Source organism: Zophobas morio, unplaced genomic scaffold (assembly GCF_036711695.1).
Source record: "Zophobas morio isolate AGI-343-1 ecotype UQ-CSIRO unplaced genomic scaffold, CSIRO_AGI_Zmor_V1 ptg000030l, whole genome shotgun sequence".
NCBI lineage: Eukaryota > Metazoa > Arthropoda > Insecta > Coleoptera > Tenebrionidae > Zophobas > Zophobas morio.
Window position 1 is genome coordinate 2,382,950 of NW_026972135.1, and position 64,093 is coordinate 2,447,042.

The 64,093-nt window shown below is 28.4% G+C and overlaps 4 protein-coding genes across 10 annotated transcripts; 2 read left to right on the forward strand and 2 right to left on the reverse strand.

The window, feature by feature from the left end:
• Positions 1-20,162: 20,162 nt before the first annotated feature.
• LOC135138147 (serine/threonine-protein phosphatase 6 regulatory ankyrin repeat subunit A-like) lies at positions 20,163-22,038 on the reverse strand. Its single transcript, XM_064068034.1, has 2 exons — positions 21,989-22,038; positions 20,163-21,937 (listed from the first exon to the last, which is right to left on the reverse strand). Exons 1-2 carry the CDS (start codon positions 22,001-22,003, stop codon positions 20,183-20,185), a joined length of 1,770 nt encoding a protein of 589 aa, XP_063924104.1. The 5' UTR covers positions 22,004-22,038; the 3' UTR covers positions 20,163-20,182.
• A 3,433-nt stretch (positions 22,039-25,471) lies between these two features.
• LOC135139159 (BTB/POZ domain-containing protein 9-like) lies at positions 25,472-33,746 on the forward strand. Of its 5 annotated transcripts, none has more exons than XM_064069292.1 (14): positions 25,472-25,542; positions 26,119-26,277; positions 26,330-26,398; positions 26,448-26,514; positions 26,569-26,819; positions 26,875-27,136; positions 27,193-27,249; positions 27,451-27,568; positions 27,729-27,888; positions 27,947-28,068; positions 28,148-28,254; positions 28,299-28,522; positions 28,575-28,609; positions 33,660-33,746. In XM_064069292.1, the coding sequence occupies exons 2-14, from the start codon at positions 26,131-26,133 to the stop codon at positions 33,694-33,696; spliced, it is 1,656 nt and encodes a 551-aa protein (XP_063925362.1). In that variant the 5' UTR covers positions 25,472-25,542; positions 26,119-26,130; the 3' UTR covers positions 33,697-33,746. The 5 variants fall into 5 exon arrangements, 4 of the variants coding, with proteins under 4 accessions (XP_063925362.1, XP_063925361.1, XP_063925364.1 ...); XR_010282130.1 differs by having other exon boundaries at positions 25,486-25,560; positions 28,575-33,586; positions 33,636-33,746; XM_064069291.1 differs by having other exon boundaries at positions 25,486-25,560.
• Positions 33,747-36,436: 2,690 nt separating this feature from the next.
• LOC135139158 (BTB/POZ domain-containing protein 9-like) lies at positions 36,437-39,671 on the forward strand. 3 transcript variants are annotated; one of them, XM_064069290.1, is made up of 13 exons: positions 36,438-36,542; positions 37,082-37,240; positions 37,290-37,358; positions 37,408-37,474; positions 37,529-37,779; positions 37,829-38,090; positions 38,146-38,202; positions 38,404-38,521; positions 38,682-38,841; positions 38,900-39,021; positions 39,101-39,207; positions 39,261-39,481; positions 39,544-39,671. In XM_064069290.1, the coding sequence occupies exons 2-13, from the start codon at positions 37,094-37,096 to the stop codon at positions 39,595-39,597; spliced, it is 1,635 nt and encodes a 544-aa protein (XP_063925360.1). In that variant the 5' UTR covers positions 36,438-36,542; positions 37,082-37,093; the 3' UTR covers positions 39,598-39,671. The 3 variants fall into 3 exon arrangements, with proteins under 3 accessions (XP_063925357.1, XP_063925359.1, XP_063925360.1); XM_064069287.1 differs by having other exon boundaries at positions 36,437-36,542; positions 39,261-39,671; XM_064069289.1 differs by having other exon boundaries at positions 36,437-36,542; positions 38,407-38,521; positions 39,261-39,671.
• A 7,170-nt stretch (positions 39,672-46,841) lies between these two features.
• LOC135138043 (ankyrin-3-like) lies at positions 46,842-48,842 on the reverse strand. The gene is made up of 2 exons (XM_064067873.1): positions 48,795-48,842; positions 46,842-48,739 (listed from the first exon to the last, which is right to left on the reverse strand). Exons 1-2 carry the CDS (start codon positions 48,807-48,809, stop codon positions 46,991-46,993), a joined length of 1,764 nt encoding a protein of 587 aa, XP_063923943.1. The 5' UTR covers positions 48,810-48,842; the 3' UTR covers positions 46,842-46,990.
• Positions 48,843-64,093: the final 15,251 nt, after the last annotated feature.

Below are 64,093 nucleotides of genomic sequence, written 5' to 3' on the forward strand. Positions count from 1 at the left end.
TTAAAACGTCAAGAATTGAAAAATTGAAACAATTAAAAAAAACGAAAAATTGAAGAGTCAAAAAATTGAAAATCGAAAAACTGAAACATCAGAAAATTCAGGTATCTAAAATTTGAGGAATCGAGAACTTGAATCAAATGAAAAATTGAAAAATCCTAACATAGAAATATCAAAAAATTGAACATCAGGAAATCGAAATTTCAAAAAAATGAAAATTTAAAAATTGAAAAATCGAAAAACAGAGACATCGAGAAATCGAAAATCAAAAATTCAAAAATCGGAAAATTGAATCGAAAAATGGAGAAAATGAGAAATTCAAAAACTGAAAATCGAAAAACTGAACAAAAAATAAGAACATCGAAATCTCGGTAAATCAAGAAATAGAAAAATTGAAAAACAAGAAACTCGACAAACAAAAATTTAAGAACCGAAAAATTGAAAAATCGGGAAATCAAAAATTTTGAAAATCGATGAATTCAAAAACCAAAAAATCTAAAATCGATAAATCGAAAAATCGAGAGAAACCGAAACATCATTCTAAAAAGTCTAAAGTATAAAAATTGAGAAATCGAAAAACCGAGAAATCGAAAACAGTGTTAAAAAAATCGCAAAAATTGAAAAATCGAAAAATGAAGAAATTGAAAAATTCCGCAACTGAAATGACCATAAATTGAAAAACGGAAAGTCGAAAAATCGAGAAATCAAGAAACCCAAAATTTAAAACATTGCAAAAATTGAAAAATCGGAAAACTGAACAATCGAAAAACTGAAAAATCGAGACATTGAAAAACTCTAACACTGAAATGGCGAAAAATTGAAAAATCTAAACATCGAAAAATTGGAAAATTGGATAGTCGGGATGTCGAAAAATAGAGAACTCGAGAAACGGAAAAGTTGAAAAATCAAAAATAGTTAAAAATTGAAAATTTTTAAATTAAAAAAAATCAAAATCTCGATAAATTAAGAAAAAGAAAATTTGAAAAATAAAAACTGAACAATTGAAAATTTTAAAACCTAAAGAACTAAAAATCGAAAAATCAAACATTTTAATAATCGAAAAATTGAAAACGCGAAAAATCGAGAAAAATTTAAAAATTGAAATATTAAAAAATTGAAAAACGGATGGAAAATTCAATCGAAAAATTGAAAATCCCAAATCTGAAATATCGAAAAACTAAAGAATCGAAAAATTGAAAATTCAAGAAATCGAAAAATCGAAAAATTAAAAAATTAAACATCTGAAAATAAAAAACTGAAGAATTGAAAATCTGAAAAATGGAATCATTAAAAAATTGAGCAATCGAGAACTGGAAACATCAAAAATAAAAAATTCAAAAACCGAGAAATCCAGAAATCGAAAATCAAAAATTTAAAAAATCGCAAAACTTGAAAATTCGGAAAATTGAATCGAAAAATCGAGAAATCAAAAAATTCTTAAACTGAAACGACGAAAAAAATAGAAACATCTAAAAATTGGAAAATCGAAAATCCCCAAAGTCAAAAAATCGAATGGCTGAAAATTGGAAAAATGAAAAATTTGATATCAAAAAATCGAAAAATTTATCAAAAAACGGAACATCGAAATCTTGATAAATCAATAAATATTTTATAAAATTAAAAAATTAAAAACTGACAATCGAAAAATTAAGAGCCGAAAAATCGAAAAATCGAAAATTTTACAAACCCTACTATCCAGAAATCAAAAAATCTAAAGAAACCGAAACATCAAACTGAAAAATCTAATATATAAAAATTCGATGAATTGTAAAATCAAAAAATTGAGAAATCAAAAATTCTAAATTTTGTTAATTGAAAAACTAAAACATCGAAAAACTGAAAAATCACAAATTTCAAATATGGAAAAATTGAAAAATCAAGAAATTGAAAAGTCGAGAAATCGAATCAAAAAATTGAAAAATCAAAAACCTGACAATCGAAAAGTTGAAAAATTGAAATTCTGCAAAATCCAAACATTGAAAATTTGGGAAATCGGGAAATTGAAAATTTAAAAACGTCAAGAATTGAAAAATTGAAATCTTGAAAAACGAAAAATTGAAAAATCCAAAAATTTGCAAAATAAAACATTACAAAATTGAAAAATCGAAAAATGAGGAAATCGTGAAATCGAAAATTTGAGGAATCGAGAATTGAAAAACCGAAAAATCGAAAAACCGAGACATCGAGAAATCAAAAATCAAAAATTGAAAAATCGGAAAATTGAATCGAAAAATGGAGAAATTGAAAAATTCCAAAACTGAAACGATGAAAAAATTCGAAACATCTAAAAATTGGAAAATGTAAATTCCCAAAAGTCAAAAATCGAAACATCGAAATTGGTCAGAATCAAAAAATCGAACGACCGATTCTCCAAATCGAAACGTTGAAAAATTGACAAATCGAAAACTTGAAAATCGGACAATCTAAAAATCGAAAAGTCGAAAAATCTTTAAAATCGAATAATCTTAAATTTAAGATTCGAAAAATTGAAAAATTGAAATACCGAAGAACTTAAAAATCGAGAAATTTGAACATCAAAAAAATCGAAAAATTGAAAAATTAAAAAGCCTGAAATTTAAAATCGAAGAATTGAAAAACTGAAAAGTCGAAACATTGAAAAATTTTAAGACTGAAATGACGAAAAATTGGGAAATGGAAAAATTGAAAAATCGAAACATCGGAAAATTGGAAAGTCCGGAAGTCGAAAAATCAAAAACTCGAAACATCAAAACAGAGAAATCGAGAAAAGGAATAGTTGAAAAACCAAAAATAGTTCAAAATTGAAGATTTTGGAATTAAAAAAAATATGGAAATCTCGATAAATCAAGAAAATTGAAAAATCTAAAATCGAGACCGAAACACCAACAAATTGAAAAATTTGAAATGCAAAAATTCGATGAATCGGAAGAACTGAAAAATCAAGACATCGAGAAATTGAAAACTCTAAATTTTTTAAATTTGAAAAATTAAAAGATTGAAAAATTGAAAGTCTGAAAAATGGAAACCATGAAAAATTGAGAAATCGAGAAATGGAAAAATAAAAAAATAATTAATCGAGATTTTAAGAAATCGAGAAATTGAAAATTTTAAAACGTCAAGAATTGAAAAATTGAAAAAATTAAAAAAACGAAAAATTGAAGAGTCAAAAAATTGCAAAATCGTAAAACTGAAACATCAGAAAATTGCGATATCTAAAATTTGAGGACTCGAGAACTTGAATCATCCAGAAATTGAAAAATTGAAAAATCGAAAAATTGAAAAATTGAAAAATCGAGAAATTGAAAGATTGATAAATCGAAAAGTCAAAAATGGAAGAATTGCAAATCGGAAACACTTTATCTTCTCATTTTTTTTTAGTTTAATTAATGAGTTTTTAATATAAGATACGATGAATTGTGAAAGACACTTTTCTAAGTATCGTCAATCAAACAAGTTTATCTAGGATTACCAAATTTAGATTACGCACTGGAACTTTCACAATACCCGTTATCGAAACTTATCACCACTCTAAATTTAAAATACCGAGAAATCGGAACATCAAAAAGAAGAATTGAAAAACTGAAAAGTCGAGACATTGAAAAATTTTAACACTGAAATGACGAAAAATTGGGAAATGGAAAAATCGAAAAATCGAAACATCGGAAAATTGGAAAGTCGAGAAGTCGAAAAATCAAAAATTCGAAACATCAAAACATCGAGAAATCGAGAAAAGGAATAGTTGAAAAACCAAAAATAGTTAAAAATTGAAGATTTTTTAATAAAAAAAAATATGGAAATTTCGATTAATCAAGAAATAAAAAAAATTGAAAAATGTAAAATCGAGACCGAAACATCAACAAATTGAAAAATTTTAAATGCAAAAATTCGATGAATTGAAGAACTGAAAAGTCAAAACACCGAGATCGGAAAATCTAAATTTTTTAAAATTGAAAAATTAAAACATTGAAAAATTAAAAAATCGCGAAAAATTGACTCGAAAACTAAAAAAATCCCAAATCTGCAATATCGAAAAATTAAAAAATAGAAAAATTTTAAATTCAAGAAATCGAAAAGTCGAAAAATCAAAAAATTGAAAAGTCAAACACCTGAAAATAAAAAAACTGAAAAATTGAAAATCTGAAAAATGGAAACCATGAAAAATTGACAAATCGAGAAATGGAAAAATAAAAAAATAATTAATCGAGATTTTAAATTGAAAATTTTAAAACGTCAAGAACTGAAAAATTGAAAAAATTTAAAAAAACGAAAAATTGAAGAGAATTGCAAAATCGTAAAACTGAAACATCAGAAAATTGAGATATCTAAAATTTCAGGAATCGAGAACTTGAATTATAGAAAAATTAAAAAATCCCAACATAGAAATATAAAAAATTGAACATTTAAAAACTGAAACATCGGGAAATCTAAATTTCAAAAGAATGATAAATTAGTAAATCTAAAATCTAAAAATCGAAACATTGATTAATTGAAAAATCGAAAATCCCAGACATCGGGAAATCGAAAAGCAAAAATTGAAAAATTGGAAAATTGAATCGAAAACTGGAGAAATTGAAAAATTACAAAACTGAAATGGTGGAAAAATTCGAAACATCTAAAAATTGGAAAATGTAAAATCCCAAAAGTCAAAAATCGAAACATCGAAATTGGTCAGAATCAAAAAATCGAAAGACCGATTCTCCAAATCGAAACGTTGAAAAATTGACAAATCGAAAACTTGAAAATCGGACAATCTAAAAATCGAAAAGTCGAAAAATCTTTAAAATCGAATAATCTTGAATTTAAGATATCGAGAAATTGACAAATATAAATACCGAAGAACTTAAAAATCGAGAAATCGGAATATCAAAAAAATCGAAAAATTGAAAAATTGAAAAGTCTGAAATTTAAAATCGAAGAATTGAAAAACTGAAAAGTCGAGAGATTGAAGAATTTTAACACTGAAATGACGAAAAATTGGGAAATGGAAAAATCGAAAAATCGAAACATTGGAAAATTGGAAAGTCGGGAAGTCGAAAAATCAAAAATTCGAAACATCAAAACATAGAGAAATCGAGAAAAGGAATAGTTGAAAAACCAAGAATAGTTAAAAATGAAGATTTTGGAATTAAAAAAATATGGAAATCTCGATAAATCAAAAAAATTGAAAAATCTAAAATAGAGACCGAAACACCAACAAATTGAAAAATTTGAAATGCAAAAATTCGATGAATCGGAAGAACTGACAAATCAAGACATCGAGAAATTGAAAACTCTAAATGTTTTAAATTTGAAAAATTAAAAGATTGAAAAATTGAAAGTCTGAAAAATGGAAACCATGAAAAATTGAGAAATCGAGAAATGTAAAAATAAAAAAATAATTAATCGAGATTTTGAGAAATCGAGAAATTGAAAATTTTAAAACGTCAAGAATTGAAAAATTGAAAAAATTAAAAAAACGAAAAATTGAAGAGTCAAAAAATTGCAAAATCGTAAAACTGAAACATCAGAAAATTGCGATATCTAAAATTTGAGGAATCGAGAACTTGAATCATCGAAAAATTGAAAAATCCCAGCATAGAAATATAAAAAAATTGAACATTTAAAAACTGAAACATAGGGAAATCGAAATTTCAAAAATTGAAAAATCGGAAAATTGAATCAAAAAATGGAGAAATTGAAAAATTCCAAAACTGAAAATCGAAAAACTGAACAAAAAATAGGAGCATCGAAATCTCGTTAAATTAAGAAATAGAGAAATTGAAAAATAAAAAACTGAACAACCGAAAATTTTAAAACCTAAAGAACGAAAAATCGAAAAATCAAACATTTTAATAATTGAAAAGTTGAAAAAGCGAAAAATCGACATATAGAAAAATCTAAATTTTTTAAAATTGAAAAATTAAATCATTGAAAAATTGTAAAATCGATAAAAATTTAAAAATTGAAAAATAAAAAAATTGAAAAAGGGAAGAAAAATTTAATCGAAAAATTGAAAAATCCCAAATCTGAAATATCGAAAAAGTAAAAAATCGAAAAACTGAAGAATTGAAAATCTGAAAATTGGAAACATTGAAAAATTGAGAAATTGAGAATTAGAAAAATCAAAAAAATAATTAATCGAGAATTTGAAAAATCGAGAAATTGAAAATTTTAAAACGTCAACAATGGAGAAATTGAAAAATTTAAAAACTGAAACATCGAGAAATGGAAACATCAAAAGAATGAAAAATTGAAAAATTTAAAACTTAAAAACCAAAAAATTGAAAAACCGAATCCAGAAATCGAAAATCAAATATTTTAAAAATCGCAAAAATTGAAAAATCGGAAATTTGAATAGAAAAATGGAGAAATCAAAAAATTCTAGAAACTGAAATGACGAAAAAAATAGAAAATTTGAAAAATAAAACTGAACAATTGAAAATTTTAAAACCTAAAAAACTAAAAATCGAAAAATCAAACATTTTAATAATCGAAAAATTGAAAACGCGAAAAATCGAGAAAAATTTAAAAATTGAAATATTAAAAAATTGAAAAACGGAAGGAAAATTCAATCGAAAAATTGAAAATCCCAAATCTGAAATATCGAAAAACTAAAGAATCGAAAAATTGAAAATTCAAGAAATCGAAAAATCGAAAAATTAAAAAATTAAACATCTGAAAATAAAAAACTGAAGAATTGAAAATCTGAAAAATGGAATCATTAAAAAATTGAGCAATCGAGAACTGGAAACATCAAAAATAAAAAATTCAAAAACCGAGAAATCCAGAAATCGAAAATCAAAAATTTAAAAAATCGCAAAACTTGAAAATTCGGAAAATTGAATCGAAAAATCGAGAAATCAAAAAATTCTTAAACTGAAACGACGAAAAAAATAGAAACATCTAAAAATTGGAAAATCGAAAATCCCCAAAGTCAAAAAATCGAATGGCTGAAAATTGGAAAAATGAAAAATTTGATATCAAAAAATCGAAAAATTTATCAAAAAACGGAACATCGAAATCTTGATAAATCAATAAATATTTTATAAAATTAAAAAATTAAAAACTGACAATCGAAAAATTAAGAGCCGAAAAATCGAAAAATCGAAAATTTTACAAACCCTACTATCCAGAAATCAAAAAATCTAAAGAAACCGAAACATCAAACTGAAAAATCTAATATATAAAAATTCGATGAATTGAAAAATCAAAAAATTGAGAAATCAAAAATTCTAAATTTTGTTAATTGAAAAACTAAAACATCGAAAAACTGAAAAATCACAAATTTCAAATATGGAAAAATTGAAAAATCAAGAAATTGAAAAGTCGAGAAATCGAATCAAAAAATTGAAAAATCAAAAACCTGACAATCGAAAAGTTGAAAAATTGAAATTCTGCAAAATCCAAACATTGAAAATTTGAAAAAATTTGAAAAAATAATTAATCGAGATTTTAAGAAATCGAGAAATTGAAAATTTTAAAACGTCAAGAATTGAAAAATTGAAAAAATTAAAAAAACGAAAAATTGAAGAGTCAAAAAATTGCAAAATCGTAAAACTGAAACATCAGAAAATTGCGATATCTAAAATTTGAGGACTCGAGAACTTGAATCATCCAGAAATTGAAAAATTGAAAAATCGAAAAATTGAAAAATTGAAAAATCGAGAAATTGAAAGATTGATAAATCGAAAAGTCAAAAATGGAAGAATTGCAAATCGGAAACACTTTATCTTCTCATTTTTTTTTAGTTTAATTAATGAGTTTTTAATATAAGATACGATGAATTGTGAAAGACACTTTTCTAAGTATCGTCAATCAAACAAGTTTATCTAGGATTACCAAATTTAGATTACGCACTGGAACTTTCACAATACCCGTTATCGAAACTTATCACCACTCTAAATTTAAAATACCGAGAAATCGGAACATCAAAAAGAAGAATTGAAAAACTGAAAAGTCGAGACATTGAAAAATTTTAACACTGAAATGACGAAAAATTGGGAAATGGAAAAATCGAAAAATCGAAACATCGGAAAATTGGAAAGTCGAGAAGTCGAAAAATCAAAAATTCGAAACATCAAAACATCGAGAAATCGAGAAAAGGAATAGTTGAAAAACCAAAAATAGTTAAAAATTGAAGATTTTTTAATAAAAAAAAATATGGAAATTTCGATTAATCAAGAAATAAAAAAAATTGAAAAATGTAAAATCGAGACCGAAACATCAACAAATTGAAAAATTTTAAATGCAAAAATTCGATGAATTGAAGAACTGAAAAGTCAAAACACCGAGATCGGAAAATCTAAATTTTTTAAAATTGAAAAATTAAAACATTGAAAAATTAAAAAATCGCGAAAAATTGACTCGAAAACTAAAAAAATCCCAAATCTGCAATATCGAAAAATTAAAAAATAGAAAAATTTTAAATTCAAGAAATCGAAAAGTCGAAAAATCAAAAAATTGAAAAGTCAAACACCTGAAAATAAAAAAACTGAAAAATTGAAAATCTGAAAAATGGAAACCATGAAAAATTGACAAATCGAGAAATGGAAAAATAAAAAAATAATTAATCGAGATTTTAAATTGAAAATTTTAAAACGTCAAGAACTGAAAAATTGAAAAAATTTAAAAAAACGAAAAATTGAAGAGAATTGCAAAATCGTAAAACTGAAACATCAGAAAATTGAGATATCTAAAATTTCAGGAATCGAGAACTTGATTTATAGAGAAATTAAAAAATCCCAACATAGAAATATAAAAAATTTAATATTTAAAAACTGAAACATCGGGAAATCTAAATTTCAAAAGAATGATAAATTGAAAAATCTAAAATCTGATAATCAGAACATTGAATAATTGAAAAATCGAAAAATCGAAAAACCGAGACATCTAGAAATCGAAAATCAAAAATTGAAAAATCGGAAAATTGAATCGAAAAATGGAGAAATTGAAAAATTCCAAAACTGAAATGATGAAAAAATTCGAAACATCTAAAAATTGGAAAATGTAAATTCCCAAAAGTCAAAAATCGAAACATCGAAATTGGTCAGAATCAAAAAATCGAAAGACCAATTCTCCAAATCGAATAATCGAAAAATCTTTAAAATCGAATAATCTTGAATTTAAGATATCGAGAAATTGAAAAATGGAATACAGAAGAACTTAAAAATCGAGAAATCGGAACATCAAAAAAATCGAAAAATTGAAAAATTAAAAAGCCTGAAATTTAAAATCGAAGAATTGAAAAACTGAAAAGTCGAGATATTGAAAAATTTTCACACTGAAATGACGAAAAATTGGGAAATGGAAAAATTGAAAAATCGAAACATCGGAAAATTGGAAAGTCGGGAAGTCGAAAAATCAAAAACTCGAAACATCAAAACATAGAGAAATCGAGAAAAGGTATAGTTGAAAAACCAACAATAGTTAAAAACTGAAAATTTTGAAATAAAAAAAATATGGAAATCTCGATTAATCAAGAAATAAAAAAATTGAAAAATCTAAAATCGAGACCGAAACATCAACGAATTGAAAAATTTGAAATGCAAAAATTCGATGAATTGAAGAATCGAAGAACTGAAAAATCAAAACATCGAGAAATGGAAAAATCTAATTTTTTTAAATTGAAAAATTAAAACATTGAAAAATTTAAAAACCGGGAAAAATTGAATCGAAAATTTGAAAAATCCCAAATCTGCAATATCGAAAAATTAAGAAAGCGAAAATTTTAAAATACAAGAAATCGAAAAGTCGAAACATCAAAAATTGAAAAATCAAACACCCGAAAATAAAAAAAACGGAAAAATTGAAAACCTGATAAATGGAAAACAAGAAAAATTGAGAAATCGAGAAATGGAAAAATAAAAAAATAATTAATCGAGATTTTAAGAAATCGAGAAATTGAAACTCTTAAAACGTCAACAATTGAAAAATTGAGAAAATAAAAAAAAAACGAAAAATTGAAGAGTCAAAAAATTGCAAAATCGTAAAACTAAAACATCAGAAAATTGAGAAATCTAAAATTTGAGGAATCGAGAACTTGAATCATCGAAAAATTGAAAAATCCCTACATAGAAATATTAAAAAATTGAACATTTAGAAACTGAAACATCGGGAAATTTAAATTTCAAAAGAATGATAAATTAGAAAATCTAAAATTTAAAAATCAAAACATTGAATAATTGAAAAATCGAAAAACCGAGACATCGGGAAATCGAAAATCAAAAATTGAAAAATCGGAAAATTGAATCGAAAAATGGAGAAATTGAAAAATTCCAAAACTGAAATGATGAAAAAATTCGAAACATCTAAAAATTGGAAAATGTAAATTCCCAAATGTCAAAAATCGAAACATCGAAATTGATCAAAATCAAAAAATCGAAAGACCGATTCTCCAAATCGAAACGTTGAAAAATTGACAAATCGAAAACTTGAAAATCGAACAATCTAAAAATCGAAACGTCGAAAAATTTTAAAAATCGAATAATCTTAAAATTTAAGATTCGAAAATTGAAAAATAGAAATACCGAAGAACTCAAAAATCGAGAAATCGGAACATCAAAAAATTCGAAAAATTAAAAAATTAAAAAGTCTGAAATTTGAAATGGAAAAATTGAAAAACTGAAAAGTCGAGACATTGAAAAATTTTAACACTGAAATGACGAAAAATTGGGAAATGGAAATTTGAAAAATCGAAACATCGGAAAATTGGAAAGTCGGGAATTCGAAAAATCAAAAATTCGAAACATCAAAACATAGAGAAATAGAGAAAAGGAATAGTTGAAAAACCAAAAATGTTAAAAACTGGAAATTTTGAAATAAAAAAAATATGGAAATCTCGATTAATCAAGAAATAAAAAAATTGAAAAATCTAAAATCGAGACCGAAACATCAACAAATTGAAAAATTTGAAATGCAAAAATTCGATGAATTGAAGAATCGAAAAACTGAAAAATCAAAACATCGAGAAATCGAAAAATCTATTTTTTTTTAAATTGAAAAATTAAAACATTGAAAAATTTAAAAACCGGGGAAAAATGAATCGAAAATTTGAAAAATCCCAAATCTGCAATCGAAAAATTAAGAAATCGAAAATTTTAAAATTCAAGAAATCGAAAATTCGAAACATCAAAAATTGAAAAATCAAACACCTGAAAATAAAAAAACGGAAATATTGAAAACCTGAAAAATGGAAAACATGAAAAATTGAGAAACCGAAAAATGGAAAAATAAAAAAATAATAATTAATCGAGATTTTAAGAAATCGAGAAATTGAAACTTTTAAAACGTCAACAATTGAAAAATTGAAAAAATTTAAAAAAAAAACGAAAAATTGAAAACTCAAAAAATTGCAAAATCGTATAACTGAAACATCAGAAAATTGAGATATCTAAAATTTGAGGAATCGAGAACTTGAATCATCGAAAAATTGAAAAATCCCTACATAGAAATATAAAAAATTGAACATTTAGAAACTGAAACATCGGGAAATATAAATTTCAAAATAATGATAAATTAGAAAATCTAAAATTTAAAAATCAAAACATTGAATAATTGAAAAATCGAAAATCCGAGACCTCGGGAAATCGAAAATCAAAAATTGAAAAATCGGAAAATTGAATCGAAAAATAAAGAAATTGAAAAATTCCAAAACTGAAATGATGAAAAATTCGAAACATCTAAAAATTGGAAAATGGTAAATCCTAAAAGACAAAAATCGAAACATCGAAATTGGTCAGAATCAAAAAATCGAAAGACCGATTCTCCAAATCGAAATCTTGAAAAATTGACAAATCGAAAACTTGAAAATCGGACAATCTAAAAATCGAAAAGTCGAAAAATCTTTAAAATCGAATAATCTTAAATTTAAGATTCGAAAAATTGAAAAATAGAGATACCGAAGAACTTAAAAATCGAGAAATCGGAACATCAAAAAAATCGAAAAATTGAAAAATTAAAAAGTCTGAAATTTAAAGTCGAAGAATTGAAAAACTGAAAAGTCGGGACATTGAAAAATTTTAACACTGAAATGACGAAAAATTGGGAAATGGAAAAATTGAAAAATCGAAACATCGGAAAATTGGAAAGTCGGGAATTCGAAAAATCAAAAATTCGGAACATCAAAACATAGACACACATGTACCAAGATGGCGAACGGCGAAACGCATGTTAATACAACGCTCTGCGGAAAATGTAAAATCAAAGTGATAAATGCAGTTACATGTAAAACGTGTTTACAACGTTTTCACTACAGTTGTGCAAAGTTAATGAAAAATATTTGTATTGTGGACGAAAAAAGTGTTGTTTGTTGTGGGTCGAAGAATTCATCAGCTACTACTGAAACTGTCATCAATAGTGAAACACCCGATATTCAGATAATTGATGAACCAATTAAATGGGATGAAGTAAGTCCGCACTTATTCAAGTACATCATTGATAGTAAAGATGCATTAATTGCATCTCTGAGAAATGAAATATCACTGTTAAATCAACAAATGGATATAATGAAAAACAATCTACAACCTTGCCAATTAATACCGAAACCAGAAAAAAAAGTTAATCAGAACATCGATGATAACCCGAAAACGGAAAAACAGCTGACCGCTAAACATAAGGGAGATACAAGAACTTCAAAATTCGGAAATCAGAACAATCTCGACAAAAACACCACCGAAATTGCCATCGACAAACCGGAAAAAGGGAGAAATAATGATGGAAATAATCAGGAATGGATTATACCAAAAAAAAAGAAAAATAAACCGCAACCCATCGTAGGCAGTTCCACTTCATCCGCAGGTCTTCTGAAAGCTGCTCCTAAAAAGGCCCATATACATATCTATAGATTGATGCCAGATACAAATTTGGAGGAAGTCATGAATCACATTAAACCCCAAGCACCGGAGGCTACGGTCCAAAAGCTAAATTCTAGGCACCCTGAAAACTACTCATCATTTCAAGTTACTGTTGATTACGAAAATAGGGAATCAGTAATGGACCCGGGTATCTGGCCAGCTGGAACACGACTAAATAGGTTTTTTCATCTAAGGCAGAACATAAAACCATCGACTTAAGTAAACAGTATCAATTGCTAAATATATTAGTAATAAATACTCAGTCAATTAAATCAAAAATTTTAGAGTTAGAAGCATTTCTTATAGACAAAAATTTTTCACTACTGGGAATAACGGAACATTGGTTGAACAACATAGAGGCTGAATGTTTACAAATAGGAAGCTTCTCAACGGCATCATATTTTGCAAGAAGTGCAAGAACCGCTTCTCAATATGGAGGATCTTTAGTTCTGCAACACGAAGGATTACGGTCAATACCTATTGAATTGTGTAAGAAATTTTCTATAGAAAATCATATTGAAATCTGTGGTATACATCTGACAGATAGTAATATTTTCTTTATTAATATTTATCGACCACCATCGGGCGAATTGGAGTGTTTTTTCACCAATCTTAGTTTTTTGCTTCATCACATAAATGTGTTGAAAAACAATGTCTTAATTGCGGGTGATTTTAACGTTAATTTTCTTTGTGATAATAATTTATCAACCCAAGTTTGTGATTTTATGGCTTGCTACAATTTAATAAAACTCGTACATTTTCCCACAAGAAAGTTAAATTGCCTGGATAATATTTTCACAAATATTAATATTGATTATTGCAAAACTAGTCCATTAGATTTAGCATTATCTGATCACACAGGAATAAAACTGGAAATGTCCATTTTAAAAGGTACTTCACCAAATATTGACTTAATAAGAACACATAGGCCAATAACAAAAGTTGGAAAAAACATACTGTTTAATTTACTTTCAAATAGTGACTGGAGATTTATTGAAAGTCAGGAAATTGATGTTAACGCTAAATTTAGTAAATTTATAGAAATTATATGTACTAGTATGACTATTGCTTTTCCTGAAAAAACTATAAATTTAAGAAGTAGATCCAAATGGTTTGACAATGACTTAAAAGCTATGAGAGATACTCTCAAATTTTTAAATAATTTGGACAAAATTATAAATTCTTCTGAAACAAGGAAAGCAAGAAACAATTATAGGAAGATTTACCGTCAACAAATTAGGCTTAAAAAAATTCACAGTAACAAAAAAATTATTGACACGGCTAACAACAAATCAAAAGTCATGTGGCGAATTATCAAAGATAGTACCAACAAATTATCTAGTCATAAAATAAAAACAAATAGTAACTGTGATATATCCTGTGATGATTTTAATATATATTTTAGTACTGTAGCTTCTAACCTAGTAAAAAATTTGCCTGATAACTGTGATGACCCATTGTACCTAATGTCTGACTGTGATAATAGTGTGATAAGTGATTGTAATGTGCCGACTCATTTTACTTTTTCTGAAATATCTGGTATCCTGGTTCGAGATGTAATAGATAGTTTAAAACCTAGTAATTCACTTGACATATTCGGACTTAATGTAACTATAATTAAATATATAAAAAATTTACTGATATCGCCATTAACCAAATTAATTAACTTATGCATTAGAAATTCTATCTTCCCAAAGTGTTTAAAAACAGGTGTCATTATTCCTATCCATAAAAATGGTGATAGTAGTAAACCTAGTAATTACCGACCAATAGCATTACTACCAGTTTTTTCCAAAATATTGGAAAAAATTCTGTGCAATCAATTAAATTCCTTTTTGGAAGATAATAAATTAATTTCTCCAGTTCAATATGGATTTAGGAAAGGCCAGTCCACTACTGATGCAATACTGGCATTAACTGATACAGTCAGTAAGTGTTTGGAAAAGGGTGAAGTAGGCATGGCATCGTTTTTAGATCTGACAAAGGCTTTTGACTGCGTTTTGCATGAAATACTAATAATGAAACTATGTAAGTATAACTTACATCCCACCTCTTGTCAGTTAATTTCATCTTTTTTGGAAGAGCGTTGGCAAATTGTAAGAAACGGGTCTGCAAACTCTGCAAGCCTCCCCATTACACACGGTGTACCTCAGGGCTCAGTATTGGGTCCCCTACTGTTTCTAATCTACATCAATGACTTTCCGGGATATTTGCAGACTCGCTCATTACTTTTTGCCGATGATACAACCATTTTAACAGTAGGTAAAAACATTGCTGAGACAATTTGTATCCATGAAAGGGCGCAGTCGAGAGCTACGCGTTGGTTCCACAGCAATAAGTTAACAACTAACGAAAACAAATGCATTAATATGTTATTCAGTCTAAAAAAAGAAGAAATACCTGAAGAATACTCAGAGTCCACTAAATTCCTGGGTTTGCACATTGATCGCCAGTTAACTTGGAATGATCATGGGAAAATAGTTGCCGATAAATTGTGTAAAAATATTTTTGTACTACGACACCTCTATAACCAACTTCCCCTTGAAACTTTGAGAGTAGCCTATTTTGCCCTTATCCAAGCACAGTTGTCATATGGTCTATTGATTTGGGGTCACTCGAGCTCAAGACACCGAATATTTGGTCTACAGCGTAAAGCTGTTAGAGTTTTAGGTGGTTTAAAATATCGCGACGATTGTAAGGACCACTTCAAACGTTTTAAAATTATGACTTTACCCTCGCTTTATATCTTCCATTGTTTGATTTATGTGAAGTCTAATTTAACCGTTTATAAGACACACCGCGATGTCCATACCTATAATACGCGTCATAATACAGATTTGTGTTTGAAAAATTTGAGATTAACAAAATCTCGGACAGGTACCGAATATTTTGGAATAAAGTTTTTTAACATGTTACCCGTTGCAATACAAAATTCGCCATTTACACATTTTAAAACGACAATAAAACATTACTTGACATGCAAAGCTTTTTACAGTGTTGAAGAATTTTGTAATGACAAAATATTTTAGACTTAATTTAAATTTGAATTCAATATTATAAATTGTAAACTGACATGTGCACAAACAATAGTGATGTATTGTAATTAAGGCACTAATAAACATTATTATTATTATTATTATTATTATAGAGAAATCGAGAAAAGGAATAGTTGAAAAACCAAAAATAGTTAAAAACTGAAAATTTTGAAATCAAAAAAAAATATGGAAATCTCGATTAATCAACAAAAACATCAACAAATTGAAAAATCTGAATTGGAAAAATTCGATGAACTGTAGAATCGGAGAACTGAAAAATCAAAACATCGAGAAATCGGAAAATCTAATTTTTTTAAAACTGAAAAATTAAAACATTGAAAAATTGAAAAACCGGGAAAAATTGAATCGAAAACTTAAAAAATCCCAAATCTGCAATATCGAAAAATTCAAAAATCGAAAAATTTAAAATTCAAGAAATCGAAAAGTCGAAAAATCAAAAAATTGAAAAATCAAACACCTGAAAATAAAAAAACTGAAAATTGAAAATCTGAAAAATGGAAACCATGTAAAATTGAGAAATCGAGAAATGGAAAAATAAAAAAATAATTAATCGAGATTTTAAATTGAAAATTTTAAAACGTCAAGAACTGAAAAATTGAAAAAATAAAAAAAACGAAAAATTGAAGAGAATTGCAAAATCGTAAAACTGAAACATCAGAAAATTGAGATATTTAAAATTTGACGAATCGAGAACTTGAATTATAGAAAAAATAAAAAATCCCAACATAGAAATATAAAAAAATTGAACATTTAAAAACTGAAACATCGGGAAATCTAAATTTCAAAAGAATGATAAATTGAATAATTGAAAAATCGAAAAACCGAGACATCGGGAAATCGAAAATCAAAAATTGAAAAATCGGAAAATTGAATAGAAAAATGGAGAAATTGAAAAATTCCAAAACTGAAATGATGAAAAAATTCGAAACATCTAAAAATTGGAAAACGTAAATTCCCAAAAGTCAAAAATCGAAATATCGAAATTGGTCAGAATCAAAAAATCAAAAGACCGATTCTCCAAATCGAAACGTCGAAAAATTGACAAATCGAAAACTTGAAAATCGAACAATCGAAAAATTTTAAAAATCGAATAACCTTAAATTTAAGATTCGAAAAATTGAAAAATAGAAATACCGAAGAACTTAAAAATCGAGAAATCGGAACATCAAAAAAATCGAAAAATTAAAAAATTAAAAACTCTGAAATTTGAAATCGAAAAATTGAAAAACTGAAAAGTCGAGACATTGAAAAATTTTAACATTGAAATGACGAAAAATTGGGAAATGGAAACATTGAAAAATCGTAACATCGAAAGGTTGGAAAGTCGGAAGTCGAAAAATCAAAACAAAGAGAAATCGGGAAAAGGAATAGTTGAGAAACTAAAAATAGTTAAAAATTGAAGATTTTGGAATTAAAAAATATGGAAATCTCGATAAATCAAAAAAATTGAAAAATCTAAAATCGAGACCGAAACACCAACAAATTGAAAAATTTGAAATGCAAAAATTCGATGAATCTGAAGAACTGACAAATCAAGACATGGAGAAATTGAAAACTCTAAATTTTTTAAATTTGAAAAATTAAAAGATTGAAAAATTGAAAGTCTGAAAAATGGAAACCATGAAAATTTGAGAAATCGAGAAATGTAAAAATAAAAAATAATTAATCGAGATTTTGAGAAATCGAGAAATTGAAAATTTTAAAACGTCAAGAATTGAAAAATTGAAAAAATTAAAAAAACGAAAAATTGAAGAGTCAAAAAATTGCAAAATCGTAAAACTGAAACATCAGAAAATTGCGATATCTAAAATTTGAGGAATCGAGAACTTGAATCATCGAAAAATTGAAAAATCCCAGCATAGAAATATAAAACAATTGAACATTTAAAAACTGAAACATAGGGAAATCGAAATTTCAAAAATTGAAAAATCGGAAAATTGAATCAAAAAATGGAGAAATTGAAAAATTCCAAAACTGAAAATCGAAAAACTGAACAAAAAATAGGAACATCGAAATCTCGTTAAATTAAGAAATAGAGAAATTGAAAATAAAAAACTGAACAACCGAAAATTTTAAAACCTAAAGTACGAAAAATCGAAAAATCAAACATTTTAATAATCGAAAAATTGAAAAAGCGGAAAATCGACTTATAGAAAAATCTAAATTTTTTAAAATTGAAAAATTGAAAAATCGAGAAAATTGTAAAAATTGAAATATGAAAAAATTGAAAAACGGAAGAAAAATTTAATCGAAAAATTGAAAAATCCCAAATCTGAAATATCGAAAAACTAAAAAATCGAAAAAGAAAATCAAACACCTGAAAATAAAAAAACTGAAGAATTGAAAATCTGAAAAATGGAAACATTGAAAAATTGAGAAATTGAAAATTTTAAAACGTCAACATTTGAAAAATTGAAAAATTTAAAAACTGAAACATCGAGAAATGGAAACATCAAAAGAATGAAAAATTGAAAAATTTAAAATTTAAAAATCAAAAAATTGAAAAACCGAATCCAGAAATCGAAAATCAAACATTTTAAAAATCGCAAAAATTGAAAAATCGGAAATTTTATAAGAAAAATGGAGAAATCAAAAAGTTCTAGAAACTGAAATGACAAAAAAAATAGAAACATCTAAAAATTGGAAAATCGAAAATCCCGAAAGTCAAAAAATCGAATGGTTGAAAATTGGAAACATGAAAAATTTGATATCCAAAAATCAAAAAATTTATCAAAAAACGGAACATCGAAATCTTGATAAATCAAGAAATATTTTATAAAATTAAAAAAAAAAACTGACAATCGAAAAATTAAGAGCCGAAAAATTGAAAAATCGAAAAATCGAAAATTTTACAAATCCCACTATCGTGAAATCAAAAAATCGAAAGAAACCGAAACATCAAACTGAAAAATCAAATATATAAAAATTCGATGAATTGAAAAATCAAAAAATTGAGAAATCAAAAAACCTAAATTTTGTTAATTGAAAAACTAAAACATCGAAAAACTGAAAAATCACATATTTCAAATATCGAAAAATTGAAAAATCAAGAAATCGATGTTGAACAATCAAAAAATTGAAAAATCAAAAACCTGACAATCGAAAAGTTGAAAAATTGAAATTCTGCAAAATCCAAACATTGAAAATTTGGGAAATCGGGAAATTGAAAATTTAAAAACATCAAGAATTGAAAGTCCAAAAATTGCAAAATGAAACATTAAAAAATTGAAATATCGAAAAATTGATCATCGAAAATTTGAACTTTTAAAAACTGAAACATTGAGAAATCGAAACACCACAAATTGAAAAATCTAAAACTCAAAAATCGGAAAATCGAAAAACCGAAAATTGAAAAATCGGGGAATTGAAGAATCGAAAAATAGAGAAATTGAAAAATTCCACAACTGAAACGACAAAAAATTGGAAAATCGCAAATTCAAAAAGTCAAAAAGTCGAACAATCGAAACATCCAAAGAGGTTAGAATCAAAAAATCGAATAGTTAATAATAGGAAACTTGAAAAATTTGAAATTAAAAAAATCGACAAATCGAAAAATTGAGAAATTGAACAATTAAAAAAAATCTAATTCTCAATGAATCGAAATTGGTAAAAACTGAAAAATTGAAAAATTTAAAAACTGAAAAATTGGAAAATTGAAAAATAAGTAATTTTTAAAATTCGAAAAATCTAAAATTGAAAAATCGAAAAATCGAAAAAACCTGAAATTCGAAAAATTGAAAAATTGAGAAATTGAAAAATTAAGAAATCGATGAATCGAAAAATTGAATTGAAAGTCTGAAAAATCGAAACATTGAAAAGTTGAGAAATAAGGAAATGGGAAAATCAAAAATTCAATTGATTGAGTATTTGAGTAATCGGGAAATTGAATATTTAATAAAAATCCAAAATTTAAAAAATTCCGCTAAATTGAAAATATCGGAAAATTGAAGAATCGAAAAATAGAGAAAATGAAAAATTCCAAAACTGAAATGACAAAAAATTGGCAATTCGAAAAATTGGAAAATCGAAAATCAGAAAAGTCAAAAAATCGAAACATCGAAATCTCGATGAATCGAGAAAAGTAAACATTAAAAAATATATTAAAACCTAAAAAGTGAAAAATCGACAAATTTTAAAAATTCGAAAAATTGAAAAATCCAAGGACCGAAAAATCGAAAAACTAAAAAGCTACGATTTCAAATATAGAAAAATTAAAATATTGGAAAATGAAAAATCCAGAAATTGGAACACGAAAAAATTGAAAAATAGAAAAACCGAAAAAAAGGAAGTAAAAAAGTCCTCACTCTTACAACTCTTTATTTAACTTACTACACAACATCTCCTACATCCCCGACTCCCTTTAATAACACCAACCACATCATCCTGCTTCGTCATTTCGGCAAGCCACAACGGCGTATGTCCCTTCTTATTGGCCTTCATCCCATCAACCCCTCTCCCCACTAGAATCTTCACCACGTCAAAATCGCACGTTGCCACCGCAAAATGCAGAAGATTGTTACCTTCTTGATCCACAACCTTGACATCAGCACCACTGTCAATCAAAATTTTTGCACTCTCTACATTCCCCTTCTTCAACGCTGCCATTAACGGAGTGTAGCCATACCGATTGTCAGTGACGTCCACAGCCGCCTTTTTTTCAATTAGGTACTTGACAACAGCGCAACTATCTTCTTTGACACCAGCAGCTGTATGCAATGGAGTCACTCGATCGACGTCAAAAGTATCAACTGCGGCACCACTGGTGACCAAGAGTTTGACGATATCGAGGTGGCCATTCATCGCAGCTCCGTGTAGAGGTGCGCAGCCTTCTTGACTGGCCAAATTAACATCTGCACCTTTTTCGAGAAGGACTTCAACGATTGACGAAAAACCACCCTTTGATGCTACATACAGTGGGGTAAATCCTTTTTCGTCACGCGTGTTGACATCAAAACCAGTACTGAGTAAGTACTTGACGATGTCTATGGAACCTAGTTCCACTGCTAGGAATAGGTGTTCTACGGTTGGTTGCGCGAAATTGTCGACGATGTAGTTGAGTAGTTCGAGGTTTCCTTCTATTATGGTGCTCTTTATAGTGGTACCATCAACACTGGCCCCTTGTTCCATCAAGAATATAGCCATGGGTGTGTTGTTTCGAAACACCACGTGCAACAACGTTGTCAATCCGAGTTGATTGACGATGTTGACATCGCCGTTGGTATTGACTAGGTGTTTGACGATGTCGAAGTGTTGGTTCAGTGCTGCCACGATCATAGGAGTGTCACCTCGCTGGTCAACCAAATTGACATTGGCTCCTCGTTCTGTCAAGAACTTGACAACTTCCAAGTGTCCGCTTTGAGCCGCGAGGAACAACGGAGACACCAATACTTGATTAAGACACTCAATATTGACATTCTTTTCCACGAAAAGCTTGACGACATCTAGGTTTCCGGTATAAGCGGCTAAATGCAGTGGTGTAAACCCTTTATTGTCACCTACGTCTACATCTGTTCGTTCCGTCAAATATTTAACGACGTCGGTGTGTCCCCTTGAAACCGCATTATGAACAGCCAGTTGCCCCAGACGGTTTTTAACATTGACATCACACCCATTGTCAACCAGGATCTTGACAATTTCCAAGTTGCCATTGCTTGCGGCTTGATGAATCGGCGTCGTTCCGTCGTTGTCAGCACGGTTGACATCGGCCCCATGTTGTGCTAAAAATTCGACAATCTTGGGATGATTTTCCGCTACTGCCACCAGTAAAGGTGTTGCGTTTTCTGAGTCGGGTAAGTTGATGTTAGCGTTGTTGTCAAAGAGATGTTTGACAATGTCGAAGTAACCGTTTTCGGCGGCGTTACAAACAGGGGTTCGTTTTTCCTCGTCGCACTGATTGACATCTGCTTTGTAATCCACTAACAGCTTCACTAGGTCTAGGCGGTTCGGTTTTTCGTTGAAGACGGCGATGTTGAGGAGAGATTTGCCATCTTCGAAGACGGCGTTGACGTCGCCGTTGTTTTTGAGAAAGTCGGTGACGGCGGGAAGGTCGCCCTCGAAGACGGAGTGCCAAATGGTCTAAAAAGAAGGATTAAGTGTGTTATAGTTGGAAGAAATTTTGAGACGTACCTTCTGGATTTCCATTTTCTACTGATAGATGCATAGAGATAGTTTCGTCAGTTTATATTTTTTATCTAATGATCGTTTAATTCTTGTTTATGGCATAAGCTCTGATAATGTAGGTATTGCTAAAAACGATAAGGTCACCTTTTATTTTAAAAACCGTAGAATATTTTTTTTTTATAATTCTCTAGGTTTAATTTTTTTCTGTTGCAATTTTTCGATCTTGGAATTTTTTTCTATTTTTTTGACTTTTCTCGTTTTTTCTCTTTTACAATTTTTCATTTAGTTTCTTCAGTTTTTCGTTTTTTCAGTTTTTGAATAATTCAACATTTCAGTTTGCAATATTTCGATTTTTTGTTTCTTTAATTTTTCAATATGTATTTTTGCGATTATACTATCTGCACATTTTTCGAGTTTCCAATTTTATAATTTTTCAAAATATGAAGTTTTCAGTTTTTAAATTTTTCGCTTCTTCAATTTTTAAACACTTATTTTAAATTTTTGTTAATTAAATCTTTCGATTATTCAGATTCTCGATTTTTTTGCAATTTGTCGGTTTTATAATTTTTTAATCTTTCTGTTGCTCAGTTTTTTGTATTTTCGTTCTATTTTTCGATTCTTCAAGTTCTTTAGACTAATTTTTCGCTTTTTCAATTATTTCTCCATTTGCAAATGTCCTATTTTTCAACTTCTGATTTTTTGATATTTCATTTAAAATTTTGCTATTTGGAATTTTTTGTGTTTTCACATTCTGGCTTTTATAAATTTTCGTTTCTTCACAATTCCAGTTTTTAATTTTTCGTTTTTTCAATTTTCTGATTTTCAATTTTTCGATTTTTCACTTTCCAGTCTTTTTTTTATTTTACCACTTTCGACCTGCTGTTTTTTGAGTTTTCAACTAAAATTGGTCGATCTTTCAATTTTTCACCTCTTCAGTTTAATGATTTTTCGATTTTTCAACTTTTAAATAATACAATTTTTCGTTTTTCGATTTTTCTGTTCATCTGTTCTTAATTTTTCGATTTTTTGTTTCTTTAATTTTTCGGTTTGCATTTATGGAATTTTTTTGAACTTCCAATTTTGCGGTTTTATCAATTTTTGATTTTTTATTTAAGAAATTTCTCGATTTGTTAGTTTTCAACTTTTCATTTCTTCAATTTTTGGCTTTAAAGTTTTTAGATTTTACAATATTTAGATTTTATTTAGACAATTTTTCGATTTCTAACTTTTCGTATTTTCAAATTTAAATTTTTCAATTTTTCGATTTTTTAGTTCCTCGGTTTTTGATTTCTCCATTTTTTTCAGTTTTGAATTATTCTAATATCTCGCTTTTTCTGATTTTCAGTTTCAATTTTTCCAGTTTCCGATTTTCTAATCTCTCGGTCTTATTCGATTTTTGATTTTCCAATTTTTCAATTTTTCGCTTTTTCAGAATAATGTATTTAAACTTTTCGTTTTTTCATTTTTTATCTCTGATTTTTTTTCGTTTATTCATTTTTTAGATTTTTCAGTTGCTTAATTTTTAGTTTTTTTTTTATTTTTCTATTCCAATTGATAGACTTTACCACTTTCGAACTTCTATTTTTTGAATTTTCGATTTTAAATTTCTAGATCTTTCCATTTTTCACCTTTTCATTTTCATGATTTTTCAATTTTTCAATATTTCGATTTTTCAGTTTGTCACTTTTTAATTTTTCGATTTTTTGTTTCTTCCATTTTTCGTATTTTTACAATTCTTCGATTTGCATTTTTTGAATTTCGAATTTTTCGACTTTATCAGTTTTTAATTTTTCAATTTTTGAATGTTTTAATATTTCATTTTGGCAATTTCTCGATTTTTAGGTTTTCGAGTTTTTATTTCTCCGTTTTCCGATTTAAAATTTTTAAATTTTATAATTTTTCCAACTCACAATTTTTCGATTTACAAAGTTTTGGTTTTAGAATTTATCAATTTTTTTATGTTGAATTACTCTAATACCTCGCTTTTTCAAATTTTAAGTTCATCCACTTTTGATTTTTTCATTTTTCGATTGCCATATTTCGAATTTCAATTTTTAGAGTCATACATAATTTTTCGATTTTTTAGTTTTTAGATATTTTTCGATTATGCAGTTTCCCAATTTTTAATTGTTGTACAAACGGTCCTTAATCCTTCAATTTTTCGTTCGTTCAATTTTTTACAGTTTTCCGATTTTTACATTTATCTATTTTTCATAGTTTGCATATATTTTAATTTTCCGTACTTTCTGTCCCCAATTTTCCAATTTTTCAGTCTTTAGTTTTTTCAGTTTAAAAATTTTGAAATTCCTATATTCCAGTTTTTCAATTTTACATTTTGACTTAAGTTAATGTTTTTATTTTTCAGTTTTTCGATTTTTATTTTTCAATTTTTCACTTCTTCAATTTTACGATTTTGAAATTTTTAGATTTTACAATTTCTAGAATTTTCAACTTAAATTAGTTATTTTTTCGATTTCCCTTTTCTTCAATTTTTGATTTGCAGTTTTTGGGTTTTTCAATTTTCCTAATCTTCCAGTCTCAATTTTCCAATTTCTCGATAATTTTAGTAAAAAATTATCCATTTTTCAGTTGTTCAATTTGTAGATTTTTCAATTTCAATTTTTCATTTTCTCATTGCTTCATTTTTCGATACCTACTAACGTTAATCTAAAATTATGGCACTGTTTTCAAGGTGATTCCAGGAGCTTGTTCCATCATAAATAACACGGGCTTTTAACAACCATAATCTTATCACTTTTGCAGTATCATAATTTTTGTTAATTCGATTTTAATCAAACTTGACTTTTCTCTGCAATAAAAAGTTTTAGATTTTTATATTTCTCGATTTATAATTTTTCAATTCGTGAATATTTTATTAATGTGACAATTTTTCTTTCGTCCAATTTTTCGATTTTTCAAATTCAGCTTTGAATTCTTTTATCTTCCAAATTTTTAATTTTTATATTTTTGGGTTTGTCAGTTGTGAGATTTTTCAGCGTCTCGATTGAACAATTTTTCGACTTTGAGTTTCTCTAATTTTAATTTCTCCATTGTATGGTTCCTTAATTTTTTTGTTGTATTTTTTTTTGTTTTACAATCTTTTTATTTAAATTTTTCGAGTTCATATTTTTGAGTTTGCTGTTCCTTCAATTTTTCGATTTCGTATTTATCGATATTTTAGTTACACGGATTTACGATTTTGCAGTTTAATTAAATATTTTACAATTTTTCGATTTTCCGTTCTTCCAATTTTTCATTTTTTTAATTTTTTGACTCTTCAGTCATTAACTTTCCAATTCGTTTCAAACATCAATAGTCACCGGGTGCTATGGACTTATCGAATATGTGAAGAAAACGAAATTTTTACTCCAATTCAAGTAGTCAGTGGTAGATGTAAAAATAATCTAATAATGACAAATAGGTACTTAACAAATAAAAAGCTACAAACTGTAATCATTATAACTCAAGTGTTTCAAAGATAACAGTGTGATAAGAGATTACAACTTTCATTAGGTATGTTTATTGTGAAACATTGCTGTCAGTGATTTTGTGGTTTCTCGGTAAGATCTAATTCTTAGGTAGGTTAAATTTCTATTTCTAGTTGATGATCTATCTTTTATATGGAATTTGATTATATTCTTTCAAGCAGTCCAGCTTTCTTCGCATAACTTCGAAATAATCTTAGTTGTTTACATTGTTACGGGCAACTGGCTCGCCAATGGCTGTGTGCCAACTCTCGAAACTCGGGGCGTGTGCTATACAAAAAATTATTATCATTAGCAAATTTTTATCTTTGACTGTTTTACAATAGCCTTATTTGTTCGAAACTTTTTCAATATGTAATGTGAGACGTAGATGACGTAAACACTATTTACTACAAATTAAAAGATCGTTGAAGGTGTTCCACAAGGTTCAATGTTGGGTCCAATGCTCTTTACACTACAAACAAAGATAGTGTCTCCAACTCTGCCAAACTTTTAAAAATTCGAATCAATAAAAAACTGTTATATAAACGATTTATTAAGTGAAGAAAGCTACTTACCAGTTACGTAAATTAAAATTATTCTGTAGCTGTGATTTATTAAGTTAACTTCTAATAGTCACATTTCCAAGCTTGATGGAATATGATATTTCAGAATTACAAGAAAATGGCGAATGAAGAAGAAAACTCAAAACGCTTGGAAACAACGTCATTTGCGTCTAAGTTGTGCAAAGATATCTCTTCTCTGTACTTAAAAAAAACATTTTCGGATGTTTGCTTTATTGTTGAAGACCAAAAACTTTACGCCCACAGAGTGAGTATGAATTACCACCACATTACGCATATTTTAAACTATTTTATCCAAGAATATTCTGGCTGTAAGAAGTCGATATTTCGAAAATCTTTTAAGTGGTGGTTTGGAGGAACCTAAACAGGTGACTTTAAGAAAATAACCAGCACATTTCTTGAAACATTTAATTTTAGGAAGACATTACAATAAAGAACGTCCCACTAAAAGCATTTAAAATGCTGCTGAGATATATATACACAGGTGAGAAACATTTTTATTATACTTAATCGACACGTTAAAATTCGCCAATTCTAGATGAAATACTCGTGACGACGTCTAATACCGAGTTGGTCTCCCAAGTCTTCGCTTTGTCATGCTTATATTCCATGCAGGACCTCCAAGATGTGATAATCTCAAAGCTGAAGCCAATCGATTTGGATAATGTTCATCGCATCTTGAACATGGCGCACTTACACGATAAAGCAGAACTGAAAAAAGTTTGCTATTCATTTCTCGAAGAAAATCCTTCTGAATTTCTCAGCGGAAAATTTTGCGATTTAACTCAAGTACTAAATATTAACTACTTTAACAAAAATAATAAATGTGTTTTTTTTTTTTTAGGAGTCGCTGGTTGGATTAATGCAGAACGACAATTTTTGCGCTCCCGAGATTGATATTTTTAGAGCCATTGCGAAATGGGTTACGAAAAATAAAAACGGTGATAATTCGATGTTCCAGTATGTTAGGTTGGGGAGGTTAAGCATCGACGAAATTCTTGGGGAAGTTTGGCCCATGGATGTTTTTACTGAGAAAGAGTTGCTTGACGCCATCGCGGAAATCAGAGGCATTTTTCCTAGAAAAACCACCCAGAGGGGAGTTATAGGTGCTTTCGAGTCTTGATTGGTAGTTCGGTGGCGATATAACCTGATTTTTTTTTAGTTCCGGATGAAAATGTGGCTAGTTGTGATCGAGGAGGGGAAGTGTTATGTCAGCCAGGTAAAGAAGCATTTTTAAAAGTCACATTAATTTCCGCACATGTGTCAGCCAATCAGAACCAAACACGTTTTAATTTGCAGTTTTTCAGTTTTACAATTTTACGTTTCTTCAGTCTTGTAAAATGAAAATCTAAAATCCAAAAAATAACAACTGAGAAATCGTGAAACTGAAAAACTGAAATATCTTTAAATATAATTTTAGCAGAAGAGAGTGGTGAAATATGGCACAAAATCAAAGCTGATGATAATATTGTTGTTAAGTTGCCGAAGCCGACTGTGATTAACCACATCCATATGAAACTACAAACAACTGATGACAGGTTAGAAATTCTTGTTTTCATTGGTAAGATAAAACAGAATTAGCGGAGTGGGGGTGAGAGAGAGAATGAGAGAGTGAGAGAGCATCAATTTTGTTGGATCGTTATATATATTTCGCAAAACGACTTATTTATCTAAACTTTAGATTTGTACATATTCTAGACACTATAGTTATTACGTGGAAACATCACTAGATGAAGCAAAGTGGGAGAAAATTGTTGATTATAGGCAATATCCATGTCGTTCAGTACAAGATTTATTTTTTGAAGATGTAGCAACCCGTTATATAAGAGTGGTGGGAACTCACGGTAAAGAAACTGATGTACGACGAACTATCAAACTTTTAACAAACTGTTGAAAAATTGAATATTTTGCTTTAGAACTTCCGATTATCGTCTTTGGAAGCATATTATAAAGCAGTCATTCCATCAACGATAAACAACTTAATTCGACCAATTTCAAACATAGCTACTGAAGAACACGGCGCCGTTGTTGTTCAAGGGTAAGCACGTAATAATAATATTTTTAATTTTAACACACAATTATGATATAATTATAAAATCTAATCAACTATTATTTAGTGGTAACAGAGAGTATTTATTGAATGGAGATACGACGAATTACACTCCTCACACTGGATTTACATACCACCACATACGTTCCCTAAATTGTATTTTAATTCAATTAGGTAAAGTATCATTCTTTTTTTTAATCTTACTGTTAAGACTTAAGAATTTACAGCGCAGCCCTTCGTTGTTTCAAGCATGAAATTACTATTATGGGATTTAGACGATAGAAAATACAAATATTTCATCGAAACGTCTGTAAATAATGTCACTTGGGAAATTGTAGCAGATCGCAGGAACGAAAATTACAAATCTTGGCAAAATATTCGCTTTGATGAACGTCCTGTTGTTTTCATTCGAATTATTGGGACGGATAACACTGCTAATACGGTATTTATAGCGATGTAAAACCGTTTCAACCTTTACTAATAATATTACGTAGGATTTCCACTGCGTTCACTTTGAATGTCCTAGTAGGCAGTGGCGGCTTTTCAGGTGAAGTTACTGAAGTGGCACTTCACCTATTTTTTTCATAATCCATTTTTCTAATTTTTTTCTCAAGTCTAAATATAATTAGTTACACTGAGGTTCGACTAGCATCTAGAATTAAGTAATATTAACGTCGATGAAAAGCGCGTCAAGTAAAAATTGCAAATAGTGCATGCAAGTGAAGTGTTTAGTTCAGCAGCGTGACATATCGTCTCAAACGTAAGGTTGCTATGGCAACCGTAGCATCCCCCACCCCCTCCAAGATCCGCCGGTACCCATTACAATCGTAGAACTGAAGTTGCGAGTCGAGAAAATAACTAATAAATAATTTCCGAAAAGGCAACTTAGAGGAATTGTACTTATCCGTCATGGAAATAGACTGGTCATTAATTACGAACGAACATGACCTTGAATCGGCCTGTGAAAATTTTTACAAAAAATTATTTGACACTATTGGAAAGTATGTACCAAGATGCACACACAAGATGCAAAGCTCAAATTATCCAATATGGTTCACGGGTTCTATAATTAAAAAAATTAAATTAAAAAACAAACACTGGAACACCTACAGAAAAACTAAATCATCGTATCATTTGGACATGGTAAAGAAACTAAGATGCGAAATTAGGCGGGAAATTCGTACGGAATATAGTAATTTTATTAGAATATCAGAAGGCTCGCTACAACATGATCCTACAAAGTTTTGGATGTTCGTAAATCAGAAGAGAAGAACGACGAGTATTTCGGGCCGTATGGTTTACAATGACAATGTTTTAACAAGACAACAAGAAATTGTTGATGCCTTAGCTAGTCATTTTTCAACCACGTTCGTCGGTGATAAATCCAATCATGTCTGTGATAACCAGTGTAGCAATAATCTTGTAAATTTCTGTGAACACTGTGGCAAGTATTGTTGTCCTTCCTTGAAAATTGATACACCCTGTAATGGTGCAACAGTTTTGAACATGTTCTACATTAGTCATGAAGAGATTTTAAAAGCGGCCAAAAGAATGAAACCGAACAACGTATCTGGAGCGGATAATCTTCCCGCCTTTCTAATTGTCGACTGCATAAATTACCTGTTGCCGCCATTATGTCACATATTTAATTTAATTCTACAATCATGTGCATGTCCGAGTGCATGGAAAATCTCTCGTGTAGTTCCCATATTCAAGTCAGGTGATAAAGAAAATGTAAAAAATTACAGACCTATTGTTCTTATTTCAAATATCGCAAAATTATTTGAATGTATACTGTCTGATATTCTTTATTCACATGTTGCACCTAACATTGCGCCTGAACAGCATGGCTTCGTCAAGGGCCGATCAACAGTGACTAATCTGTTTGAATATACTCAATTTGTATCAGAAGCGTTAGACAATCGTTTGCAAGTGGATGCCATATACACTGACTTGAGTGCGGCATTTGACAAGGTGCATCATTGTATTTTATTAAAAAAACTGAAAAGTTTTGGTTTATGTGATAGTTTAATATTTGTTATTAGATCTTTGTTAACAGGCAGACATCAATTTGTGAGTTATGGTGGATTTAAATCGAATAGGTATTGTGTTAACAGTGGTGTGGGACAAGGGTCAAACCTAGGACCACTCTTGTTTAATATATTTTATAATGATGTTGTGAAATATTTAAACTGTAAGACACTTATTTACGCAGATGATTTAAAAATGGCAAAGGTTATAACGAATGTTGAAGATTGCATTGAATTACAAAATAGTTTAGATCGTTTACTTAACTGGTGTGATGATAACTTGCTAACTGTTAATAAAACTAAGTGCAAAAAAATAACGTTGGCCAGAATACATAATCCAGTTAATTTTTATTATAACATTAGAGGATACGTTCTAGAAAACTGTAAAGAAGTATTAGACTTAGGTGTCATTATAGATAGTACGCTCTCTTTTCATTCACATGTTATACATATCGCAAAACATGCTATGAAACTATTAGGTTTTATTTATAGAAATACGAAAGACTTCTCTAATACTCGATGCATTAAATTATTATTTTATACATTGGTTAGAGCAAAATTAGAATATTGCTGTACAGTATGGAAACCTTACCATGTAACATATATAGATCTATTAGAGAATGTACTGAGAAAGTTTGCGAAGTATGTATATTTTAAGATGTTTGGTAGATATCCTGTCAGACACTGTGATCAAAGTAGTTTACTTGACATTGTTAGTGAAAATTCTCTACTTAGTAGGAGGAATATGTCATGTTTGATATTTTTACAAAAAATTGTAACGGGACAAATTTATAGTCAAACTCTTCTCAATGAAATTAAATTTAATGTACCCAGATTAGGCAGCCGCTTCCAGATAAGTTTTTCATATAACATTCCAAACACACTTCACCACTTCAATAGTCCTCTAATAGCTTGTATTCGTTTGTATAATTATATTATTAGCAGAGATCAAAATATTGACATTTTCTTTAATAATTTTTGTAACGTTGGGATTAGGAATAAGATACTGAAAATTGTAGTTGCTGTGTTGTAATGTCGTTGTATCCACTAGAGACATAATTGTCTGCTGGAAATAAATTTAATTATTATTATTATTATTATTAACTGTATCTTCAATTGAGTCACTACTCAGTGTTGTAAGTTGAGTTTTGTTCGGTATTTTGCGCTGGGTGCATGTTAGAAATTGCAATTTTTGCTTTTGTAAAAGTGCTAAAAACGATAATAATTAGTAAATAGGTATGATACATATATTTTTTAATATTTATGAAAATTGAAAACCGTTGTTTTAGTAGTATCTTCGCCCATCAAAATGAGTAATCCGGTTAATGACATAATTTGCATTTTGTTGGAGACCCCATTTTTCAAATGGAAGGATGATGATCAAAAAGATGTTTTAAGTTGTGGTCGTCCTGTTGATATTTTGAGCTTGAGTGCGACAAAAAACGCTCCGAAAAGCAGAAAGTCTTACACACTTCACTTTAAGTCAACCTGGTTTTCGGAGTACCAGTGGTTATGTAGTAGCAAAACACTTCAAAAATTATTCTGTTGGCCCTGCTTGTTGTTCAGCAATAAAAAAAATGTTTGGAACAGAGAAGGTTTTTCAGATTTATTAAATAGTACTAGATCGTTTCGTATCCATACGGATTCGGCAAAACATATCAAATCTGCGTTGAAATTGAAAACATTTGAGAAAAATCGTACCACAATAGCCGATGCTCTTCAAGAAAATGCAAAATTATATGTTGTTAAATATAATGAAAATGTGCGATTAAACAGGCTAGTTCTCCGCGTAGTTCTAAACGCAGTTTTATATTTAGCAAAACAAGAGCTTTCATTTCGTGGTCACGATGAAAGTAGTTCCTCCATGAATCGAGGAAATTTTAAGGAGTTACTGAAATTGCTAATTTCAAATAGCCCTTTGGAAATTCAAAGTCAATATGCAAAAATAAAAAATATATTCAGTGGCGATTCAAAAACAATTCAGAACGAACTAATAGAATGCATATCAGATTATATCAATGATTTTGTTTATAATGAAATAAAAGAGGTTTATTTTTTTTCTGTCGAAGTAGATGATACTACAGATATCACACAGGTTTCACAGTGCTCAGTCATAGTAAGGTATGTGAATTCACTTGGCCTAGTAGTTGAACGTTTCTTGGGGTTCTACGATGTAAGCGAAGATCGATCTTCAGAAAGCTTATTTAACCTATTAGATAATATCTTGGACAAATTTGATTATAAAAAAAAATTAGTGGGACAATGTTACGACGGAGCGAGTGTGATGGCTGGACATTTAAATGGACTTCAAAAAAAGATTAAAGATAAAGCCCCTCAAGCACTCTTTGTACATTGTTTAGCTCATAGACTTAATCTTGTTCTGCAACAGAGTTTTACAAACATTTCAAAATGTCGCATATTTTTCTGTAGTATCGGAGGTATTCCTCAGTATTTCCACAAATCAGCAAAGCGTACACAGGCACTGAATTTATCATCTGCGAGGCGGATACCAACTATAGCACAAACACGTTGGTCATCAAATTCTAAATTACTTAGAGTAATTGTTGAAGATTGGGATAAACTGAAATCAGTTTTCCATCAAATAATTGTTGATAAAACATCGGACAGTCATTCCGTGCAACAAGCTAAAGGATATTTGCGTGATATGAATAGTTTTGAGTATACTTTTTTGGCTGTAGTATTTCATGAAATTTTTTCCGTAACAGATATTCTATTTGACATTTTGCAAAAGAAATCGTTGGACATACGTTATTGTATTTCGAAAATTAAAAACACCACAAGTATTTTAAAAGCTAACCGCAATGAACAATTTTATAAAACATTGTTTGAAAAAGCACAGAAACTAACAGTGATTACTTACACACGCAATTTAGGCCAAGAGGATATCTTTAACGATTACAAAATTTTATATTATGAAATAGTTGACCACATTTTAATGGAAATGGATACTCGATTTCAAGACACCGAAAGGTTACAATTTTTATGTCTTGTAGACAATACTAAATTTAAAAATTATACTTCTTCTTTTCCATCTGATGCTGTTGATAATTTGAAAAACTATTTTGGTTCCATATTTACGAACATGACACGTTTGAAAAACGAACTTGGTCTTATTTATGGAGATGAATCATTTAGAAATATTTCGCTAGAAAAACTACTTCAAGAACTTCATGAAAGTCGAGATATTTTTGTAGAAGCATACAAGTTGTTTTCTTTAATTTTGACTATTCCATCTACAAGTGTCTCAACGGAAAGAAGTTTTTCGTGTTTAAAGAGAATAAAAAGTTATTCTAGAAATACTATGTCTCAAGAGAGAATGTCTTCATTAGCGAATATTTCCATCCAAAAAGAGTTATTACATAATCTCACCGAAAATCAACCATTCTACGATGACATCACTGACAAGTTTGCAAGTCTCAAAGACAGAAGGATCGATTTAATATACAAAAAATAAGGTAAAACTTTTTTGTTTGAAAGTATTTTAGCACTTCATCTGTTTTTTAGACCACGAGCCGCCACTGCTAGTAGGGATTGCAACGAGATGAATGCCCAAGTGGCATCGTAAAAATGCAAGAAACTTATAATACATTTTTCATTAAAATATTTTGAAGGAAACTCGATTCGTACTGTAATACCCCAAACCCCAATTGAAATAGCATGCGGATGTCAGAACTCGACAATGTGTGTTTATTAGGCAGCAATAGGATGACGTCATCTTCAAAATTTACACTGGAAAATGTTACTTAAATTATATAAAACAAGCTACTCCTGCATGTGTGATTTATGAATAAGTTGAGTTTTTACCCTAGACATCCAGATTTTTAGGAAAAAAATTAAAATTGTATAACGTTCTACAGTTTATCTTTGAAATTGCAAAACCTAGTGCGTCGAAATCATGAAGGATTTTCGATATTTTGAATTTTAGATCACTCGAATTTTTTTTTCGAATTTTGGAGTATCCGATTATCGATTTGTTCATTTTTCGTCCCAATTTTCGTCTTTTCAACGTTTCGGTTTTTGGATTATTCTATTTTTCGGAATCCGATTTTCGAATTTTTGATTCTTCGGTTTTTCGATTCTTAGATTTTCGAATTTTGGGTTTTTTGAGCATTTGATTCATCGATGTTTCAATATTTGAAATTTCAGTTTGTTTACATTTCGATTTTCAATTTTTTACAATTTATGTGTGAAATCATGAACGCTTTTCGATATTTCGAATTTTAAATCACTCGATTTTTTTTTTCGATTTGTTCATTTTTCGAAAGTCGAGTTAACAGTTTTTTACTTTTTACTTTGATTTTTAATCTTTTGCTTTTTTCCGAATTTTCGTCTTTTCTAGATTTCGGTTTTTCGATTCTTAGATTTTCGAATTTTCGGTTTTTTGAGTATTTGATTCATCAATGCTTTGATATTGGAAATTTCAATTTGTTTACATTTCGATTTTCGTTTTTTCAATTTCCAATTTTTAGAATATTTGATTCATCGAATTTTCAATTTTTCTTTCAAATTTTCGAATTTTCTCTTTCAGTTTCTCAATTCTTCAGTTTTTTTAATTTTTTATACTCTTTGATTTTTTTATATTCGAATTCTCAATTTCTAACTTATTTTTCCATTTCTCAATTTTTGAATTTTTCGATTTCCCGATTTTTCGAATTTTCGTTTTTTTAATTTTCGATTTTTCGAAATTTTGAATTTTCAATTTTTCGTTATCGTAATTTTAATTTTTTTTAATTTTAATTTTTGATGTTTCCATTTTTCGGGGTTTCGGTTTTTTGATTCTTAGATTTTCGAATTTTAGATTTTTCGAATCGAATTTTCGATATTTCAATTTTCTCCTTTTCGATCTCCCGATTTTTCAATTCTTCGGTTTGTCAAATTTTCGACTTTTCGATTTTTCAGTTTTTAGAATTTTTTACTTTTTGCTTTTTCTTTTCTCGATTTTTGAATTTTTCGATTTTCCGACCTTTTGTTTTTTCGAATTTTTGATTTCTCAAATTTTTAGTTACCGAAATTTGGAATTCTCAATTTTTCGTTATCTCAATTTTCAATTGCTTTTAATTTTATTTTTTCGATTTTACTTATTTTTCCGTCCTTCAATTTTTCGATTTTTCAATTTTTTTACATTTCGATTTTCAATTTTTCTATTCGGTTTTTCGCTTTTTCAGTTAATAATAATAATAATAAGTTTATTGTCCCACAGGTTTCCCTAATTACAGGACAAAATATAAGAAATACATAATAATAAATGTACAAATAACTAAATTCAATTTGTCAATTTATAATTTTCCAATTACTGAGTGTTTTATTAATGTTACATTTTTTTGTTTTTAATATGGAATTATTCTTACATCTCGCTTTTTCAAATTTTCAGTTTCCCGACTTTTCATTTTTTCAATTTCCGTTTTTTCAATTTTACGCTTTTTTAAAATAATGGATATTTAAATTTTTCGTTTTTTGATTATTTTAATTTTCAGTTTCTGGATTTTTACTTTTTAGATGTTGCCATCGTTCGATTACGATTTGCCAAATTTTTAATTTGGAATTTTAATTTTTTCATTTTTAAGATTTTTCAACTTATCAAGTATTCAATTTTTCGGGTTGCAATATTTCGATTTTCAATTTTTCGCTTACATGTTTTTTCACTTTGCAGGTTTTCAGTTTTACAATATTTTGAACTTACAAATTGTCGATTTGCAACCTTTCCATTTTAAAATTTTATGATTTCACAAGAGTTTTCGATTTTTCGACTTTTAAATTATTGATACCCATTTTCACCGCAGTTTCAATCACGTAATGTTTAACTTCCCATTTTTCAAATTTTGCATATATTTTGATTTTTCATACTTCCAATCGCTAATTTTTCAATTTTTAGTTTTTTCAGTTTAAAATTTTTCAATCATATTTTCAGTTTTCAGAATTTTTGATTTTACAGTTTTGCAAATCCTGTGTTACAGTTTTTCAATTTTCAATTTTTCACTTTATTTCCCCAACCTCACTAATTTGCCATTTCGGTTTTACAATTTTACAGTTCTTGCAATTTTCTTGCAAGGGATTGGGGCGAAGAGATGAATGCCACAGGATCAACGTAAAATTACAAGAAACTTGTTTTGATATTTGTATTTGTGATTAAAATATTGTAAAGGAAACTCGATTCTTACTGTAATACTCCAAACCCCAATTCAAAGAGACAGTAGTGGATCTAAAAATAATATAATAATGACAAATACAATTTGCTCTGGGATTTTCGACGTTCACCTGCAATGTTCCTCCAGAAGCATGAATACTGCAACCATCATAACTCTAGTATTGCAAAGTCAAAGATAACATTGTGGTATTCTAGAGATTACAACTTTCACTGTGTTTATTGTGAAAAATTGTTACATCCATTGTCAGTGATTTTGTGGGTCCTCGGTAAGATCTAATTCTTTGCTAGGCTAAATTTTTAGTCGATTGCCCATATTTTGTATGGAATTTGAATAAATTCAGCCCCAGCATTCTACGCATAACCTCAAAACATTTTCAGTTTTGTTTACAAGTTTACAACGTTGCGCGCAAACGACGCGGTCTGGGTCTAGCCACTGGCTGTGTGTCAACTCTCGGACGGTGTGCTAATGATAAAAAACATTATTAGCAAATTTTTATCTTTGACTCTTTTACAATAGCTTTATTATTTGTTCCAAACTTTTTCAATACGTAATGTAAAAATAGATGACGTTAAGCCTATTCACGCCCGACAGTTAAAGATCGTTGAAGGTGTTCCACAAGGTTCAATCTAGAACCAATGCTCTTTTCATATATACTCAAACAATAGTAAACCACAGCACATAACTTTTACTACAAATAAAGATAGTGTTTCCAACTTTGCCGAACCATTTGAAATATGTGCTATATAATTTATTAACTAACTTTTCATAGTGATAATTCCAAGCTTGATGGAATAAACATTTCAGAATTAGAAGAAAATGGCGAATGAAGAAGAAAACTCAAAACGCTTGGAAACAACGTCATTTGCGTCTAAGTTGTGCAAAGATATCTCTTCTCTGTACTTAAAAAAAACATTTTCGGATGTTTGCTTTATTGTTGAAGACCAAAAACTTTACGCCCACAGAGTGAGTATGAATTACCATATTACGCATATTTTAAACTATTTTATCCAAGAATATTCTGACCGTAAGAAGTCGATATTTCGAAAATCTTTTAAGTGGTGGTTTGGAGGAACCTAAACAGGTGACTTTAAGAAAATAACCAGCATATTTCTTGAAACATTTAATTTTAGGAAGACATTACAATAAAGAACGTCCCACTGAAAGCATTTAAAATGCTGCTGAGATATATATACACAGGTGAGAAACATTTTTGCTATACTTAATCGACACGTTAAGATTCGCCAATTCTAGATGAAATACTCGTAACGACGTCCAATACCGAGTTGGTCTCCCAAGTCTTCGCTTTGTCATGCCTATATTCCATGCAGGACCTCCAAGATGTGATAATCTCAAAGCTGAAGCCAATCGATTTGAATAATGTTCATCGCATCTTGAACATGGCGCACTTACACGAGAAAGCAGTACTGAAAAAAGCTTGCTATTCATTTCTCGAAGAAAATCCTTCTGAATTTCTCAGCGGAAAATTTTGCGATTTAACACAAGTACTGAATTTTAGCTACTTTAACAAAAATAATAAATGTGTTTTTTTAGGAGTCGCTGGTTGGATTAATGCAGAACGACAATTTTTGCGCTCCCGAGATTGATATTTTTAGAGCCATTGCGAAATGGGTTATGAAAAATAAAAACGGTGATAATTCGATGTTCAAGTATGTTAGGTTGGCGAGGTTAAGCATCGACGAAATTCTTGGGGAAGTTTGGCCCAAGGATGTTTTTACTGAGAAAGAGTTGCTTGACGCCATGGCGGAAATCAGAGGCATTTTTCCTAGAAAAACCACCCAGAGAGGAGTTATAGGTGCTTTCGAGTCTTGATTGGTAGTTCGGTGGCGATATAACCAGATTTTTTTTAGTTCCGGATGAAAATGTGGCTAGTTGTGATCGAGGAGGGGAAGTGTTATGTCAGCCAGGTAAAGAAGCATTTTTAAAAGTCACATTAATTTCCGCACATGTGTCAGCCAATCAGAACCAAACACGTTTTAATTTGCAGTTTTTCAGTTTTACAATTTTACATTTCTTCAGTCTTGTAAAATGAAAATCTAAAATCCAAAAAATAACAACTGAGAAATCGTGAAACTGAAAAACTGAAATATCTTTAAATATAATTTTAGCAGAAGAAAGTGGTGAAATATGGCACAAAATCAAAGCTGATGATAATATTGTTATTAAGTTGCCGAAGCCGACTGTGATTAACCACATCCATATGAAATTACAAACACCTGATGACAGGTTAGAAATTCTTGTTTTCATTGGTAAGATAAAACAGAATTAGCGGAGTGGGGGTGAGAGAGAGAAGGAGAGAGTGAGAGAGCATCAGTTTTGTTGGATCGTTATATATATTTCGCAAAACTACTTATTCATCTAAACTTTAGATTTGTACATATTCTAGACACTATAGTTATTACGTGGAAACATCACTAGATGAAGCAAAGTGGGAGAAAATTGTTGATTATAGGCAATATCCATGTCGTTCAGTACAAGATTTATTTTTTGAAGATGTAGCAACCCGTTATATAAGAGTGGTGGGAACTCACGGTAAAGAAACTGATGTACGACGAACTATCAAACTTTTAACAAACTGTTGAAAAATTGAATATTTTGCTTTAGAACTTCCGATTATCGTCTTTGGAAGCATATTATAAAGCAGTCATTCCATCAACGATAAACAACTTAATTCGACCAATTTCGAACATAGCTACTGAAGAACACGGCGCCGTTGTGGTTCAAGGGTAAGCACCTAATAATAATATTTTTAATTTAAACACACAATTATGATATAATTATAAAATCTAATCAACTATTATTTAGAAGTAAGAGAGCGTACTTATTGAATGGAAATACAACGAAATACACTCCTCACACTGGATATACATATCACGAGATGCGTTCCTTAGATTGTATTGTAATTCAGTTAGGTAAAGTATCATTCTTTTTTTTAGGGTTACTGTTAAGACTTAAGAATTTACAGCGCAGCCCTTCGTTGTTTCAAGCATGAAATTACTTTTATGGGATTTAGACGATAGAAGTTACAAATATTTCATCGAAACGTCTGTAAATAATGTCACTTGGGAAATTGTATCAGATCGCAGGAACGAAAATTGCAAATCTTGGCAAGATATTCGCTTTGATGAACGTCCTGTTGTTTTCATTCGAATTACTGGGACGGCTAACACTGATTTTAATAATACGGTATTTATAACTCTAAAAATATGTTCTCTGGTATATCAATCGTTACTAACAATATTACGTAGGCTTTCCACTGCGTTCACTTTGAATGTCCTAGTAGGGATTGCAACGAGGGATAAATGCTTAAGTAGGGATCAGCGTAAAATTACAACAAACTTAAAATATATTTTTAATTAAAGTATTGCGAAGAAAACCTGTTTCGTCTTGTAATACCCCAAACCCCAGTTTAAATAGTCAGTGGTTGATCTAAAAATAATGTGATAATGACAAATAAGTCTAACTAAAATGCACAACGTTGACTTACAATCTTCCTCTAGAAGCATTAATACTGCAACCAATATAACTCGCGTGTTGCAAAAAATAACATTGTGGTAGAGATTACAATTTTCATTGTGTTTATTGTGAAAAATTGCTTTCTATCCATTGTCAGTGTTTTTGTGGTTCATCGGTAAGATCTAATTCTTTGGTAGGCAAAATTTTTAGTCGATTATCTTTTGTACGGAATTTAATTAATTTCTTTCCACCTTTTTTTTTCGCATAACCTCAAAACAATTTTAGTTGTTTACATCGTTACGGGCAATCACAACATAACTCATTCAAACTGACACCAAATTCAAATATTATTCATCGTTTGTATTCAAGTGTTCATTTCCAATATCAAAGATCTATAGGGAAAGCCATACGATTTGGTTTTATATTTATTATTCTGTGGGAACATTTTTTTTAATCGGCACCGATTTGTTAATTTTACAGATTTTACAATTTTTTGAGTTTTAAACTTTTAGTTTTTTAATTTTTCAATTTAGTATTTTTAACTTTTCAGCACAAGAACAAATTTATCCAAACTAAAATATTGGAAAAACGGAAAAATGTATCATTGAAACAATGAAGAATACAAAAATTTTAAAATGAAAAATCCAAAAATTTCAAAATGAAAATCGAAATGTAACAATTCTGCAATTTTTCGATATAATATTTTTCAAATTCTCGATTTTTAATTTTTTAATTGTTCAACAAAAGGACAAATTTATTCAAACTGAACTTTTGAGAAACCGAAAAATTGTAAAACTGAAATATCAAAAAACAAAATAATTAAAAATCGAGAAATTGAAAAAATCAACAAAAATAAACAATTTTGCAGTTTTTCGATATGAAATTTTTCAAATTCTCAATTTTTAGTTCTTTATTTGCTCGATTTTTCATTTTTTAATTGTTCAACAGGACAAATTTATTCAAACCGAAATTTTGAAAAATGTAAAAATCAGAAAATTGTAACATTGAGACGTCTAAAAATTACAAAATTAAAAAATCAAAAAATTTCAAAACTGAGAAGTCGAAGAATTGAAAAAATAAAGAAACATTGAAAAAACCGAAAAAATGAGAATCAAAAATTGAAAAATGAAACTTGAAATTATATCGAAAAAATTTAAGATTGAAAAATCGAAAAATGGAAAAATGAGAAATTTAACAAGTGGATAATTGAAAAAAAATTAATTTCAAAATTCCAAAATTTTAAAATGAAAACCGGAAAACTAAAAAATTAAGAAATTGTAAAAACGAAACATGTAAAAATTAAAAAATTGTAACATCGAAAAAACGAAACACTGAAAAACCGAAAAATTTGAAAGTTGAGAAATCGAAGAATTGAAAAAATACAGAAACTGAAAAATCGGAAAGTGGAAACGCCAAAAATTGAATAATATAAACCCTAATAATGATTTGAACAAAGTGAAAATAAAAATCGACAAATTTAAAAATGAAGCAATTACAAAATTCTAAATTTGAAAAAAAAATCAAAAATGGAAAAATTGAAGAAATGAAAAATTCAAAAACAAACTTGAAATATCGAAAAATTAAAAAAAAATAGCAAACTGAAAATTGGGTTACGAAAAAACAATTAAAAAGGGAATAACTGAGAAAAAGAAAGAAACTGTAAAATCTAAAATTTGTAACATTGAAACCTGAAGAAGTGATTAATTAAAAATCTAGGAATTGAAAAATCGCAAAACGAAACATTGTAAAATTCAACAGTTAGAAAATCGAAAAATTAAAATATCTACAAATTAAGAAATCGAAAAATACAAAAATTTTACTGAAAAATGCAACAATTTCAAAACGAAAATCGAAAAACTAAAAAATGGAGAAATGGAAACATGAAAAAATCGAAAAATTACCGATTAAAAAAACGAAAAATATAAAAATCTCGAATTGAGAAATCAAAAAATCGAAAAAAACAAAATAATTTGGAATTACCTACTTGGAAGTACTTTATTTAAATTTTTTTATTTTCTCAATTTTTCGTTTTTTAATTTTAACCGAACAATTTAAGAATTGAGAAATCGAAGAAGTGCAAAAATAAAGAAACTCAAAATCGAATAATTAGGAGGTCAGCAATTTGAAAAGGAAAAATTGTAACCTTAAAAATGAAAAAACTGCAAACTTGAAAACAAGAAAAATCGAAAAATTGCAAAATTGAAAATCAAAAATTGAAACAAGGAAACTTGAAACACCGAGAAATTTAAAAATTGTAATCTTAAAACTTGAGAAACTGAAAACATTCCATAATTGAAAAAACAACTGAAAATTAGTAAAACTGAAAAAAAAGAAACTGTAAAATCGAAAACTGATTAATTAAAAATCCAGAAATAGAAAGATACGGAAAACAGAATTTTCTAGAAATAGAAAAATCGACAAATTGTAAAATTCAAAAGTTGAAAAATGTCAAAATAAACATCAAAAAGCTGTAAAATTAAAAAATCGAAAACTGAAAAAATGAAACATTGAACAATAAAAAAAAATGAAATACCGAAATGTTGAAAAAATAGCGAAGGTAAAATATCGGATAACGAAAAAATCAACAATTGAAAAATCAAAAAATAAAAATATCTTAAAAATGGAAAAAACTGTCAAATCTGAAAATTATAGCTTTGAAATCATGAAGGATTTTCGATATTTTGAATTTTAGATCACTCGAATTTTTTTTTTCGAATTTTGGAATATCGGATTATCGATTTGTTCATTTTTCGAAAGTCGACTTTACAGTTTGTAACTTTTTTTTTTCGATTTTTAATTTTTTGTCCCAATTTTCGTCTTTTCTACGTTTCGGTTTTTGGATTATTCTATTTTTCGTAATCCGATTTTCGAATTTTTGATTCTTCGGTTTTTCGATTCTTAGATTTTCGAATTTTCGGTTTTTTGAGCATCGATGTTTCAATATTCGAAATTTCAGTTTGTTTACATTTCGATTTTCAATTTTTCTGTTCTTCAGTTTTTCGATTTTTCAGTTTCTTTAGTTTTCGCTTTTTCATTTCTCGATTTTTCGAATTTTCGGTTTTTCAGTTTTTTCATTCTTCAGTGTTTAGAATTTCTTTACTTTTGGATTTTTCGATATTCGAATTTTCAATTTTTCACTTATTTTTCTATTCTTCGGTTTCTCGATTTTTGAATTCTTTTACTTTTCGCTTTTTCTTTTCTCGATTTTTGAATTTTTCGATTTTCCGACTTTTCGTTATCTCGAATTTTCGATCTCTTAAATTTTCAGTTACCGAAATTTGGAATTTCAATTTTTTGTAGTCCTAATTTTCATTTTTTTTTAATTTCACTTTTTTCGATTTTTCCATTTTTCGAGGTTTCGGATTTAGAATTTTCCATTTTCCGAAATCTCGATTCTCGAAATTTTGATTTTTCAGTTTTTAGTTTTTTTTTGAATTTTTCGAATTTCCGATATTTCGAATTTTCGTTTTTTCAATTTTCGATTTTTAGAATATTTGATTCATCGAATTTTGATTTTTCTTTTTCCGATTTTTCGAAATTTCGAATTTTCAATTTTTCGTTATCGTAATTTTAAATTTTTTTAAATTCAATTTTTGATGTTTCCAGTTTTCGGGGTTTCGGTTTTTAGATTCTTCGATTTTCGAATTTTAGGTTTTTCCGAATATTTGATTCATCGAATTTTCGATTTCTCAAAATTAAAATTTTCAATTTTTTGCTTTTCAAGATCCCGATTTTTCAATTTTTCAGTTCTTCGATTTGTTGAATTTTCGATTTTTCAGATTTTCCATTCTTCAGTTTTTAGAATTTCTTTACTTTTCGATTTTTCGATATTCGAATTTTTAATTTTTTACTTATTTTTCTATTTTTCGGTTTCTAGATTTTTGAATTTTTTTACTTATCGCTTTTTCTTTTCTCGATTTTTGAATTTTTTGATTTTCCGACTTTTCGTTCTTTGGAATTTACCATTTCACACCTAATTTTAACTTTTTTTTAATTTCACTTTTTCCGATTTTTCCGTTTTTCGAGGTTTCGGATTTAGAATTTTCCAGTTTCCGAAATCTCGATTTTCGAATTTTTGATTTTTCAGTCTTTGGAATTTTTTTCCTTTTCGATTTTTCGATATTGGAACTTTCCATTTTTTTATTTATTTTTCCATTCTTCAATTTTTCGATTTTTCAATTTATTTATATTTCGATTTTCAATTTTTCTATTCGGTTTTTCGACTTTTCAGTTTTCTACTGTTCGCTTTTTTATTTCACCATTTTTTAATTTATCGACTCTCCGATTTTTCGAATTTTTGATTCTTAGATTTTCGAATTTTAGGTTTTTCGAATATTTGATTCATCGAATTTTCGATTTATCAGTATTCAAATTTTCAATTTTTTCCCTTTCGATTTCCCGATTTTTCAATTTTTCAGTTTTTCGGTCTGTCAAATTTTCGAATTTTCGATTTTTCAGATTTTCCATTCTTCAGTTTTTACAATTTCTTTACTTTTCGATTTTTCGATATTCGAATTTTCAATTTTTTACTTATTTTTTTATTCTTCGGTTTCTAGATGTTTGAATTTTTTTACATATCGCTTTTTCTTTCTCGATTTTTGAATTTTTCGATTTTTCGACTTTTCGTTCGTTGGAATTTTCTATTTCACACCTAATTTTAACTTTTTTTTAATTTCACTTTTTTCGATTTTTCCGTTTTTCGAGGTTTCGGATTTAGAATTTTCCATATTCCGAAATCTCGATTTTCGAATTTTTGATTTTTCAGTTTTTAGATTTTTTTTCCTTTTCGATTTTTCGATATTCGAACTTTCAATTTTTTTACTTATTTTTCCGTTCTTCAATTTATCGATTTTTCAATTTATATATATTTCGATTTTCAATTTTTCTATTCGATTTTTCGACTTTTCAGTTTTCTACTATTCGCTTTTTTATTTCACTATTTTTTAATTTATCGACTTTCCGATTTTTCGAATTTTTGATTCTTAGATTTACGAATTTTAGGTTTTTCGAATATTTGATTAATCGAATTTTCGATTTTTCAGTATTCAAATTTTCAATTTTTTCCTTTTCGATTTCCCGATTTTTCAATTTTACAGTTTTTCGGTTTGTCAAATTTTCGATTTTTCGATATTCGAATTTTCAATTTTTTACTTATTTTTCTATTCTTCGGTTTCTAGATGTTTGAATTTTTTTACATATCGCTTTTTCTTTCTCGATTTTTGAATTTTTCGATTTTCCGACTTTTCGTTCTTTGGAATTTTCCATTTCACACCTAATTTTAATTTTTTTTTAATTTCACTTTTTTCGATTTTTCCGTTTTTCGAGGTTTCGGATTTAGAATTTTCCATATTCCGAAAACTCGATTTTCGAATTTTTGATTTTTCAGTTTTTATAATTTTTTTTCCTTTTCGATTTTTCGATATTCGAACTTTCAATTTTTGTACTTATTTTTCCGCTCTTCAATTTTTCGATTTATTTATATTTCGATGTTCAATTTTTCTATTCTTCGGTTTTTCGATTTTTCAATTTCTTTACTTTTCGCTTTTTCATTTCGCGATTTTTGAATTTTTCGACTTTTCGATTTTTCGAATTTTCTTTTTTTTCAATTTTCAATTTTTCGTTATCTTATGTGTATTTACATTTTTCCATTTTTCAAGGTTTCAGTTTTTCAAATATCTCATAACTCAAATCAGTTTCCTTTTCGATATCCCAATTTTTTAATTTTTCTACTCTTCTGTTTTGCAAATTTTCGTCTTTCCGATTTTTCGGAATTTATTTTTTTTCAAATTTTCAATTTTAAAAATTTACAATTTTCGATATTTGGTTATCCTAATTTTCAATTCTTGGATGTTTTAAGGTTTCGATTTTTGAATTTTTGATTTTACGAATTTTCAATTTCCGATTCTTATTAGATATTTTCAATTAGTTTAATTTTCGGTTTCCATTGAAGAATCTAAATATTGAAAAATTCAAACAACTGAAATATCGAAAAATTAAAAAGTCAAGTCGAAAAATTGATAAACTAAAATCGAGAAAAATTTTAAAACAAAAAAATTTGAAAAATCGTAAAACTAACTGGAACATTGGAAAATTGAGAAATAAAAAAATTTACAAATTACAACACTGAAATATCCAAAAAAAATAGAAGAATTGAGAAATCAAAAATTTAAAACTTAAAAAATCACAAAAATAGAAAAATCGGGAAATTGAACATTCCAAACCTGAAATAACGAAGAATTGGGAATCAAAAAGACGGGAAATTGAAAAATTTTAAACTGAAATCGGTCAAAATCGAAAGGTTAAAAATCTAAAGTTTTAAAATAAAAAAACCTGGAAAAATTGAAAAAGGGGGAAATCGAACATTCAAAAATTCGAAAGATCAAAATCTATAAATCGAGAAATTTAAAAATCGAAAAATCGAAAAACTGGAAAATCTAAAATCGAAAACTCGAAAAATCGAGAAATCCAAATGAAAAAATCGAAAATATAAAAATTCGAAAAATTGAAAACTAAAAACATGGAAGATCTGGAAAAATGAAAATATCGAAAAATTAGAAAATCGATAAATCGAAATTTCAAAACCAAAAATTGAGAATCTAATATTTAAAAAGTCGGAAAAGTAAAAAATCGACAAAACGAAAAATTGAAGAATTGAAAGATTCTGTTCTTCAGTTTTTCGATTTTCGGTATTTACTCGAATTTTCAATCTTTCTACATTTAGATTTTTCAATTTCTGTTTTTTCAATTTTTCAAATGGAATTTTTGTGTATCCAATCAACAATATAAGTGGATGAAAATACGAGAAAAAAATATTAAATCTGAATCCTAGTAACACCCGAGTACCAAAATTTGAAAATGTCACCACCAAAATGTTTAGGTAGGTATTTATTGCAGTTTCTCCAATAATCTGAAGAGAGCAAACATAATTCACCGTTCTAGAAGGAAGAAATTTGCTAAATTTCACGTTTTTTCGACTGTTCATAACTCCTAGATATGGAAAAGTAGGTCCCCGTTTCCATCTGATTGTTGTCTGTGTGTTGACGGGTATACTTTACTTTATGAGTCATCAACTCATCAATTATAGACTATATATATATGAATGAATTTATATATTGTTGTCAGGTTGGGTTATGTAACGTCGATAAATCAGAAATGCGATGTACCCTTTGATACCATCGATCACACAATCTTATCTTGTTTTGACAAGATTAATTTAGGTGACATAAAAAAACTCCTTATTCAACTAAGTACACAGCAACACCCATTTGCATGCTGTTCTTTAATAAAATTAACTACTTCATCCTGTTTCGTCTGTTCTGCAATCCACAACGGCGTCTGTCCGCTCTGGTTGGCCCCCAACCCATCAACCCCTCTCTGGACAAGAACCTTCACCAAATCAAATTCACGTATTGCTATCGCAAAATGCAGAAGATTATTTCCTCCAAGATCCAGAACCTTGACATCTGCACCACTCTCGATCAAAACTTTAGCACTTTGCACATTTCCAGTCATTAAAGCTGCCATTAGTGGAGTATACCCATAACGGGTATCCACAGAGTCTAGTCTTGCTTTTTTCTCAACTAGGTACTTAACAACAGCACTACTGTCTTCTTTTACACCTGCAGCCATGTACAGAGGTGTCACTCTATTGAGGTCAGGTACATTCACATCAGCGCCATTTGTCACCAAAGCTTTGACAACATCTAGATGGCCGTTGGTCGAAGCTCCATGCAATGCTGTAACACCCTCTGGTGTCGCTGAGTTAACATCGGCACCATTTTTGATTAGGAACTCAACAAGGGGTAAACAGCCTGAGGTTGATGCCACATGGAGTGGTGAAAGCCCGTTTTCGTTACGTGCATTAGCGTCGAAGCCGAAACTGAGTAAGTGTTTGACGATATCTAAACATCCAGAGCGAGCTGCTACCAAAAGATGCCCCACGTTTGGTTTTGAGTTGTCAAAAATCAATTTAACTAATTCGACATTTTTATTTAGTATAGACGCCTCTATGACGATATCGTTGACAAGGGCGCCTTTTTCTATCAAGAATTTCGCCATCGATGTGTTGTTTCTCGCAACCACGTGCGCCAGCGTTGTCAAGCCGCGTTTATTGACACTATTGACATCGGCGTTTTTCTCAACCAGGTACTTGACAATGCCGAAGTGTTCCTCGGATGCTGCCGCAATGACAGGTGTGTCTCCTTGATCATCGGCTGTGTCAACGCTCGCCCCGCGTTCTACCAAGAACTTGACAACTTCGAAGTGGCCGTTTTGGGCAGCTAGGAACACCGGTGACACTAGATCTTGACTAAGAACGTCAATCTTGACATTTTTCGCTACGAGAAACCTAACGACGTCTAAATGACCGTTTTGGGCCGCCAGGTGGAGTGGCGTTAACCCATTGTCGTTACTTCTGTGGATATTGTCGTCTGCCAGGTGTTCGACAACGGCAATATGTCCGTTGAAAGCGGCGTTATGGATAGGTCCATCACCCACTCGATTTTTGACGTTGACGTCGCAGTTATTGTCAAGCAGGATTTTGACAATTTCCAGATTTCCCTTGAGTGCGGCTTCGTGAATCGGGGTTATTCCTTGAACGTCGGCGATGTTGACATCGGCACCGTTTTTTGCCAAGAGGTCGACGATGCGGTGGTGGTTTCCGGAAACCGCGGCAAATAAAGGTGTCACGCTTTCTGAGTCGGCTATGGTGATGTCGGCGTTATTGTCAAAGAGGTATTTGACTACTTCTATGTGTCCTTCGAGGGCGGCTTCACATATTGGGGTTCTTTGGTTTCGGTTGACAAGATTGACGTCGGCTTTGTTTTCTACCAGGAACTTGACCAGCTTGAGACGGTCGATTTTCTTGTTTAGAACTGCGGCGTGGAGGAGAGAATTGCCGTGGTCGTCGACGGAGTTGATGTCTCCGTTGGTTTTGAGGAAATCTTGGACAGCCGGAATGTCACCATAGAGCGCAAACTCCCAAATCGTCTAAAAATGAAAAATACAGACAATGGATGTATGTTTTCAGATCTTCTATGTTTACCTTCGGATTGTCCATTTTGTACTGCCACTGATAAATGTATTATTTCTCTCGACCATCTGGTTTTTATTATTAGATAAGTGCTGATAACTGATTATTTCCCAAAATTGATAAGAGCGTCATTTGTTTCACAACTGCAGCTATTCGTCAACATGGAATGCTTTGCTTTTACTCAAATCAGATTGCCAAAACAACTACTCAATTACGTAGATATGAGCGTCCACATTATTAAAATGTTTTGGTTGACGAGAAGGAGAAGGAAATCAGATAAGATATTTCTTATTGTATTTTGATTTTACCTTTGTTATTTTAAATTTGTTTTGCAACAGGCGTCTACGTCAGTAAATTAGTCATTTCCTTTTTTCTCCTTATGTGTATATTTGATTTTTCGAATTTTCGATTTTTTAGTTTTTCTATGCTTCAGTTTTTAAATTTTTTTTTACTTTTCGATTTTTCGATATTCAAATTTTTAATTTTTTAGTTTTCGATTTTCAATTTTTCCATTCTTAAATTTTTGGATTTTTCAATTTTTTCAATTTTCAATTGTTGTATTCTTCGGTGTTTCAATTTTCAGTTTTTTTATTTTTCAGATTTTGCAATTTTTAGAGTTTCCGTTTTTTCAATTTTCGATTTTTCGAATACCTATTTGATGCACCGAATTTTTGATTTGTCGACTTTCGATTTTCATATTTCGAATTATTCAACTTTCGGTATTACGTTTATTGGTTTTTACGATTTTTCGATTTTGCGGATATTTGATTTTTCTATATAGGAGTTGTCAATTTTTTTAAGTATGGATTTTCATTGAAGAATCAAAATATTGAAAAATACCAAAATTGGAATATCGGGAGATTGAAAAATCAAGCAATCAAGAAGTCGCAAAATTGAAAAATAAAAAATTCAAAAAACCGAAAAATTGAAGCACTGAAAAATCGAGACATCGAGAAATGGAAAAATCAAAAAATCGTTTAATCGAGAAATTGAGAAATGGAAAAATTGAAAATTTAGAAACATCAAAAATTTAAAAATTAAAAACTGGAAAAATATAAAAATAGGAAATTTGAAAAATCGTTAAACTGAAATCTTGGAAAACTGAGAAATAGAAAATTTGAAAAATCCCAACACTGAAACATTAAAACAGAAAAATCGAGAAATCAAAATCCAAAATTAAAAAGTCGAAAATGTATTTCCCAGAAGTTTTGAAGATTTTTTGATCAATTTTTCAAAAATCTCATTTTTCAATATGAATTTTCGGATGAGTTATTTCAAGTTTCGGTTTGTGGAATATTTGATTTTTCGACTTTCGATTTTCATATTTCGAATTTTCAGTTTTCCAAATTTGGAATTTTCTTTTTTCCATTTTCGACTTTCAGATTTTAGAATTTTCGATTATTCAACTTTCGGTATTACGTTTATTGGTTTTTACGATTTTTCGATTTTGCGGATATTTGATTTTTCTATATAGGAGTTGTCAATTTTTTTAAGTATGGATTTTCATTGAAGAATCAAAATATTGAAAAATACCAAAATTGGAATATCGGGAGATTGAAAAATCAAGCAATCAAGAAGTCGCAAAATTGAAAAATAAAAAATTCAAAAAACCGAAAAATTGAAGCACTGAAAAATCGAGACATCGAGAAATGGAAAAATCAAAAAATCGTTTAATCGAGAAATTGAGAAATGGAAAAATTGAAAATTTAGAAACATCAAAAATTTAAAAATTAAAAACTGGAAAAATATAAAAATAGGAAATTTGAAAAATCGTTAAACTGAAATCTTGGAAAACTGAGAAATAGAAAATTTGAAAAATCCCAACACTGAAACATTAAAACAGAAAAATCGAGAAATCAAAATCCAAAATTAAAAAGTCGAAAATGTATTTCCCAGAAGTTTTGAAGATTTTTTGATCAATTTTTCAAAAATCTCATTTTTCAATATGAATTTTCGGATGAGTTATTTCAAGTTTCGGTTTGTGGAATATTTGATTTTTCGACTTTCGATTTTCATATTTCGAATTTTCAGTTTTCCAAATTTGGAATTTTCTTTTTTCCATTTTCGACTTTCAGATTTTAGAATTTTCGATTATTCAACTTTCGGTATTACGTTTATTGGTTTTTACGATTTTTCGATTTTGCGGATATTTGATTTTTCTATATAGGAGTTGTCAATTTTTTTAAGTATGGATTTTCATTGAAGAATCAAAATATTGAAAAATACCAAAATTGGAATATCGGGAGATTGAAAAATCAAGCAATCAAGAAGTCGCAAAATTGAAAAATAAAAAATTCAAAAAACCGAAAAATTGAAGCACTGAAAAATCGAGACATCGAGAAATGGAAAAATCAAAAAATCGTTTAATCGAGAAATTGAGAAATGGAAAAATTGAAAATTTAGAAACATCAAAAATTTAAAAATTAAAAACTGGAAAAATATAAAAATAGGAAATTTGAAAAATCGTTAAACTGAAATCTTGGAAAACTGAGAAATAGAAAATTTGAAAAATCCCAACACTGAAACATTAAAACAGAAAAATCGAGAAATCAAAATCCAAAATTAAAAAGTCGAAAATGTATTTCCCAGAAGTTTTGAAGATTTTTTGATCAATTTTTCAAAAATCTCATTTTTCAATATGAATTTTCGGATGAGTTATTTCAAGTTTCGGTTTGTGGAATATTTGATTTTTCGACTTTCGATTTTCATATTTCGAATTTTCAGTTTTCCAAATTTGGAATTTTCTTTTTTCCATTTTCGACTTTCAGATTTTAGAATTTTCGATTATTCAACTTTCGGTATTACGTTTATTGGTTTTTACGATTTTTCGATTTTGCGGATATTTGATTTTTCTATATACGAGTTGTCAATTTTTTTAAGTATGGATTTTCATTGAAGAATCAAAATATTGAAAAATACCAAAATTGGAATATCGGGAGATTGAAAAATCAAGCAATCAAGAAGTCGCAAAATTGAAAAACAAAAAATTCAAAAAACCGAAAAATTGAAGCACTGAAAAATCGAGACATCGAGAAATGGAAAAATCAAAAAATCGTTTAATCGAGAAATTGAGAAATGGAAAAATTGAAAATTTAGAAACATCAAAAATTTAAAAATTAAAAACTGGAAAAATATAAAAATAGGAAATTTGAAAAATCGTTAAACTGAAATCTTGAAAAACTGAGAAATAGAAAATTTGAAAAATCCCAACACTGAAACATTAAAACAGAAAAATCGAGAAATCAAAATCCAAAATTAAAAAGTCGAAAATGTATTTCCCAGAAGTTTTGAAGATTTTTTGATCAATTTTTCAAAAATCTCATTTTTCAATATGAATTTTCGGATGAGTTATTTCAAGTTTCGGTTTGTGGAATATTTGATTTTTCGACTTTCGATTTTCATATTTCGAATTTTCAGTTTTCCAAATTTGGAATTTTCTTTTTTCCATTTTCGACTTTCAGATTTTAGAATTTTCGATTATTCAACTTTCGGTATTACGTTTATTGGTTTTTACGATTTTTCGATTTTGCGGATATTTGATTTTTCTATATACGAGTTGTCAATTTTTTTAAGTATGGATTTTCATTGAAGAATCAAAATATTGAAAAATACCAAAATTGGAATATCGGGAGATTGAAAAATCAAGCAATCAAGAAGTCGCAAAATTGAAAAACAAAAAATTCAAAAAACCGAAAAATTGAAGCACTGAAAAATCGAGACATCGAGAAATGGAAAAATCAAAAAATCGTTTAATCGAGAAATTGAGAAATGGAAAAATTGAAAATTTAGAAACATCAAAAATTTAAAAATTAAAAACTGGAAAAATATAAAAATAGGAAATTTGAAAAATCGTTAAACTGAAATCTTGGAAAACTGAGAAATAGAAAATTTGAAAAATCCCAACACTGAAACATTAAAACAGAAAAATCGAGAAATCAAAATCCAAAATTAAAAAGTCGAAAATGTATTTCCCAGAAGTTTTGAAGATTTTTTGATCAATTTTTCAAAAATCTCATTTTTCAATATGAATTTTCGGATGAGTTATTTCAAGTTTCGGTTTGTGGAATATTTGATTTTTCGACTTTCGATTTTCATATTTCGAATTTTCAGTCTTCCAAATTTGGAATTTTCTTTTTTCCATTTACGACTTTCAGATTTTTGAATTTTCGATTATTCAACTTTCGGTATTATGTTTATTGGTTTTTCCGATTTTTCGATTTTGCGGATATTTGATTTTTCTATATACGAGTTGTCAATTTTTTTAATTATGGATTTTCATTGAAGAATCAAAATATTGAAAAATACCAAAATTGGAATATCGGAAGATTGAAAAATCAAGCAATCAAGAAGTCGCAAAATTGAAAAATAAAAAATTCAAAAAACCGAAAAATTGAAGCACTGAAAAATCGAGACATCGAGAAATGGAAAAATCAAAAAATCGTTTAATCGAGAAATTGAGAAATGGAAAAATTGAAAATTTAGAAACATCAAAAATTTAAAAATTAAAAACTGGAAAAATATAAAAATAGGACATTTGAAAAATCGTTAAACTGAAATCTTGGAAAACTGAGAAATAGAAAATTTGAAAAATCCCAACACTGAAACATTAAAACAGAAAAATCGAGAAATCAAAATCCAAAATTTAAAAAATCGAAAATGTATTTCCCAGAAGTTTTGAAGATTTTTTGATCAATTTTTCAAAAATCTCATTTTTCAATATGAATTTTCGGATGAGTTATTTCAAGTTTCGGTTTGTCGAATATTTGATTCATGGAATTTTGATTTTTCGACCTTTTTTTTTATATTTCGATTTTCGAATTTTCAAATTTTCAGTTTTCGAAATTTGGAATTTTAAATTTTTCCATTTTCGACTTTGGGATTTTAGAACTTTTGATCATTCAACTTTCGACATTTCGTTGCTTTTGTAGGTATTTCGTTCATTGGTTTTATTGATTTTTCGAATTTTTGATGTTTCGGTTTTTCGATTTGCGATTATCAAATTTTCGGTTTTCCGATTTTTCAGATTTTCGATTTTTGAATAGTTGATTTTTCTATATTCGAATTTTCAGTTATTTTACTTTTCGATTTTCATTGAAGAATTGAAACACTGAAAAATACCAAAATTGAAATATGGAGGAATTAAAAAATCGAGAAATCGAAAAGTCGTAAAATCGAAAATGTAAAAACTCAAAAAACTGAAAAATCGAAACGTTGAAAAGTCGAGACATCGGGAAATGGAAAAATCAAGAAATCGTTTAATCGAGAAATTGAGAAATGGAAAAAGTGAAACTTTAGAAACATCAAAAATTTAAAAATAAAAACTCGAAAAATATAAAAATAGGAAATTTGAAGAATCGTTAAACTGAAACCTTGGAAAATTGAGAAATAGAAAATTTGAAAATTCCGAACACTGAAACATTAAAAAATAGAAAAATCGAGAAATCAAAATCCAAAATTTAAAAATCCGAAAATGTATTTCCTATAAATTTTGAAAATTTTTGATCAATGTGTCAAAAATCTCATATTTCAATATGAATTTTCGGATGAGTTTTTTCAATTTTCGGTTTTTCAAATTTTCTGTTTTCGAAATTTGGAATACCCAATTTTTTCATTTTCGATTTTCGGATTTTACAATTTTCGATATTTCGTTGCTTTTGTAGGTATTTCGTTCATTGTTTTTTTTTATTTTTTGAATTTTTGATCTTTCGGTTCTTCGAGTTGCGATTATTAAATTTTCGAATTTTCGGTTTTCCGATTTTTCAGATTTTCGATTTTTGATTACTTATGTGATTTTTCTATATTCGAATTTTCAATTTTTTTACTTTTCGATCTTCATTGAAGAATCGAAATATTGAAAAATACCAAAATTCAAATATCTAGAAATTGAAAAATCAAGAAATCGAAAAGCCGCAAGTTGAAAATTTAAAAATTAATTATTGGGAATCGAAAAATTGCAGACTTAAATTTTGGAAAACTGAAAAATGGAAACATCGAAAAATTCGAATGTTGAAAAATCGAAAATTGCAAAAACTTGGATTTCAAAACTCGAAAAATTTCAAATCAAAAAACTCAGGAAACGCAAAACGGAAAAATATTCAATAATTGAAAAAATTAAAAATTAAAATATCTAAAAATTGAAGAAGAGAAAAATTCAAAAGAGGGAAAAAATAAAAAACTCGGAAAATTCTAAACTGAACAATTCCAAGATCAAAAAATGCAATTCTCAAAAAACCAAAAATCAAAAACTAAGAAACTGAAATATCGCAAAATTGTAAAATATATTTTAATCTTAACGTTTCAAAAATTACGAATATTGAAAATTGATGAAACGAAAAATTAAAAACAAAAAAATTATAAAATTGAAAAATTACAAGTCTGAAAATGCAAATGAAAAATAGAAAAATTAAAAAGAGGGAAAATAACAGGTCGAAAATTAATAAAACATAAAAATTGCAAATCAAAAAATTGAATAATCGAGCAATTAAAAATAACTGAGAAACTGAAAATCGAAAAAATTAAAAAAACATTAAAAATTGAAACAATGAAAAATCAAAAAACTGAAAAATTGAAATATTAATAAAACAAAAATCTCTAAACAATCAGCTCAAAAATAAAAATCGAAATTTGTATTGAAGAAACGAAAAATTGAAAAATTCAAAAGATGAAAAACGAAAAACTGAAAAATATAAAAATGGAAACTCGAAAAACTGTAAATCAAAGAGTTGAAGACACAAAAAACGAGAAATAAAAAAAACAAAAGTCAAATTTTCTGAAAATCAAAAAACTTAAAAATCGATTATAATAACGAAAAATTGAAACATCGAAAAAATAAAAATCAACAACCTAACAAATCCGGAAGTTGTGAAACAAAGAATTCAAATTTGAATTGAAAAAACGGAAAATTAGAATATCTAAAAATTGGAATACAGAAAAATCGAAATATTGATAAAAGCGAAGTTTAAATATCTAAAAATTGAAAAGCGAAAAATTAAAAATTGTAAAATTTAAGGTCGAAAACTCGAAAAATCCAAAATTGAGAAACTGTAAAATGTTTCCATTTTTCAAAAAAATAAAATATGTAAGGACTGGAAAATTGTAAAATAAAAAATTACATTTTGAAAACTGCAAATCGAAAAAATAGATTAATTAAAAATTGAGAAACTGAAAATCAAAAAAATAAGAAAACAAAAATTCAACATATCTAAAAATAGAAAATTCGAGAGACTTAAAAACCGAAATGGGGAATACGAAAAATGGAAAAATCGAAAAATTAAAAAACAAAAAAATTAAAAATCGAAAAAAAGATAAATCAATAAACTGAAAAATCTAAATATTAATAAAAAAAAGACTCACACATTAAAAATTGTAAGTCTACAAGTGTAAAATCGAAATATTGAAAAAACGAAAACTTTCAAAAGCTAAAAATCGAAATTTGTACTGAAGAAACGAAAAATTGAATTCAAAGTATGAAAAACGAAAAACTGAAAAATCTAAAATTGAAAACTCAAAAAACTGAAGGATCTAAAAACTCTAAATCAAAAAGTTGAAGAAACAAAAAAACGAAAAACAAAAACAAAAAAAATCAAAATTTCTGAAAATCAAGAACCTACAAAATCCGAAAGTTGTGAAACTAAGAACTGGAATTTGAAACATCCAAAATTGAAAAAGGGAAAAATCGAAAAATTAAAAAATTAAAACTTTGAAAAATTAAAAATCGAAATATTGAAAAAACGAGAAGCTTAATTATTTAAAAATTGAAAGGTCGAAAACTCAAAAAATAAAAATTTTAAAGTTGAAAAATTTAAAATCGACAATTTGAATGAACGAAAAATGGAAAATAGAAAAATCGAGAAACAACACAATCGAAATATTGAAAAAAATTTAAATTCAAAATATGTATCTAAAAACTGAAAAATCATGAAACTGAAAATGGAAATATTGATAAAACGAAAAATTTAAAAGACGAAAAAGGAAAATCGAAAAATATGAAGCTTGAAAAACTAAGATCTAAAAATTACTGATCAAAAAATTCAATTAACGAAAAAAGGAAAAAAACCACTGAGAAAGTGAAAAATCGATAAAGTGAAAAAACAAAAAATTGAAAAATCGAAATATAAAAAATTGAGAACCCGAAAGCCAAAAGTTCTAATCGAAAACTTGAGTTGAAATATTCAAAAATTGAAAAATAAAAAATCTGAAAATTGAAACGGAAAAGAAAAAAATTCAATAAAAAAAATTGAGAAAAGTTGAAAAATAAAAAACTTAAAAATCGAGATGCAGAAAAATCTAAATATTATTAAAAATGAAAAACTTTAGTATCTAAAAATTGAAGCACGGAAATATTAAAATATTTAAATATTGAAAAATTGCAAAATCAAACATTTAAGAAATTCGAAAGTTGAAAAAAAATATTGAGAAATTGAAAAAGGGGAAAAATTAAAAACGAAAGATTAACATATCTAAAAATTGAAGAAGCCAATACTTCAAATTCAAAATTTAAACAATCAAAAATTCAAAAATGGCAAATTGGGAAACACCAAAATTGAAATATTGGAAAAATTAAAATTTATATTTAAACTTCGGAAAATCAAAAAATTGTTAAACCAGAAGTTGAAATATCGTAAAAATGCAGAACTTAAAATTGTAAACTCGGAACATAACACATCGAAAAATGGTAAGACCTAAAAATTACCAATCAAAAAATTCAATTAACGAAAGAAGGAAAAACATGAGAAACTGAAAAATCAATAAAGTGAAAAAACAAAAAAATAAAATTTTATAAAATGGCGACCAGTCAACAGGTAGATAAAGTGCTCTGCAGTGTTTGTGGTTATCCAGCTGTTAAAAAGCGAATTTTTTGTCAAGACTGTGGTGGATGGTCGCACGTAAGTTGCGCAGAGAAGAAAAAATGTTGCGAGCAAAATGTACTTATCCCTGTGCCCGATGATGATGACAAAATACCCGCAAAATTTTTACTTGAAACTATCAATGAATTATCTGCTACGGTTCATGGGATGAAAAAAGTAATCGAGGAACTGATTACTGAAAACAAAAAACTACGTGTGGAGATAGAGGACATGAGGGGAAAGAAGAGGGAAAGTAATATTGAAATGAGTCGTGTTGATGATGATGCTGTTGTAGAAGAAGCCATGGATAGAATCTATCGCTCTAACAATGTTATTGTCCAGGGTCTTCAGGAACCTCATGGTGATGATGTACAACGGAAACGAGCTGATGAAGATGCAGTTAAGAATCTTATAGGCCCAGTTATTGAAGGTAGTCAGGAATATCAGATTTTGTCTGTAATTCGCTTAGGAAAACCAAATCAAGAACGTTCTCGTATGGTTAAGGTTGTCCTCAATAGTTCAGCTGTGGTTAAAAAATTGGTACGCCATCGATTCAGCAACAATATTTTCTGCAATGTTGATCTTACACCTCGTCAACAGACTAAGGCTTATGCTATTAGAAAAGAATTTAGAAGTCGGCGCAACAATGGTGAGGAAGACATAAGACTAAAATACACAAATGGTGTGCCAAAAATCGTCAGTACAAAAAATGTGTAGATTTCCAGCAGGCAAGATTTCCTCGTTCACGTACATCTTTAAGTGGAAACATTGTTTATCAAAATGTGCGAGGTCTAAATACTAAAATTACGGACTTTTATGTGAATTGCTCTTCATTGGATGCTGACGTTGTTATTCTAAGCGAAACATGGCTTACCAGCAATGTTAGTTCAAGTGAGTTATTTCCTTGCTTTTTTAATGTATATCGATCCGATAGAATTACTGGTCGTGGTGGAGGAGTTTTGGTGGCAGTGAGGAACCAGTATGTTGTAAACAAGCTTGATGTTAGCTCACCGGTACCATCTGTTCAACTTTTAGGCATAAGAATTTCTATAAGCAGTAGACATATTATTATTCTTGCCATGTACATTCCTCCTTCACTCAGTCTTGATGTTTACACTTCTATCTTTGACTACTTGGAAAGTGCCATAGACTTCTCAGTTCCCGTCATGTTATGTGGCGACTTTAATATCCCGGAAATTTCTGAATGTGTGACAGGTACAAGGACAACCCAATTATTCAACATCTACACACAGTTTCTGGCGTTAAATAACTTGGTTCAACACAACAGCATTCTCAATAGCAACAACAGAATATTAGATTTAGTTCTGACGACAGAAAGTTTAACAGTAACTGTAGACAAACAGGAGTTGACATTAGTTACAGAGGATAATCATCATCCTGCTCTAAATATACAACTGGAATTAGTGAACCTGGATAGTGTACCATTTGTACATGGGACTGATGACTTGAGATTTAACTTTCACAGAGGTAATCTGGAAGGGCTCTACCTATCACTTGCTGGGACTGACTGGTTGCCAGTTTTAGATGCTGCTGATCCTACTCTGGCCTGTGAGAAATTCAATGAAATCATTTTTACCAACATCTCCCAATATGTACCAATTTCAAAGTCCTTTGGTCAGCGGGAAAATTACCCTGTTTGGTATACTAGATCTGTTATCAACAAAATCAAAACAAAGAATAGACATTGGGATATTTATAGAAAAACCAAGTCAGTATATCATCTTGATAAAGTGAAGAAGTTACGCTGTGAAATCAGAAAAGACATTAGGTACACATATTATGAGTTTATAAGAAAATCTGAAACTTCTCTACAAAGCCATCCGAAAAAATTTTGGTCGTTTGTTAATGAAAAAAAGAAAGCCACGAATGTTCCTGGTCTCATGACCTTTGAGAATCATACCTTGACATCTCAACAAGATATAGTCAACACATTTGCTAGTCACTTTAAAAGTATGTACAACTGCGATAACGAGAACCATGTCTGCGATGTAATATGCCGTGATAATTGTGAAAATATCTGTGATAACTGTTTTAAATATTGTTGTCCATCTTTTGATGTTAGAGTAGACTGTGTAAAAAATGTTATTTTAAATAGGTTCTCTATAAGTGACAACGACATTCTTAAGGCTGTAAAGGGTATAAAAGCGAATAATGTCTGTGGTGCTGATAACATACCGGCATTTTTAATTGTGGATTGCATAAGTTGTTTTCTATCTCCACTTTGTCATATATTTAATCGGATATTAATATCTTCACAGTATCCAACAGTATGGAAAACGTCAAATGTTGTGCCAATTTTTAAGTCGGGTGACAAGTCGAACATTAAGAACTATAGGCCCATATCTCTCATCCCAAATTTTGCTAAATTGTTTGAGTGCATATTAACAGATGCTATCTATGCCCATGTGAAATCTGATATTATAACTGAACAACATGGTTTTGTCAAGGGCCGCTCCACTACAACTAACTTATGCGAATTCACGCAGTTTGTCTCAAATGCTTTAGATAAAAGATCACAAGTCGATGCTATATATACCGACTTATCTAAAGCATTTGACAAAGTTAATCACTGTATTTTATTAAAAAAGTTGGAAAGTTTTGGTTTATGCGATAATTTAATATCTGTTCTTAAATCTTGGTTAACTGATAGGCAACAACGAGTTTTGTGTAAAGGATTTAGATCGTCGATATATAAAGTTAACAGTGGAGTTGGTCAAGGATCAAATTTAGGTCCTCTTCTTTTTATTATATTTTACAACGACGTCGTAAAAGACTTGGGATGTAGGGCATTTGTATAGGCCGATGACTTAAAACTGGCAAAAGTTGTCAATAGGGCTGAGGACTGTTATGAGCTACAAAGCAGTTTAGAAAAGTTACTGCATTGGTGTAATAGTAATAAGTTTGAAATTAACAAAAGTAAATGTAAAAAGATTACCTTCTTTCGTACACGTGAACCTATTTCCTATTATTACAATTTAGATGGTTATGTACTTGAGAATTGTCAACAGATATCTGATTTAGGTGTTGTTATGGACTGTAGTTTGTCATTTGCCCCACACATCCTGCATGTCACCAAGACTGCTATGCAACAGCTAGGATTTATTCGTCGTAACACCATGGATTTTGTTAACATACAATGTATCAAAATACTTTTTTATGCTTTAGTAAGGTCAAGAATGGAATATTGTTGCATTGTATGGAAGCCGTATTACCAAAAATATATTGACTTGTTAGAGAATGTCTTGCGCAAATTTGCAAAGTATTTATTTTTAAAAATGTATAATAGGTATCCAAGCAGACATTGTGATCAATCTAGCTTATTGTCTATTGTCAATGAACAACCTTTAATAAGAAGAAGAAATGCAGCTAGTTTAATTTTTCTACAAAAACTCACTTTAGGTCAGATATGTTGTCAGGAGCTTCTCCATGAAATCAAATTCAACATCCCAAGACAAATTAGCCGATGTCCAAAGTTATTTTATTTTGCTATACCCAATACTTTTCATCATTATAACTGTCCATTGATATATGCTTTTCGCTTATATAATTCCGTTTGTGATGGTCGTCTAGATATATTTTTTCATAATTTTAGTAAAGCTAATGTAAGGAAACAATTGTTGGAATTGAATCATGTGTAAGTGTACCAATGTTGTGAGCATTATGTGTTTATTGTATATTTAATATTGTTTATGTGTTTATTGTAAATTTAATATTGTTCCTGTGGTTGTATCCACTATGGACTATATATTAGTCTGCTGGATAAATAAATATATTATTATTATTATTATTATTATTATTATTAAAAAACTATCAAAAATTTGAGAAACCGGGAAACTTAAAAATAGAAATCAGGAAAAAACAAAAAATCGAAAGATCGAAAAATCAAAAATTGAGAACCTGAAAACCAAAAGGTCTAGAAAATCGAAAACTTGAAAGTTGAAACAACGACAAATTAAAAATGGAAACAGTAAAAAAGAAAAATCGGAAAATTCAAAATCGTAAAACTGAAATTTCGTAATATGTATTATAAAATTGGAACTACAGAATAACTCAAACCTTATTTAACGATGTGAATAGGTTTATTATGGAAAAATTGAAAAAAAAGTATCCACAATATCTAAAAATTTAAACGTAGAAAACTTACAAAATTAAAATTTAGCAAAAAGAAAAATCTAAAAATTAAAAAATTTAAAGAGAAAACAAAATTGAGAAATTAAAAAATCAAAAAAGTGAAAAAACAAAAAATAAAAGCATCCAAAAATTGATAAATCGAGAAATCAAAAATTGAGAACCTGAAAACCAAAATTTGTAAGTCGAAAACTTGAAATTTGAAATATTCAAAAATTGAAAAAACGACAAACTAAAATATCTGAAAATTGAAGCGAAAAATAAAAAAAATCAATGGGTGAAAAATTGAAAAAGTTGAAAAATAAAAAACTTTAAAATCGAGAAGGAGAAATAAGAACCTGAAAAATCAAAGTATTATTAAAAATGAAAAACTTTGGTATCTAAAAATTGAAGCAGGGAAATATTAAAAATTGAAAAATTGGAAGTCGAAAATTAAAATATTTAAAGATTGAAAAATTGCAAAATCAAAAAAATTGATAAATTCTAAAATTGAAAAAAAATTATAAATTGAGAAATTGAAAAAGGGGGCAATTAAAAACGTAAAATTAAAATATATAAAAATTGAAGAAGCCAATACTTCAAATTCAAAATTTAAACAATCAAAAATTCAAAAATGGCAAATTGAAAAAATTGAAATTAAAAATTAAAATTTGTATTTAAACTTTGAAAAACAAAAAATTGTTAAACCAGAAGTTGAAATATCGTAAAAATGTAAACTCGAAACATAACAGTTCGAAAAATGGTAGAACCTAAAAATTACCAATCAAAAAATTCAATTAACGAAAAAAGGAAAAAATGAGAAGCTGAAAAATCGATAAAGGGAAAAAACGAAAAATAAAACTATCAAAAAATTAAGAAACCGAGAAAATTAAAAATAGAATTAACGAAAAAACAAAAAGTTGAAAAATCGAAAAATCAAAAGTTGAGAATCCGAAAACCAAAAAAAAATGAGAAAACAAAAATTCCACATATCTAAAAATTTAGAACTCGAGAAAATTAAAATCCGAAATGGGGAAATCGAAAAAATGAAAAATCAATAAACTGAAAAATCGAAATATTAATAAAAAAGACTCAGACATTAAAAATTGTAAGTCTATTATGCAAGTGTAAAATCGAAAAATTGAAGAAACGAAAAGTTTCGAAAGCTATCGAAATTTGTACTGAAAAAACGAAAAATTGAATTCAAAGTATGAAAAACGAAAAACTGATAAATGTAAAATTGAAAACTCGAAAAACTGAAGGATCTCAAAACTGTAAAACAAAAAGTTGAAGAAACAAAAAAACGAAAAATAAATTCAAAAAAAAAATCAAAATTTCTGAAAATCAAGAACCTACAAAATCTGAAAATTGTGAAACTAAGAACTGAAATTTGAAATATCCAATAATTGAAATAACGAAAAATTAAAATATCTAAAAATTGAAAAAAGGAAAAATCGAAAAATTAAAAAATTGAGAAATTAAAAATCGAAATATTGATAAAAACGAAAAGCTTAAATATCTAAAAATTGAAAGGTCGAAAACTCGAAAAATAAAAATTTTAAATTTGAAAAATTTAAAATCGAAAAATTGAATGAACGAAAAATGGAAAATTGACAAATCGGGAAACAACGCGATCGAAATATTGAGAAAAATTTCAATTCAAAATATGTATCTAAAAACTGAAAAATCCAAAAATTATAAAATGGAAAAGTTGAAAAGTCTAAATATCGTAACCCCGAAGAATTTAAGCTCGTAAACTAGAAAAAACAGTTCGGAAAATAATAATATCTAAAAAGTGTAAGAACTAAAAGTTGTAAATCAAAAAAATTAAAAAACGAAAAAATGATAAATCAAAAAATGGGAAACTGAAAAATCGAAAAATAAAAACTCGAGAACCTGAAAAATCCAAATGTAATTTGAAAAATTAATAGTTGAAAAATGGAAAAACTGAAAAATGGAAATATTAATAAAACCAAAAACTTAAATCTCTAAAAACTGAAAATTCGAAAAATTGAAAAATTCAAAATATGAAAAAGGAAAATCGAAAAATATGAAACTGAAAACTTGGAAAACTGTAAGATCTAAAAATTACAAAAAATTCAATTAACGAAAACAGGAAAAAATAACTGAGAAACTGAAAAATCGATAAAGTGAAAAAACAAAAAATAAAACTATCTAAAAATTAAAAAACCGAGAAACTTACAAATTGTAATAGGAAAAAAACAAAAAATTGAAAAATCGAAGTATCAAAACTTGAGAACCTAAAAACCAAAAGTTGTAATCGAAAACTTGGAAAGTTAAAATATTCAAAAATTGAAAAAACGACAAATCAAAATA

What these genes read in the sequence shown, in the direction of transcription:
- LOC135139159 (XM_064069292.1), top strand. Translation starts at nt 26,131, where the DNA reads ATGGCGAATGAAGAAGAAAACTCAAAACGCTTGGAAACAACGTCATTT. An exon ending in CACCCAGAGGGGAGTTATAG is followed by an intron (nt 27,137 to 27,192) that starts GTGCTTTCGAGT and finishes ATTTTTTTTTAG; the next exon opens with TTCCGGATGAAAATGTGGCT. An exon ending in CTACAAACAACTGATGACAG is followed by an intron (nt 27,569 to 27,728) that starts GTTAGAAATTCT and finishes TACATATTCTAG; the next exon opens with ACACTATAGTTATTACGTGG.
- LOC135139158 (XM_064069287.1), top strand. Translation starts at nt 37,094, where the DNA reads ATGGCGAATGAAGAAGAAAACTCAAAACGCTTGGAAACAACGTCATTT. An exon ending in TTACAAACACCTGATGACAG is followed by an intron (nt 38,522 to 38,681) that starts GTTAGAAATTCT and finishes TACATATTCTAG; the next exon opens with ACACTATAGTTATTACGTGG. An exon ending in TTGTATTGTAATTCAGTTAG is followed by an intron (nt 39,208 to 39,260) that starts GTAAAGTATCAT and finishes AAGAATTTACAG; the next exon opens with CGCAGCCCTTCGTTGTTTCA.